General features: G+C 32.0%; 1 protein-coding gene, 2 long non-coding RNA genes, 3 other non-coding genes and 2 pseudogenes across 7 annotated transcripts; 4 read left to right on the plus strand and 4 right to left on the minus strand.

Moving 5' to 3' along the window:
• Positions 1-15340: 15340 nt before the first annotated feature.
• LOC128293801 (uncharacterized) lies at positions 15341-16843 on the plus strand. 2 transcript variants are annotated; one of them, XR_008283957.1, is made up of 2 exons: positions 15341-15415; positions 16593-16843. It is a non-coding gene; the product is annotated as an uncharacterized LOC128293801 (long non-coding RNA). The 2 variants fall into 2 exon arrangements; XR_008283953.1 differs by lacking the exon at positions 15341-15415 and adding an exon at positions 15927-15974.
• A 9130-nt stretch (positions 16844-25973) lies between these two features.
• Positions 25974-26074, minus strand: LOC128281749 (small nucleolar RNA snoR31/Z110/Z27). The gene has a single exon (XR_008272014.1). It is a non-coding gene; the product is annotated as a small nucleolar RNA snoR31/Z110/Z27 (small nucleolar RNA).
• Positions 26075-26351: 277 nt separating this feature from the next.
• LOC128281354 (small nucleolar RNA R30/Z108) lies at positions 26352-26454 on the minus strand. The gene has a single exon (XR_008271562.1). It is a non-coding gene; the product is annotated as a small nucleolar RNA R30/Z108 (small nucleolar RNA).
• Positions 26455-26520: 66 nt separating this feature from the next.
• Positions 26521-26625, minus strand: LOC128281752 (small nucleolar RNA Z107/R87). The gene has a single exon (XR_008272017.1). It is a non-coding gene; the product is annotated as a small nucleolar RNA Z107/R87 (small nucleolar RNA).
• A 2903-nt stretch (positions 26626-29528) lies between these two features.
• Positions 29529-32660, minus strand: LOC108481860 (UDP-galactose/UDP-glucose transporter 4-like; annotated as a pseudogene).
• Positions 32661-36339: 3679 nt separating this feature from the next.
• Positions 36340-39175, plus strand: LOC108480633 (protein ORANGE, chloroplastic-like). Its single transcript, XM_017783684.2, has 8 exons — positions 36340-36795; positions 36898-37012; positions 37270-37386; positions 37501-37587; positions 38013-38089; positions 38444-38571; positions 38661-38797; positions 38991-39175. The coding sequence occupies exons 1-8, from the start codon at positions 36593-36595 to the stop codon at positions 39066-39068; spliced, it is 942 nt and encodes a 313-aa protein (XP_017639173.1). The 5' UTR covers positions 36340-36592; the 3' UTR covers positions 39069-39175.
• Positions 39176-42120: 2945 nt separating this feature from the next.
• LOC128293820 (uncharacterized) lies at positions 42121-45140 on the plus strand. Its single transcript, XR_008283958.1, has 2 exons — positions 42121-42302; positions 44818-45140. It is a non-coding gene; the product is annotated as an uncharacterized LOC128293820 (long non-coding RNA).
• Positions 45141-68192: 23052 nt separating this feature from the next.
• LOC108481861 (UDP-galactose/UDP-glucose transporter 4-like) lies at positions 68193-69324 on the plus strand (annotated as a pseudogene).
• Positions 69325-72089: the final 2765 nt, after the last annotated feature.

Here is a 72089-nt window from a genome sequence, read left to right on the forward strand (position 1 = left end):
ATTAATAAAAATCGGTAATTTTTTTATTCTGAAAAATATGTTTATAAGTTGAGAATAAATTCGTTCTATTTTTTGGTAGAATAACAATCTCTCAGAAGTTGTGCTTATAACTCTACCGGTGCCATCTATTTATAGAAAGAGAAGGTAAACCCCTTGTAGAGTTATAAAAGTTTATTTCCAGTAGAAAATGATATCCTAGTTTAACTAGGATATTGGGCGGCAACCCTAGTTAATGATACTAGGGTTTTGTCGTCCCACCTCTTTACATGATGGGTTTTGGGTCTCTCTTATATCAGGTCCAATTGCGAGTACTTCCTGAGCCTTTTTGACCCAGTAACTCTATAATATGGTCCAACCTAATTCAGTTTTTTTCTATTTTCTGAAATAAACTTTAATATTTACATATTAAATAATTTTCCAAATTTACCCTAGTAAACTTTTTGACAATTTTACCCTCGATAAAATTTTAATGATTTTACCGCTGGTAAAATTTCGAGAAAATTCATTCAATATGTCACAACTCAACATGTTCACTATGACCAAATGGTTTATCTTCATTTTCGAGCATCAAAACAGTCTAAAATCATAAACTCATTCTTTCATCATTTTTTAAGTAATCTTATATAAGATTGCAATTTTCCATTTTCATTTTTATTTCCATTTTTAGAAACCTATATTCATTTCCAAATTATTTAATTTCTCCATTTCAGAGAAAACCATAATTATTCCTAAATGTTTATCATTTCTTTTTTTCTATTCATTCAGTTCATTTCTATTTAAACACGTAATTTATTTCTGGTTCCAACGAGCTAGCGGAGGAATAGATTGGACATATGTAGTTGAGGCTCAAATGATTTATAATTAAGCTTCCTCTTTTCACCTATTAATTATAAAATCATTTAGTTACGAAGTCATTCTACTATATATCGTGACTGAGCTCTCCTTAATGACATACCATTACGAAAGCAACTACTCAATGCTCATTCAATAACCTTGTCATAAGTGTGTTACCATTATAGGATATCCTTGATCTATTTGGGATAATATTCGTTCTCCCAATATGATCCTATTTTATCTCATGGTAACAATTACATCTTCCTTCATGAAAAGTCAATCAATATCAAATAGTGATCAAGTCATCCATCACAAAAACAGACGACCTGTGGCCACTTCTACTTTTCATCAACCATGTAATTCCAATGAGAGGATATCATTTACCTATGTTTTGAGCTATGAGTTCCACTACTATGAATGACGCTACATACTGAGTCGTACACCCAACACAACAGCTTTCGATTCCTTGTTATTTGAACTCAAGCTTTTATTTACATCAAAGTGTGTGAGTCACGCATACATAGTCTGCCATCCACTTAGGATTTAGATATGTCACATTATGAATGTCACAAGTGAATAAATCCATAAACAGATTCAGGATCTATTATTCTTGAGTCATGTCCGATGTACTATCAGTCTAGTCAGTTACATCTATGTGCCTATCTTTTAGGAGTCATCTGCTCCGATGCCCAACATAAAGCAATTCCCCAAATTCATTTGATAGACGACATATAAGTCTTTCAATTGGTTTTCTTATTTTCGATTAGACTAAGGACATATTTAAGTTCATCTACTAATACAATTTGTCTTTTTGTACTACGACCCGAATATATAATACCACTTAGTATTAGTTAAACATTTAGGCAACCAATTAGCAACATTTGATTCTATTTTCCTATGTGTGCAAAAACCATGTGATGATAATAATACAAAGTATATTAATTTAATTAATTAATAATTTTATTAATCAAACTGTTTGAAACAATTACAACTTTACAAACGAGTATACTACACTCAGGGCACCAGATCTAATAGCTTTCATTGTTGTTGTTCTAAATAATGTTGAGATAGAGAATAGAACAGTTGAGGAACTTGACTGTGGCATTGGATCACTTGAAGATGCACAATTCCAAATGATTAAGAAATTAGAAATTGTGTGTCAAAAGAATGGTAGCTTGTGAGAAGAAGTGATACTTTGAAGAAAGAAAAAAGGGAAGCTTAAAGGGCTAGTTCAAGAAAATGATGATGCTTTAAAAACCAAAGAGAAGGAGTTCGCTTGTTCAAATATTGTATTGAAAAAGTTTGGAGGTAAAAATGAGAAGTTGCTACAAGCTGATGAAAGATCAAAAGTGGAAAAAAAAAGGCATGTTCAATCTAATGTTGCAACACTAAATAGAACATCACTTAAACAACAACATGTGTGGAACAAAAAAAGAGATAAACTGATATGCTTTTATTGTGGGAAAGAATGGCACATCAAACCTCACTATTCTAGGATGATGCTAAATTACACCTCATTAGTTCAAGTTTGTTGTAAAACATGCTCAAACGGTGAATAGAACAAAAAGACCATAAAAAAAGAATATATGAGTGAGAAAAGATCAAACATAGCTGAGTTATAAATATCATAAGTTATTGATGCTCGTGCGTTGCATGAGGTTGCAACTTATGTTGATGATATGTTGAAGATATTTCAAAAATCAAACATACTTCATTTCGTGGAAAAGGTACTTGTTATTTTACGAGCTACAACCTTTTTTGTGAAAGAGATAGCACCCATACCCTTGAATAAATTTAAGGCAAACGAACAAAAGGAACAAGAGTAGGGGGAGAAAGTTCGTTGTTTTTTGTATAGGTTTATTATCTTTTTTTTTTAAAAAAAAAGGCCAATGGAATCAAACTGAAGCAAAAGTAGATGCTCAAACTTCTTGTAACAGCTCATTTTTCAATGGTGCCAGAAATAACGATTTTGGAACCCCATTTTCGATGTACGAGTTTAATATTTACAAGGTTAGTATAAAGGTTAATTGAAGTTTTGTAATAGCCCAAAATTGGTCTAGTTGGAATAGAGGTTTCGGGACCACAAAATCCGAGATAGAAATAATTATTTTATGATTATTTTGAGGTCTATGATATGATTTCATGATTGTGTGAAAATTTTGTGAAGAAATTCTATGCATAAAGTGCTCAATTTGAAGTTAGGGACTAAATTGAATAAGTTGCAAAACTTGCATTCTAGAAGTTTCTAGTATGAATTGCTTTGAAATATTAATTAGGAGGTCTTAAATAGAAATTTGACCAATTTCTAAGTGATGGAGAAAAATTGGACATAGATGGAAATTTTGAAAGTTTAGTAAGGAAGGGCATTTTGGTCATTTGGTAATTAAAAGAAATAAAAAGGGAAAATAAAGCCAAAATTGACTCATCTTTCTCATGGAGGCCGAAATTAGCATGGGGGAAGCCATGGCTAGGGTTTTCAAGCTTTCCAAGCTCAATAGTAAGTCCGTTCTAACCCCATTTTTTCAAGTTCTTTACGTTTTTGGAATCCCGGTAATTTAATTAAGCTTATTCTAGCAATAATTTAAGCTAGGGTTCATATTTGGAAAAATATCCATAGGTTAAATGTGTTTATTTTCGTGTTTTATGATAGAATATGAGGTCTTAAATTATGTTAGACAACTTGTGCTACTCAGTTTTGAGTGAAAACGAGTAAAAGGGCTTAATCGGTAAAAATACATAATAGTCATAAGTATATGTTAGAGTGAGAATTTGATGTTGCCATAGAAGGGAAAAGTGATCAGCATGTCATAAAACATAAGAATAAGGGATGAAGTTTAATTCCTGAGCCTAGGGGCAAAAGTGTAAATATGCAAAAGTTTAGGGGCAAAATTCTAATTTTTCCAAAGTTTGAGTTAATGACTGTTTTGAATATTACATTAATTAAATAAGTAAAATATGATATTTTAGATCCCGAAAAATGAGATTTGAACCTAGAATGAGAGAAAAATCGAAAATTAGGAAAGTTGGTAAAATGGTCGTTTTAGTGTCGAGGTAAGTTCATATGTATAATAAGCATTAATTTATGCATGTTTCAATTTAAAATTGATATATTCATTATGATTTCGAGGTGTTGAAAGTATGTAAGTTGGTATGATAATAATCTGACAATAATCTTTGTAATTTATATTTGAAAGTTAAATTTAGTGAATTAATTGAATTATATTAAATTAAATGATTATGGTGCCAAGCTTATGAATTGATTTAAAAATATGTCTATGGTACATGAAGTGCATTGAATTATCATACATAAATGTGATTTCTATGGTTATGGATATTATGGGAAATTGTAAGTTCATATGATTTTTAATAAGGCAATGTGTAATTTAATGTTATTGCCTTGATATTAAATGAGATGTAAGTTTATATGTAAGTAATACATCAATATTCCTTGTATTATGATATTTTATAATAATATTGGAAATATGTTTGTGGATAATTACTTGATTGGTGAAATTGTTGGAAAAAGAGAAATCCAGTTGAACCTTGGAAAGATTGGATGATCTGAGATAGTATGTAGCTAGGTCACATGTATAGTCTTGAGTGCACATCATGTGTACAAGAGAGCTACAAGACATTATGATGTAGCTAGGTCGCATGGGTGATACCATGTGTACACCATGTAGACAAGAGAGCTACGGGATATATGTAGCTAGGTCGCATGCGTGGTTCCAGGTGAAGGACACCATGTAGACAAGAGAGCTACGAGATAAATTGGCTAGGTCACATGGGTGGTACTGAGTGTTCACCATGTGTACAAGAGAGCCAAACTATATGATGGGTGGAGCTATGTGCTGAAACCACCAAGTATTGAGGATTGATCCGAACTGTTCAACGGGAGACTCTCTATGTATTGCTTTGTGAGTTTTGTGATGAATAAGTGCAGGAACTTGGTTATGTGAATGATGTGTACATTAAGTGACCGGGATGTGGTAAGGTTATAAACAAGTAAGTTATATATGAGGATGATTTTATGGTGACCTTGTAATCATGGGCCTATACTTGTGATGTATGAAATGTGGTAAAAATGATTTGTGATATGTATGTTAAAATGAGGTTAATACAAAGAAAGTATGAAAGAGTGAATTAGCAATAAAACTGTTTTGGACAGTAGCAGTGACGTGATTTTGAAAAATCACCAAAAATATTAGAAATTGAATCAGAGACTGAATGAGATATCAAATTAAAGCCTAATGAGTTTATTTTCATATAAAAGAAACAGAGCAAGAAAAGGAGTTCTATATTTTGAGATATTTATGTTTTTGTGAGACTGGTGCAGAATGATTATGTGATCCCCTGTTCTGACTTTAGAAAATCAGAAAATTTTGGATAAAAATAATTAGAGGCTTAAACTTATATTTTTTAAATCCGTAATGAGTCTATTTTCAAGATAAATCAACAAGAACATTATCCGAGTTCTGTACTATGAGATAATTAATTTTTAGTGAAGAGAGGTCAGAACTGTCAGAAAGTGAAACAGGGGAAATTTTAATGAATAAACTGTACTAATTGGCTAAACTAAAAATTATGAAAATTTTATGGTGAAAAGATATGTGAGTCTAGTTTTATAGGAAATTTACGGATCTTAATTTAGAGCTCTGTAGCTTGAATTATAAATAAGTAAGTGACTATGACTTGTGTGGACAATTTGATGTGAGCATTTATTAGTAAATTGTGAAATCGTACTTACAAGAATGCTATATACATTAAGGATGTGGAATGGAGAGGAGGAGGAGGAAAATAAATATATGTGGAATACATGGAAACTATGGTATATGAAATATTGATATAATGAAATAAATGATATGTGTTTATAAGAAAAGCAGAAGAGAATGATATGTATCATGACATGTATATATATATATGACTAGTCTCAATGTAATGCTTGTTGGGTATGGAGTTGAATTGAAATGTTTCAGTAAACATGTTATTTTATATCTGAATTGTGGTATTTTATAAAGATATGATCTAGTTTTAAATATGAATACTTGATGATTAAGCTGAAGATATTTTGTAAGATGATAATTTTGGTATAAATGTATAAGTGGTACTATAATAAACAAAGTAAAATGAGTATGAGAGACACATGTATGATGACATACAAATGCTATGGTTGTGGTTTAATTGAGAATATTTAATCATTAAATGAATACCATGTTATATGCTTTTGATTTTGTATAAGTGTGTAAGAGATTAAGGTTGACCAAAGCTTGGAAAACAGCCTAGGTATATTCCACACAGGCAGAGACACAACCATGTGTCTCACCTGTATGGAACATTTCTGACTTTGGGACAGGCGTGTGGAGCCTTAAAGCATGAAATTTCCAAGATTTTCGTAAGTTCTCGGTTTAGTCCCGAACCCTTTCTAAAGTATGTTTTGGGCTTCGTAGACTCAAATAAGGGACTATGTGTAAGTGAATGAACGTTTTGAAATATGAATGAAATTTTATGGCCCGTATTTTAGTTTAATGTTTGTATGTTTGTCCGGTAACGCCTCGTACCTTATCCTGGCCTCGGGTACGGGTAAGGGGTGTTACAAGTTTGGTCTCTTAATTTCGTAAAATGGATAGTTAATTAGGTACAAGAACTAAATTGTAAAAATGGTCGCTATAGATTTTTAATTAACTGAAGGACCAATTAAGCAATTAGGCCATAATTATATGGCCAAACTGTGGTGGGGACTATTTGTAACCCACCAATTTTTTTTATTTAAGCTTAATTTTAATTAAACATAGGTTGATTAAGTTAATTATAATTAGTTAATAAACTAATTGAAGTATATAAGCAAAAAAAAAATTAAAAAAAGTCATTTCCTTGCCATCTTCTTCTCAAAGAAAAGAAAAAGCTAGGGTTGAGCTTTCAATCTTTCGGTTCTAAATAGGAATGTTCAATTTAGTCATTTTCTTGTAATTTTTTTTATTTTTTTATGTTGTGAGAACTTAATTTAGCTAGCTTATGTACCAATTTACAAAACTATTAAAGTTTTTAAAATTTTCCATTGATGAATGCTTAATGAAATTGGTACTAAATTATTAGATTTTAAGCTTAGAAGTGAAAAACATTAGTTTGTAAAGTTTAATTGTTAGTTTTTGAACATAGGGAATAAAGTATATAAATTTCAATTTTGAGATGAAATTTCTATAATTATGGATAATATAGAATCTTAAAATGATGTAATTGAGATCGGTTTCAAAATTATAGTTGAAATTTGAAAGTTACGGCAATTTCGGTTTTAAGGACTAATTGAATAAAATGTAAAACTTTAGGGGGCATTTGAATAATAAAATTGAATTTATACATACATATAATAAGATTATATAAGATGTTTGGAATCGATAGATTGAATTGAATTATTATATAGATCAAGATTTGAACCAAATTGAGGATAATCGAGAAAAAAAAATTTATTGATTAGCCCTTAGAGAATTGCTCCTTTGTTGTTTTGCCAGTTAAGTTCATATGAAATTTACTATGTTGTTTTATGTTATGTTTGAACTTTATTATAATGATTACTAGTTTCTATAAATGTAACTTTGGTGGTTTTGGCATCTAAAGGACTAAATTGTAAAGTATGGAATATTTGGCAATTGCAAATAGGTTCAAAATACTGAATGGATACGAAATGTTTTATATCATTAAATGATATATATATGATGATGTTACAAGGATTGAAATACGAATACAATATTAAAGCTCATGTGAACTTTGTAAAGGATTAAGATACGTATGGCATGCCATTAGAGTCAAATATAAAAATGATCAGAGATTTACATGGTTATTTGAGATCTAACATTTGTTGCGGATTCTCGATTCAATATGTTAGCTTGTGTGAGCAACCCTGATCAATGTCAGCTTGTGTGAACACTACAGTCCCGTGTATCCGACTTCGTTTTACTAAGGTCTAGTCAGCTAGAAAACAATAATCTAATGAAAATGGAAGTATTGAAATGATTTGTGTGACACCCCAAACCCAATCATGATGGACCAGTGTAGCCACCTAAGTGACTCTTCAACTAACAACCTCCCAAGACACACCTCGACCTTATAACACCTCAATCTTATCCATTTATTAGTTATTTATTAATGCGGAAGCAATTTGTGAACCAATTTTAAACTTTTTATAAGTAATTTAACCTAAGGGCATTTTTTTCATTTTATCACCTACGGTTAAACTAACAAGAATTTAGATCTATACATTTACCAACCCTCTTTTAGTAAATTTATGTAAGCCCTAAAAATTTCAGCTTAATCCTAATTTATTTTCTATGTCTAATTCAAGTTTTATCATTAAGAACTAAATCGTAACAATTTCAAACTATGAGTATTATGCCCGAATATTAAATTGAGTGTGTTTCTAACAAATTTGATCAATTACAAGTCTAATCCTAAAATATTATCAAGTTTGCTTATCATTTAAGGCTCTAATTAGACTTATCAAGTTACAAGACTAATTTGTAATATAAACGAACTAGAGAACCAATTTAAGAAAAAAACTAGAATTCAAACCCCTAATAGTCCATTGTAGTTTTTTTTATACGAAAAATTCGATTTTAAACCCGATTTTGAGAATTTTTAATGGCCAATTAAACCCTATTTAGCTACAATTAAATATCATGCATATTCATACACCTTCAATTGAATTTATTAACATCGATTAAGCCTCAATTAAATAGAATTAAACATTCAATTTCATGCATATCACCCACCAGTTAATTCAAACAAGTGGCATACCTTAGTCGCTAGTAAGCCACTCCATGGAAGCTTCATTTAAAGAATGGTTAGTGTAAACATCATACCTTACACATCGTGTTATCAAGCAACAATACACTGTAAATTATTCAATAATCATGTAACACCCCTTACCCGTATCCGAGGCCGGGCTAAGGTACGAGGCGTTACCAGACAAACATACAAACATTAAACTAAAATACGAGCCATAAAATTTTATTCATATTTCAAAGCGTTCATTCTCTTACACATAGTCCCTTATTTGAGTCTACGGAGCCCAAAACAAACTTTAGAAAGGGTTTGGGACTAAACCGAGAACTTACGAAAATCTTGGAAATTTCACGCTTTAAGGCTCCACACACCCGTGTCCCAAAGTCGTGTTCCATACACGGTTGAGACACATGGTCGTGTCTCTGCCTCTGTGGAATATACCTAGGCTATTTTCCAAGCTTTGGTCAACCTTGATCTCTTACACACTTATACAAAATCAAAAGCATATAACATGGTATTCATTTAATGATTAAACATCCTCAATTAAACCACAAACATAGCATTTGTATGTCATCATACATGTGTCTCTCATACTCATTTTACCTTGTTTATTATAGTACCACTTATACATTTATACCAAGATTATCATCTTACCAAATATCTTGACTTAATCATCAAGCATTCATATTTAAAGCTAGATCATATCTTTATAAAATACCACGATTCAGATCTGTGAGAATAACATGTTTTCCTGAAACATTTCAATTCAACTCCATACCCAACAAGCATTACATTGAGACTAGTCATATATATATATATATATATATATATATATATATATATATATACATGTCATGATGCATAACATTCTCTTTTGTTTTCTTATAAACACATATCATTTATTTCATTATATCAATATTTCATATACCATAGTTTCCATGTATTCCACATATATTTATTTTCCTCCTCCTCCTCTCCATTCCATATCCTTAATGTATATAGCATTCTTGTAAGTACGATTTCACAATTTACTAATAAATGTTCACATCAAACTATCCACACGAGTCATAGTCACTTAATTATTTATAATTTGAGATACAGAGCTCCAAATTAAGATCCATAAATTTCATCTGAAATTAGACTTACATATCTTTCCACCATAAAATTTTCATAATTTTTGGTTTAGCCAATTAGTACAGTTTATTCATTAAAATTTCCCCTGTTTCACTTTCTGACAGTTCTGACCTCTCTTCACTAAAAATTAATTATCTCATAGTACAGAACTCGGATAATGTTCTTGTTGATTTATCTTAAAAATAGACTTATTATGGATTTTAAAAATATAATTTTTAGCCTCTAATTATTTTTCTCCAAATTTTTGTGATTTTCCAAAGTAAGAACAGGGGATCACGTAATCATTCTGAATCAGTCTCACAAAAACATAAATATCTCAAAATATAGAACTCCTTTTCTTTCTATATTTCTTTTATATGAAAATAGACTCATTAAGCTTTAATTTGATATCTCATTCAGTCTCTGATTCAATTTATACTATTTTTGGTGATTTTTCAAAATCACATCACTGCTACTATCCAAAACAGTTTTATTGCTAATTCACTCTTTCACACTTTCTTTGTATTAACCTCATTTTAACATACATATCACAAATCATTTTCACCACATTTCATACATCACAAGTATAGGCCCATGATCACAAGGTCACCATAAAATCATCCTCATGTATAACTTACTTGTTTATAACCTTACCACATACTGGTCACTTAATGAACACATCATTCACATAACCAAGTTCTGCACTTATTCATCACAAAACTCACACAAAGAATACATAGAGAGTCTCCGTTGAACACTTGGATCAATCCTCGATACTTGGTGGTTTCAGCACATAGCTCCACCCATCATATAGTTCGGCTCTCTTGTACACATGGTGAACACTTAGTACCACCCATGTGACCTAGCCGATTTATCTCGTAGCTCTTTTGTCTACATGGTGTCCTTCACTTGGAACCACGCATGCGACCTAGCTACATATATCCAGTAGCTCTCTTGTCTACATGGTGTACACATAGTATCACCCATGCGACCTAGCTACATCATAATGTCTTGTAGCTCTCTTGTACACATGATGTGCACTCAAGACTATACATGTGACCTAGCTACATACCATCTGATCATCCAATATTTCAAGGTTCAACTGAGATTTCTCTCTTTTCCAACAATTTCACCAATCAAGTAATTATCCACAAACATATTTCCAATATTTTTATAAAATATCATAATACAAGTAATAGTGATGTATTACTTACATATAAACTTACATCTCATTTAATATCAACGCAATAACATTAAATTACACATTGTCTTATTAAAAATCATATGAACTTACAATTTCCCATAATATCCATAATCATAGAAATCACATTTATGTATGATAATTCAATGCACTTCATGTACCATAGACATATTTTTAAATCAATTCATAAACTTGGCACCATAATCATTTAATTTAACATAATTCAATTAATTCACTAAATTTAACTTTCAAATATAAATTACAAGATTATTGTTGTATTATTATCATACCAACTTACGTACTTTCAACACCTCGAGAGATCATAGTAAATATATCAATTTTACATTGAAACATGCATAAATTAATGCTTATTATACATATGAACTTACCTTGATATTAAAACGGCCATTTTACCAACTTTCCCAATTTTCAATTTTTCTCTCATTCTAGGTTCAAATCTCGTTTTCCGGGATCTAAAACATCATATTTTACTTATTTAATTAATTTTCTATTCAAAACAGTCCTTAACTCAAACTTTGGAAAAATTACAATTTTGCCCCTAAACTTTTGCATATTTACACTTTTGCCCCTAGGCTCAAGAATTAAACTTCATCCCTTATTCTTATGTTTTATGTCATGATGATCACTTTTCCCTTCTATGGCAACATCAAATTCTCACTCTAACATATACTTATGACTATTAGGTATTTTTACCAATTAAGCCCTTTTGCTCGTTTTCACTTAAAACCGAGTAGCAGAAGTTGTCTAACATAACTTAAAACCTCATATTGTATCATAAAACACCAGAATACACAAATTTTACCTATGGGTATTTTTCCAAATATGAACCCTAGGTTGAATTATTGCTAGTATAAGCTAAATCAAGTTACGGACTCCAAAAACGTAAAGAACTTGAAAAGCGGGTTAGAACGGACTTACAATTGAGCTTGGGAAGCTTGAAAACCCTAGCCATGGAGTCTCCTTGGTATACACGTCCATGGTGAAGAAGATGAGCAAAATTGGCTTTTAATTTTGTATTTTAATTCATTTTACCCCTAAATAACCAAAATACCCTTATTACTAAACTTTCAAAAATTCCATCCATGTCCAATTTTTTTCCATAACTTAGAAATTGTTCAAATTGCTATTTAAGACCTCCTAATTAATATTTCAAATCAATTTCATACTAGAAACTTCTAGAATGCAAGTTTTGCAACTTATTCAATTTAGTCCCTAACTTCGAATTAAGCACCTTATGCATAGAATTTCTTCACGAAATTTTCACACAATCATGCAATCATATCATAGACCTCAAAATAATCATAAAATAATTATTTATATCTCATATTTTGTGGTCCCGAAACCTCAGTTCCAACTAGACCCAATTTTGGGCTATTACAAATCAAACTCAAACATACATATATGATATTATAAAACCATCCAAAATTAAAAATGTCCAATATTCAAGTCCAATTATGACCTTAAACTAAGTCCTAGAAGTTCCACAATGCCCGATTAACATCTCTAAGACATGTAACTAAATCTCTACCGAGCCTTAATCTCTTGGAACTCTCTTGCTTGGCTCCTCAGCTCCTTAATCTCGTCAGCTAATTGCACGAATGTGAGAGTGTGAGCTTAAAAAGCTCAGTGAATGTTAAACACGAGTAAATTAGCACCCAAATCATGCTTAAATTGAAACCAACCAAATACAAATTTTCAATCATAATATCAATCCATAATAGTTCAATGTCATATGCTCAACCATGTATCAAAAATCATAATTAATCATGGCATATAATCATCAATTTAGCATACAACATTTCATACATTTATATTGGCATGCATATACCAACATGGCTTAATTGGATGATCATACATCGAATAAATAGATCTCCTTACTCCCAATTAGAATCAAAATCATACCCGGATTGAATGGGCCGAGGCCACACGCTCCCTTGTATCACCTCAAATCAGTCTCGTTGAGTAGAGACACAAGCTCAACACTCTCTTATCTACTCCAAATCAATCCACCTAAAGCCTCATTGCTCACAAATAACATATCAATATGGTGAGTACTCACAAATCCTATGGCATGCCAACTATATCCAATGGATCCACCATGCTATAATGCCAATAACATAATTTCAGTCAATAATGTGCTCAATTTAAAGTGCCAAAATGCATATGTGAATCATGTAACATAACCATTTTAACATCAAATTAAATCTAGCATACCAATTACCTATTATTAATGTTCATTTATCAATTGAAATATCAACATACCATGAACCAAAAACCCCAACATACTTGCTTAGCTCACCATTATAATCAATCAAATCAAGCATATAAAATCATTAGATGCTCACTTACCAACACTTAACAAAAATTTCATCACTTAAACATATATCAATAATCTTGCAAAATTAACCAACCAAAACTCAATTAAATATTTGCAATCATTAATTAATCATCCAATAAGCATAAGTAAGGGTCAATTTACCAAATCGCCCTTTAATAACACTCACCATACAACTAACTCAACCAAAACCAAGTGATCAACCAAGCAAATCCAAGCTTCAATTTCAATTAGCTTGATCCTCTTCAAGATTCGAAGCTTCAACAGAGATAAAGTAGATATTACCATATTTCAAAAGATATAATAAACACAAATTTTCATCAACCAGGCTACACGAAATTCTTACTCAAAGTTACCTTACCGGATTTGTATCATAAAGTCGAAAACTCGATTCATCACAAAATCGATCACTCCAGCCCTCCTAATCACTTCCAAACATCAATACTAGACCAAATAAACATATCCTAAGCATCAATTTCACAAAAATCTAGAAAATCGGTTCATGAAGATGATGAAATTCGAATTTCTTTAAATTACCTTACAAAACATTTTAATCTTAATAAATAAGATAAAAAAAACCTTCTAATGGATCCATTTTGAGTTGGAACATCTATTGATTCATGGATTTCCTCTCAAAATTCAAGATCCACCATTAAAGCACCTTAACCTTTTGAAGAAGATGACATTGATAAAAAAAATCATGTAATTATCACTCAAATCATGTAAATATGCTTTTAATCATCATAAAAATAAGTTTCGTAAGTGCGATTAAGACTCGATCTCATTTGTGTATCATATTATGAAAGTGTTTAAGACATAAATGTATGTTTGAATGATATATTTACTATTTATTTGATGGCAACGAATGTAACATCTTGTAGTTCGGACCCGGCAATCGGGTCGAGCAAAGGGTGTTACATTTCTGTTCAAACAAAGACTAGAGCAGAACAAAAAAGAACAAGAGGAGAAAATGGTAACATAAATTTCTTTCTTTTTTTCCAATTTGATTGTTGGATATTGCTCTTGTTGGTTGGTTGCTATGATGCATTCCTCTTAAGGGGAATGGTTTTCTTTCAAAATATAGCTTGGTGATTGGGAGTCTTTTTGGTCTTGTGACAAAAAAAAGGGAGATGAATGAATGATAAGGAGTTTGAGTTTAACAGGTTGTTGATTGTTGCTGATGATTTTAGTTGCTGATATTGACTGTTTTAAGGGGAGGAGTTGAGTTGTTTCTGAATTTGCTGCCATAAAGTCTTCTTTATCCTTGTTACTGCTACTTAGAAGCTTTTGTTGCTACTGTTATTTTTCTATTTCTTGCTGAAGTTTAGGAGGAGCTTATTAGTTTTATGATTTTGTTGTTATATTACTACCTTTATGCTATTATTTTTCTAATGATATATTAAACATATTTCTTAAGTTACTTATTCAATTTATATTTTATATCTTATGTGTGTTTATGGCATGGGGATAGGACTATTTGTAACATCCCGAAATAGGGCCTAAACGGAACAGTGGTTGCGAAACCACAAATCCGAGGTAGAATGTAACGGCCTAATTTTCAAGTGGTGTCAAAATGGTGATTTGAGATCACTAAATCGGACAAATAAGATTGAACAAGATAGTAACTTAATATTTATGAGTCAAGTAAGAATTTAGAAGAATTTGTGAAATGGTGAAATTAGTGAATTAAAATAATTTATTAGGTCGACGGGTCAAAAGCGAGGTATCGAGACCTCAAATTTGAAAATCGAGCTATAAATATTTTTATAAATATTTATGAAGTGTCATTGAGTTAGTATTAAAGTTTCGTTAGAAAATTTTGATGTTTGGATAGCTAATTAATTAAAAAGGACTAAACTGAAAATAGCTCAAAATTTGTTAAATTGTGAGTAAATAGCTTAAGTATTTAAAAAGATGGATTTAAAGAGCAATTAGACCCAAAGGTTAATGGCTGGACGGTTTGGGTATGAAATAAGCAAGAAAACAATGTGAACAAGGGACAAAATTGGAATTAGCATAAAAGTTAGTAGTTAAAAAAAAATGATGTAATTGAAAATCTAGACATTTCTTCATCTTTCTCAGCCAGAAACGCCGTAGCAGGTCTCCTATGCTGGTTTTTCATATTTTTGCACCATGTAAGTTCAATTTTTACTATTTCTTAGTAATTTTTATGTTTTTGTGACTTTTACAATTAGGTCCAATCATCTAATTCATTAGTTTTTGATTTGGTGGGTGAAATTGGAAGTTACCCTGGCTGAGTAGGGGTAGTTTATGATGAATTATTATGAAATTGAAGTTCTAATTTCATATTAAGGTTGTTTTATTAAGTCATTTTGATAGAAAATGGTATTTAGGACCTAATTGTGAGCAAAATTGTGAATTAGATGTTGGTGTTGAAATTCAGAATATCAAAGGCTGTGAAATAGTTTATAATGATAAAATAAAAGTGTTAATTTAGAAAAATTAGTTCAATTGATGGGTGAATTGAGTAGGGACTAAATTGTAAAAGCTGTAAATTTTGGGGTAAAAGTGCAATTTCGAATTTTGAACAGCATAAATTGTGAAGTGAAATAGAAATCAAATAAATGCTAATGAGTAGAAATATTTTATATTATAGATCAAGAATCCAAAGAAGAACGAGGAAAAGAAAAGTAAAGGACTAAATTGTAAGGTTTAGTCACATTTTGTATCAAGGTAAGTTTACAGTAAATAAATGCAATATTCTTTTATTTTACATTATTATTGTCAATTTCAGCATTTATATATTATGTTATGAGAATATTTAAAGTCGAATTTAAGGTGAAGTGATGAGAGGAAAAGTGTTAGAAAGCCGGTTGAACCCTAAGAATGTTAGGATATTAGGGTTGACAGATGTAATGAAATGAGCCATGTAAGTCCATATTAGAAATATGGCTTTGGAGACAGGATTGAGCCATGTAAGTCCATATTATATATGGCATTGGAGACAGAATAATTCATGTAAGTCCATGTCAAAGACATGGCATTGGCGAGATATTGATAGACAGAGAGCGACCTAGTATCCTTAGTATTCCGAGTGGTTCAACGGGTCAGGATACGAGTTAAATTACAGTGAATTAACAGCAAAGGAAAAGTAGATTATAGTTATGAAAAAGGAAAGGTCAGGTAAGAAAGAAGGTAAGGGAATAAAGAAGAATATAGAAATTGAGAAGTAAAGAAATTTATGATGTTAGATGATATTATGCATAATTATCCATCATGTTGAATGTTGTGATTTATTTGCTTGTAAGCTTACTAAGCCTAGTGCTTAATCTCTTTATTTTCTTCTTATAGTACTTATCTAGTCACTCGGGGATCGAAGGAAATGTCGGAGGCCGATCACACTATCAAAGAAATAACTCGGTATAACTAGACGTTTTGTTTTGGGTATGGCATGTATAGAAACTTAGCTACTTTTGGTATAATATGAATAATGAATGATGTGTAAATACTTGCTAGTGATTAGCTAAGAAAATAGCTGATGATATACATGTTTATTAATATGTATGATTGAATGATGATTATCACATGAAAATTATGAAAAATGTGAAAGTAACCTAAAACAGATTCAAGTAATGAAATGATGTAACTTTGAAAAATCACTAAAATTGTAGAAACATAGTTTGAAGATGAATAATATATTAAATTAAAGCTTATTATGTATATTTTCTTATGGAATAAGCAAAATAGGTAAAAGTATTATATTTTATGATATATCTGAGTTTTAGTGAAACAGGGTCAGAGCGATTTCTGGATCCCCTGTTTCAACTTTGGAAATTCACCATAAATTGTACAAAACTAATTAGAAGGTATAATTTATATGGTTAGAATGCTTGTTGAATCTAGTTTTTAGTGAAACAAACGAATTAGTCATATGATTTTTTTACAGGAAGAAAAATGGTTCGTAGTAAGAAGAGGTCAGTGCAGTCGAGTTTTGAAACAGGGAAAACTTTAACTAATAAACTGTACTAATTGGCTAAGTCAAAAATTCTAGAAAAAAATTAGTAGATATATATATGAGTCTAGTTTCATGAAAAATTTACAGATCTTAATTTCAAGTTTTGAAACTCGAGAAATGAATTTTTAAGTAACCATGACGCAGAAAAATAGTTTATTCCGAAAATTAAAATAAGTGATTTAGAGTTGTTTAAAAGGTAAGATAAGTTTAGTAACACCTCAAGCTTGACTCCGGTGATGGTTTCAGGCGTGGGGGCGTTACATTTATTGGTATCAGAGCAGGTTTAGTCGGTTCTCGGAACAGCTAGTGTGAGAAAAGTCTAGCTATACATGCCATACTTGTATTTTGATAGTGTGACGACTCTCGGCGATTTTTAAATATTTTGTTTTATTGTAATGGATCCCGAGTGAGCTGGTGATGATGATGTAGAAAGTAATGCGCTTTGCTCCGTAGAAGAGGTAGCGCCATCGAGAATAGGCGATGTGATTAATCGGGAAGGAGTGACTCGAGCTCTCTTCCAAGCTTTGAATGATTTGTTTGCCGAGTTCGTTCGCACGAATCCGGCAGTTAGACCTCCACCCCTCATGATTCTCGGGCTACCCATGTAGCTCAAGCTCCCCAATCACAGTGCAGGTGATAAGAGAAAAGCCACCATTGATAGAATCAGAAACAAGGCGTAAGAGTTCCGAGCAACAAAAGATGATGATGCGAAAGAGCGAATTTTGGTTAGAAAATACTATCGAGTCTTTGATGAGTTATCTTGTACACCGACGAATGTATGGAATGTGTAGTATCACTTCTTAGAGACTCACCTACTACGGTGGAAGACACTTGTATCGGTTGTACCAAAGGAGAGGGTCACTTGGGATTTCTTTCGGGAGGAATTTCGTAAAAGTACATCACCAAAGGTTTATTGACCGAAGAGAAAGGAATTCTGGAATTGAAACAAGGTAATATGATGATCGATGAGATTTTGCTTAAATTATCGGCAACTTAACAAGGTAACAATGAAAGAACAAGTATCCATTGCCTAGAATTGATGATCTGTTTGATCAATTGAAGGAGCTCTTGTGTTTTCAAGATAGATTTGAGATCCGGATATTATCGGTTGTGAGTTAAAGAGTCGATGTCTTGAAGACCTTTCCGGACTAGGTATGGTCATTATGAGTTCCTTGTGATGCCATTTGACTTGACTAATGCTCCCGCCATTTTCATGGACTTAATGAACCGAATTTTCAGACCGTACTTGGATAAGTTTGTATTTTTGTTTATTGATGATATCTTGATTTATTCTCATGATGAGACCGAGCATGCGAGCATTTGAGAACAGCTTTACTGATTACGAAAGATAATCGGTTGTATGTCAAGTTCAACAAAAGTGAGTTCAGTTACGAAGTTGGTTTTCTTGGACATATTGTTTCGTGAAGGTATTAAGGTTGATTCGAGCAAGATTTCAGCCATTGTTGATTGGAAGCCTCCTAGAAATGTATCAAAAGTTAGAAGTTTTCTTGGTCTTGCGGATATTATAGGCGATTTGTAGAGGATTTTCCATGATAGCTACCCACGACAAGATTGCTGCGAAAGGATGTCAAGTTTGAATGGATGAGAAGTGTCAACGAGTTTTGACAAGTTAAAAGCATTGTTGACTAAAGCTCCTGCTTTAGTGCAACTAGAACCGGTAAGGAGTTTGTGATTTACGATGATGCGTCCATGAATGGACTTGGTTGTGTACTTATGCAGGAAGGAAGGTAATTGCTTATGCCTCTAGACAACTAAAGCCACATGAGAAGAACTATTCGACACATGATTTAGAGCTAGTGCCATTGTTTTTTGTTGAAGATTTGGAGACATCATTTGTATGCGGTGAGAAGTGCCACATATTCACTGATCACAAAAGTTTGAAATATTTGATGACTCAAAAAGATTTGAATTTGAGGCAAAGAAGATGGTTAGAGTTGATTAAAGATTATGAGCTAGTGATCGATTATCACCCAAGTAAGGCAAACGTTGTTGCTGATGCTTTGAATAGGAAATCTTTATTTGCATTAAGAGCTTTGAACACTAGTCTAGCCTTATCAGATGATGGTTTTATCTTAGCTGAGTTGAGAGCTAAACCGATGTTTCTTGAAGAAATTTGTGAAGCTCAAAAAAAAAAGACAGTGAGTTGTTAACCAAAAGAGATCAGTGCGAGTCGGATGTAGAGTCGATTTTCGGATCGATTCGGCGGTTGTTTGATGTTCCGAGACAGGTATGCATACCAAGAATGATGAGCTTATTCGAAAGATTTTACAGGAAGCACATAGTAGTTCTTTGTCTATTCATCCAGGTAGTATAAAGATGTATAATGATTTAAAAAAAAATGTACTGGTGGGTAGGAATGAAAAGGGACATTTCAGAGTTTGTTTTTAGATGTTTGATCTGTCAGCAGGTAAAGGCCGAACATCAGGTACCTTCAGGTTTATTGCAGACTGTGCTAGTCCACGAGTGGAAATAGGATCGAGTTACTATGGATTTTGTGACAGGATTGCCGTTTACACCGAGAAAGAAAGATGCAGTATAGGTTGTGATTGATAAGTTAACGAAGTCGGCTCATTTTATCCCAGTTCGTATGGATTATTCACTTGACAAGTTGGCCGAGTTGTATATGTCAGAGATAGTCAAACTACACAGGGTACCATTATCGATCATTTTAGACAGAGATCCAAGATTTACTTCACGGTTTTGGAAGAAATTACAGAAGGCTTTGGGCACAAAGTTGAGTTTTAGTACAGCTTTCCACCCTCAAACCGACGGTCAGTCAGAGAGAGTTATTCAGGTACTTGAAGATATGCTTAGATGTTGTGTACTGGAATTTCAAGGCAGTTGGGAAAAATATTTACCATTAGTAGAGTTTGCCTACAATAATAGTTATCAGTCGAGTTTGAAGATGGCACCTTATGAAGCTTTGTATGGACGTAAATGTCGCACACCTTTATATTGGATGAGCTTAAAGAAAGCCGGATTCTGAGGTTGATCTAGTTAAAGAAAGAAGAAAAGTGAAAGTTATCGAAATTGTTTAAAAGCGACTTGAGACGTGAAGTCATATGCGATTTAAAAAGAAAAGAGATCGAATATCAAGTTGGTGACAAAGTTTTTTTGAAAGTATCCCCGTGGAAGAAAGTTCTCAGATTTGGCAAGAAAGGCAAACTAAGTCCATGTTTTATTGGACCGTTTGAAGTGATTGAGAGAGTCGGACCATTAGCATATTGGTTAGCTTTCCCGATTGAGTTAGAGAAGATTCAAAATGTATTTCATGTGTCTATGCTACGTCGTTATCATTCAGATCCGTCACATGTGATTTCTTAGACAAAGGTTGAGATTCAACCAGACATGACTTACTGTGAAGAACCGGTAAAGATTCTAGCTCGAGAGGTAAAGCAATCAAGGAACAAAAGTATTGCACTTGTGAAAATACTATGGAATAGACATGGGGTAGACGAGGCTACATGGGAACCCGAAGAGGCTATACAAAAATAGTACCAAAATCTCTTCACAGGTAAGATTTTCGGGACGAAAATCCCTAAAGGGGGGGAGAAATGTAACATCCCGAAATAGGGCCTAAACGGAACAGTGGTTGCGAAACCACAAATCCGAGGTAGAATGTAACGCCTAATTTTCAAGTGGTGTCAAAATGGTGATTTGAGATCACTAAATCGGACAAATAAGATTGAACAAGATAGTAACTTAATATTTATGAGTCAAGTAAGAATTTAGAAGAATTTGTGAAATGGTGAAATTAGTGAATTAAAATAATTTATTAGGTCAGACGGGTCAAAAACGAGGTATCGAGACCTCAAATTTGAAAATCGAGCTATAAATATTTTTATAAATATTTATGAAGTGTCATTGAGTTAGTATTAAAGTTTCAGTTAGAAAATTTTGATGTTTGGATAGCTAATTAATTAAAAGGACTAAATCGAAAATAGCTCAAAATTTGTTAAATTGTGAGTAAATAGCTTAAGTATTTAAAAGATGGATTTAAAGAGCAATTAAACCCAAAGGTTAATGGCTGGACGGTTTGGGTATGAAATAAGCAAAAAAGCAATGTGAACAAGGGACAAAATTGGAATTAGCATAAAAGTTAATAGTTAAAAAAATGATGTAATTGAAAATCTAGACATTTCTTCATCTTTCTCAGCCGAAAACGCCGTAGCAGGTCTCCTATGCTGGTTTTCATATTTTTGCACCATGTAAGTTCAATTTTACTATTTCTTAGTAATTTTTATGTTTTATGACTTTTACAATTAGGTCCAATCATCTAATTCATTAGTTTTTGATTTGGTGGGTGAAATTGGAAGTTACCCTGGCTGAGTAAGGGTAGTTTATGATGAATTATTATGAAATTGAAGTTCTAATTTCATATTAAGGTTGTTTTATTAAGTCATTTTGATAGAAAATGGTATTTAGGACCTAATTGTGAGCAAAATTGTGAATTAGATGTTGGTGTTGAAATTCAGAATATCAAAGGCTGTGAAATAGTTTATAATGATAAAATAAAAGTGTTAATTTAGAAAAATTAGTTCAATTGATGGGTGAATTGAGTAGGGACTAAATTGTAAAACTGTAAATTTTGGGGTAAAAGTGCAATTTCGAATTTTGAACAGCATAAATTGTGAAGTGAAATAGAAATCAAATAAATGCTAATGAGTAGAAATATTTTATATTATAGATCAAGAATCCAAAGAAGAACGAGGAAAAGAAAAGTAAAGGACTAAATTGTAAGGTTTAGTCACATTTTGTATCGAGGTAAGTTTACAGTAAATAAATGCAATATTCTTTTATTTTGCATTATTATTGTCAATTTCAGCATTTATATATTATGTTATGAAAATATTTAAAGTCGAATTTAAGGTGAAGTGACAGAGGAAAAGTGTTAGAAAGCCGGTTGAACCCTAAGAATGTTAGGATATTAGGGTTGACAGATGAAATGAAATGAGCCATGTAAGTCCATATTAGAAATATGGCTTTGGAGACAGGATTGAGCCATGTAAGTCCATATTATATATGGCATTGGAGACAGGAATAATTCATGTAAGTCCATGTCAAAGACATGGCATTGGCGAGATATTGATAGACAGAAGCGACCCTAGTATCCTTAGTATTCCGAGTGGTTCAACGGGTCAGGATACGAGTTAAATTACAGTGAATTAACAGCAAAGGAAAAGTAGATTATAGTTATGAAAAGGAAAGGTCGTAAGAAAGAAGGTAAGGGAATAAAGAAGAAGATAGAAATTGAGAAGTAAAGAAATTTATGATGTTAGATGATATTATGCATAATTATCCATTATGTTGAATGTTGTGATTTATTTGCTTGTAAGCTTACTAAGCCTAGTGCTTAATCTCTTTATTTTCTTCTTATAGTACTTATCTAGTCACTCGGGATCGAAGGAAATGTCGGAGGCCGATCACACTATCAAAGAAATAACTCGGTATAACTAGACGTTTTGTTTTGGGTATGGCATGTATAGAAACTTAGCTACTTTTGGTATAATATGAATAATGAATGATGTGTAAATACTTGCTAGTGATTAGCTAAGAAAATAGCTGATGATATACATGTTTATTAATATGTATGATTGAATGATGATTATCACATGAAAATTATGAAAATGTGAAAGTAACCTAAAACAGATTCAAGTAATAGAAATGATGTAACTTTGAAAAATCACTAAAATTTTAGAAACATAGTTTGAAGATGAATAATATATGAAATTAAAGCTTATTATGTATATTTTCTTATGGAATAAGCAAAACAGGTAAAAGTATTATATTTTATGATATATCTGAGTTTTAGTGAAACAGGGTCAGAGTGATTTCTGGATCCCCTGTTTCAACTTTGGAAATTCACCATAAATTGTACAAAACTAATTAGAAGGTATAATTTATATGTTTAGAATGCTTGTTGAATCTAGTTTTGAGAGAAACAAACGACTTAGTCATATGAATTTTCTACAGGAAGAAAAATGGTTCGTAGTAAGAAGAGGTCAGTGCAGTCGAGTTTTGAAACAGGGGAAACTTTAACTAATAAACTGTACTAATTGGCTAAGTCAAAAATTCTAGAAAAAAATTAGTAGATATATATATGAGTCTAGTTTCATGAAAAATTTACGGATCTTAATTTCGAGTTTTGAAACTCGAGAAATGAATTTTTAAGTAACCATGACGCAGAAAAATAGTTCATTCCGAAAATTAAAATAAGTGATTTAGAGTTGTTTAAAAGGTAAGATAAGTTTAGTAACACCTCAAGCTTGACTCCGGTGATGGTTTCGGGCGTGGGGGCGTTACACTATTTGTCATTTTCTTATGTTTTATCAAAAACCAAAAGGGGGAAATTGTTGAGACCATAGTTGCCTAATGCTAATGTTTAAACGACTTGTTTAAAAAACTATCTAGACAAACTTTCAAGACAGCCTAAGTGTTATTTTGTTAGTTGCATTTTTTTACCTAGACCTCCATAATTGTTTTCTCTATAAGCAAATGAATTTTGGAACATGTTATATTTCATCTCATATCATGATAATCGAGTTTGGCTAATTGTGGAAACCATGAGATCAACATTCCATTAAGTTTCATCCTTATCCTAAGATATTTATTTGGTGATTAAATTGTTGATTTATCTTGGCTAATAAAACCTTATTTTGAGATAATTATTAGAGATAATTCAAAAGATAAATTAATATTATCATCAAGAGTTTTACCTTAACCACGATTACAATCAGGAACAGAATGAAGATAATGTATTGGTAAGAATGTTAGACCATAAAGAAGCTATCATATCTCATTTAAGTTAGGCTAGCCTATTTTTAGAATTCCATACTTTGGGACTTTATGTCCATAATGATGTCATGCTTGTTTTTGGGACTCCGAAGAAACAAATCTTGACCGAATCCATATTTGCCCAATGGATCTAATCTGCTCATGGTAAAACTTTATACGGGTTCAATATGCTTTATCTTCAATGAATGACCCAACATTCAATGCAAGTCGAAGCATATGGTTGTCTGGTTGGTTAAATGTTGTTAATGAAAATAGTAATTCATTATCCTTAACAATAGATTGCATTGCCACGCATCATAGGTGCTCATGTCAAGTGATTTGTAACAAGTTGAGATTATCTATTGGGGGTACAATTACTTCTTCTGTAAAATGTAAATTGAGCTTTAATCAATAAGTGATTGAATCAATTGTCACAAATTAAGATTGATAAATCTAAAGTGCATTAACAAATCTCTTTATACTTATTTCTCTCATCTTATTTACTTATTACCTCTATTCTATTCAAAAGTGTTCAAACATCTATTTAAATATCAATTTGGACATCAATTTAAATAAAGATCAAACCAATATTCTTAATATATTGCCACCTTTTTTCCTTGGCTTAAGAGTATAAAAGGCCCTCAAACATTTTCAAAAAAAAAAAATTAAACTCCTATTTTTTTCATTTAATTGGATACTTAAACTTTCAAAATACATAAAAAAAAAAACTTCAAACTTTTTCAATAAAAAATAATTAAGCCCCTATTTTTTTTGTTGCACTCAATTGCCAAAATGTATCAAAAAAACTTTTTAACTGTTATCTTCAACGATTGATCATTAAAGATAAGTACCCCTAATTTTTTTAATTATAATCATCACCTATCACAGCTACAATATGATATCTGACAAAAATGATACAAAAATAAAAATTAATAAAAAATTATAAAATTTTATTAATTTTATTAATTTTAGTGGATGTGTGCTTCATATTGTCCAAGGATGTGACCACTTTATCAGCCTCACGATCTCTTGCCTCAATCAAAAGATATTACTTGCAGCGTATTTCCTTCGTTCTTTTTTTTTTTTTTTTTCTTTCTGCTGATATTGGTCCCATTAATCGAGCTCGCCTCGATTGGGCGTATGAACACTTAGTCTTTCTTAGTTTTTGAGTTGACTGGGCCAACAGATGCCCAGAATTTCTAACCAATTTTTTTGCTCTAATATGATTTGCTTGAAGTCACCAACGGTTCTTGTGAAATAGTAGGTATAACGTCATTGTTGCTTGATTGGTCTTCCATAGTGGGATCTCAATTTCTCTTAGTATTAGTTGCCTTTTAAAGGCCCTCAAATCTCAATCCCTTTTCCTTCAAAATAAAGAAATTATTCTCAATAGCTTTTCCCACGATCCTTGCTTCCTTCTCTCATTACCCTCCAGTCAATGACGATCCATTGTATGAAGCTTTCCACCACTCTTCGAGCTACCGATGACTGCTTAACTTCTGTCTCATCCCAAGTACTATTGTCCCATTTGTTTCTCAATCCAGTACAACATCTTTTTTAATCGTAAACCGCTTGTCCCTTCAGTATAGTGATGATTAATCCTCTCGATTCATAAATTCATTCAGAGCCTCCATGTTTCACTATGATACTGTTTACTTTAAATCGAAACATAGATTGGTGATCATTTGTTCATAAAGGTTGGATTCAGCATCCAGAGCATGCATAGGATGTAAATACATTAAGAAACCATGAACAGAAGATGAATTAATGTGAAAGCTAATGCAAAAACTGTGTTTAGCCAAGTCAAAATATTATCTAAAATTTGAACCAATTGGATTTTTATTGGAACATATCGATTCGCCAATTTCCACTAAAAGAAACAGAATAATATTAATATAAACATTACTGTTATTATCGTCGTCGTCACCATCAGAAAGGAAATATTCTTCTCATCCATAGCCTTTAAAAAAGGCTATGTAGGAAGGTGTCCTAAGATATTTTTCCAATTTCATCACTTGATGACTCTTGAGGCAAGTAAATCATAACTTTCTTGATTGAATATTTTAAATCTTTCAAGAATTATAGAAGTAACCAAGCATAGATACACAAGCAAGGATTTGTATATCAATCAATAATGAACTACCACAGATCAAGAATCGGATTATTATATAAATCTATATATATATATATATATTGGTTAATCCTCATCAAATTCCAAAACCAAAAAAAAAAAAAGGATTTGACTGAGAAAAAAGTGAATTATTTTTGCGGATTCATAAAATCAAGAGAAACTAAAGAGATTGCTCAGTGGTGGCGATAAAGTTATAGGTTCGATTCTGCCAGCGATTTTTCTTCAACCAAAATTATCGGAAGAGGGAGCTGTGAATCCTCATCGCAACCTCAAATTTGTCACCAAAAAAAGTTCAATATCGGGAAAAAATGTTTTAACGAAATAGAAAAAGGAGCAAAGATCGCTCAGTTCAGCGGGGTGGTCGACACGCAAAGTTCTCAAAAAGATGAGAAGCCTGCATTCCGGTCTGTTGAGCTTGAATTTATGGAGTCATCACCGCGATCTACTATCAAAACAATATCTCCAATGAACAACAATTTTATTTTAAAATAAAACCGAAAATTGAAAAAAAAAACCAAATTCAACGGAAAACAGTGGTTAATAAGATTAGAAGTGAGGAGAGCGAGATGTGATATAACTGTGATGGCTATGTATTTATAGGAGTGAAAATTAGGGTTTTATTAGAGTTCATAAGCCTAAATTTGATGGGTAAACTGAAGCTCGTGTAAAATTATTCGGGTCTTAGTTCCGGCCCTAATTCTCTATTTTCTTTGGGCTTAACAGAGAAAACAGACCCGAATAGGCCTTTAAAGAAAAGAAAATTCCCCATTATTTTTTTTCTAAAATTTGCATAAATTAAAATTCATAAATTTGGGGGTTTCATTAAAATAATACGAAAAAAATAATTGCAATGGGGTGGAAAAAATAATTACGTTTCAATGGTACACACCAACTATAAAAATTAATATTTTAATAATAATAAATTAATAAAATGGATCATTTTGAACAATAAAAAATGATATCATTAACATGTCAAGCAATATTGCTTTTAAAAATAATATTTTAATAATAAATATATTTGGTCACCAAATATAATATTGATATAACTTTCTTTTGATTGATATAATAATAAATTTAGCCATAATATTTTACACATCTTATTAAGTTGATTCAATTTTAAAAATCTTAATAGATTTCACCTCAACTCGTTTACACCTTATCAACTTGGTTATTATTCTAAATATTCAAAATTTATAATTATAAAATTTTAAAAAATAAAATTATAAAAATAAAACAACTCAGCTATTTTTTTATGAAATAAAATTGAATTATAAAATTATAAATTATAAAATTATAAAACAAAAATATAAAATTAAAAGAAAAAGTGAAAGGGTGATTGTAAAAGGGTGCTGCCCTTTTGGCTACACCCTTTTAAATTAAATATTATTTTATTTATTTTATTTATTTTTATTCAAATATTTATTTTTATATGTGGTGTTATTTGACATGTTGGTGGTATCACTTTTTACCGTTCATAAACGACATAACTATTTTTTCCCACCCTATTTTATAATTATTCTTTTTTTTCATAATATTTTAATAGAACCCGTAAATTAATATGATATATTATGTGATCAAACTTGACACGTTAATATAAAATTCATTTTCTTCAAGAAAATTAAATTGAAGGCTTGGCTAAACTATAATAGAGGTTATCCAATTATGGTTTTTTTTTCTTGGTTATCTAATTATGAAAAGTTATAAAATGATCACTTAACTATTTAAATTTGTCTTTTTTTAGTCATCAGCTAGATAATATAAAAATGAAAACACCCAAAAATCCAAGACAGTCGGGTGCAGGAGCAAAGTTAGAAAAAAAATGGGGGTGGAATTAAATTGTATAGTTTTGCAATAGTAAAATGCAATTTCATCATTTCAATAGGCTATATCTTTCTAATTTTTAAAGGATTAAATCAAATTATTATCTTTTGGAGAGGGCAAAATGTAATTTTATCATTACTAATTTAAAATTTTATAATTTATAAAATGGACTAAATGGAAAATTTTCCATTTTAGGAGGACCGGGCTCCTGCCAGCCTCTTGGCTCCACCACTAGTTGGGTGACCAAAAACACAAAACTGAATAGTTAGATGATTATTTTATAACTTTTCATAATTAAGTAACTAAAAAAACCATAATTGAGTGAGCACTGATGTATAGTTTACTCCTAAAGTTTTTAATTAATTTTGTTATATAACCACTCCAATGATATTAATGCTTTGTCCCATTGTTTTCAAAAGTGCTTTTAAAGGTAGAAGAAAGAATATATATATATATAGCTTTTGCTTTTAAAAAAAACACTCAGTAAAATGAAACTTTTAACCCTTATGTATAATCTATTGAATTTTATGTAATATTTATATTGGGTATAAAATTGTTTTTAATTGAAATTATTTCAAATATATAACATTATATATATTTAAATCTGTAATTTTATATTTTAATAATATTTAGAATATTGATTATATATTTAAATTGAAAATTTTAAATAATTAATATTAATTACTTATAATATTTAAAAATTATATTTCAGATATCAAAATATTAATAATGAGTTATAACAAATTATTTTTATATTCTTATTAAAATATCATAATATTAACAAATTTGAACATTATTTAAATGCATATTTTTATTTGAACATCATGTTTAAAATGGAAATTTTATTTCTCAAAAAGCATAAAATCAAAAATTGCATATATCATTTACGACGTTAATCACTTTGGCGCTTATTCTTTTTCTTAACCACTTTATAATGTTATTTAAATCAGACTAGCAGAGCAGATTGAAAACCGTCCAATATACCAGCTCGAAGAAAAAGGTTAAACTAATTAGCCTATAAACTGTATTGAACCGCAGTCGAAGCACAAACTGAAAATTGGTTAAACCGAGTTTTTTATTTTTCTCTTCAAAATCAGTAGGTGTTTACAATATTTTCTAACTTTACAAATTAAATTTTGCAATAATAGTAAATATATATACATTGGCTCTAGTGCTGGTTTAGATCTAAGAATATCCAATTTCTCAATTTCATTTCCAAATTGACCTATATTTGATGTTGCTTTTTTGTCTACTTTTTCCCCTTTTAACTTCTATTAGTTTAGATTGTCAATAAAAACGAAATGATTAATGATGTAATCTTAGGATTTTTTTTAAAATATTGAATTAAATATAAACACAATTGAAATAGACAAAAAGAAAAAAAAATGGCAATCTTGAATTAAGAGCTAAACCCCTAAATAAAATGACATTTTTTTTTAAAACTAGGGGTTTTCTCTTTTCATCCTGTTCATCTACTACATTTCTACTTCTTTAAAAGAGGTTTTGGTTTCTTTGTATTTACATTTCATCCTTGAACCCTAGGTGATGGTTTAGTATCTGGCAACATCTTCAAAATGATTCCTATGGATATCAACAACAATCCTGACCCGTGGCGTTCGGTTAATGGTTTTGTAAATATCATGTACAACAACAACAAAGTTACAACTTTTCTAGCAGTTGTTGTCATGGCAATTGTAACTACACTGAAAATAACAACCAAGGATAAAACAAACACTTGACTGATGAATGTAGCCATGGCTTCAAACACTAGAACACAGTAAACGTACGGATGTTGAGAACAAAAAATCCACGACTTAAAGAGTCTCTTGTTAAAACTATTGGCACAAGAAAGTAATCCCAATTATTGTTGAGCAATAAAACATCTCCATCTATGTTGTTTCCGAATTCATGGTGAAAATTGTTTTTGAAAATTTCCCAAAAATGCATTTGTTGGGGATCGACCCGATTAAATAATGAACAAGTAAAAATAGCGAAAGAAATTAAAAAATTGAACACACAAATTTAATGTGAAAAAACCCTTCCAAAAAGAATAAAAAATCAATGGCAAAGATAATTTCACTATGATGGCAAAAGAACAAAGAGTACAAAATATGAAGATAAAAAACTAAACCCCGAAAACCTAAAAACAAAGAACCCTCGATACATAAACACAAAATCCTATAAAAGTGTTATGCGTTTTAATCTCTAATGGGTGTATTTTCTAAGGTTGTAGAATAACCTATTTATAGGCTAAATTCATAGGTTAAATAATAATAAAATAATCTCGATTAATCAGAATTTGATTGAAACAAATAAATAGAGTTTAACTAGAAGATTATTTCTCAAACTTGACAGAAATAGGATTATTTCTCAAACTTGACTGAAATAGGAGTCACACTTAACAAATCTCCACATTGACTCATATTTCCACAACGCCATCTTTGCAAAAGCCCATCACGGGCTTATCTTGAACTGTACAAGGAATTAACTAAGTCGAATCTATTCTTAGAAGCTGAAAGACTTCTAGCCTTCAACTTGTACACTGCCAAATCAAAACTAACTCGGGTTTGATTTTTACAAACACAGTGCCCTAACTTCTCAAAACCTGCATCCAAAAGAAAACCTCTCTTTAAGAAATGATCATACCTTTTTCCATCTTATGACCAAGTTGCCTCTGCTCCAAACGAGTTGACTTTGACTTTGTAACGAACGAGGGACGTTCTATTTCACCGGTCACTATGGAACCTTCCAAAATATAAAGACTCTCTGTCATTTTACCTTTTAACAAAATGAGAACTCCACGAGATACCTTAATGCCGCTTAACTTAATATTGATTATGCATCCTTTCAAGTCTAAAATACTCAACGAGATGAGATTCTTTCGTAAATCAGGTACATACCTAAAATCTAAGAGTATCCTAATCGTCTCATCGTGCATTCTAATTTTAACAGTACCAATACTAATTACCATACTAGATGAATTGTTTCCCATGTGCACAACTCTACCTTCAACTAAACTGGAGAACCATTCTATATTGGAACACATGTAGAAAGAACATCCCGAATCTAGGATCCACTCGGACGTAAGCTTGAAGTTATCGCTCATTGTCACTAACAAGAAATCATCACTGCTTTCATCGACCAAATAAGCACCAGCTACATCTTCCTCGTTACTCTCAGCAGCTTTTTTATTTCGCAGCTTATAACAATCTATTTTGACGTGACCTAACTTTTTACAATAGCGACACCTTTTGTCTCGCTTCTTTGATGCTACCAAAATGGAAGCTTGCCTATCTGCCTTGCTATCCGAACCAAACTCATTGTCGAGTTTGTCTCTACTCAACAAATGACCATTCACATCTTCGAATGAGAGTTTGTCTTTACCATAAATTAGGGTCTCCTTGAAAGACTTATATGAAAGTGGCAAAGAGCACAATAATAGCATAGTCTGATCTTTATCGTCACTCTGAACCTCAGCGTTCTTTAAATCATTTAAAAGAATAATGAATTAATTGATGTGATCTTTAAGAAGCTCACATTCGTTCATGCGAAACGTAAATAGACATTGTTTCAACACTAAACAGTTAGCTCGCATAAAGAGTTTCTAACCTTTTCCTTAAGGTGAATAAGGTCTTTTTCATCAATACCTCCTACAATATCGTATTTGCGAGGCATAACTGGATTGCATACAAGGCCTTTTCATCAAGATCTTCCTATTCTATTTGATTTAGATTCTCAGGCTTTTTCTTGATAACAACCTTTTTCAAGTCGGTTTGAACTAGAATTGCCATCATCTGAACTTGCCACAGATTGAAATTTGTGACACCATCGAACTTATCAATTTCAAACCTTGTTACTGCCATATCTGAATGGGCTGATCTACAAAAATTGAACTAGCTCTGATACCACTTGTTGATGATCGACCCGTTAAACAACGAACAAGTAAAAATAGCAGAAGAAATTGAGAAATTGAACACACAAATTTAACGTGGAAAAACCCCTCCAAAGAAGATAAAAAAACATGGGCAAAGATAATTTCACTATAATGGCAAAAGAACGAAGAGTACAAAAGATGTAGATAGAAAAACTAAACCTTGAAAACCCGAAAACAAAGAACCCTTGAAATGTAAACACAAAATCCTCTAAAAGTGTTACGAGTTCTAATCCCTAATAAGTTTATTTTCTAAGGTTGTAAAAGAATCTATTTATAGGCTAAATTCATAAGTCAAATAATAATAAAATAATTTAGACTAATCAGAGTTTACTTGAAAAAAATAAATAGAGTTTAACTGGAAGATCATTTCTCAAATTTGACTGAAATAGAACTCACACTTACCAGCATCCATGATTAAAGCACCCGAAATCATTATCACATCAATTATGCTAAAATTTGAAGATGTTTGAGCATCTACTGAGGTGAAAAGGATAAGACCAACCACAAGAAGTAAAGCAGAGATGTATTCATGAAATGGGTATTTCTTTCGTAAGTAAAGAATGAAGCCACCCATAATCATAACTGGCAGTACCTTGGTAAATTTAAACATAATTTGGGCAGGATAGTTAAGGTAAGCCAACGAACTGTTGGTTAATCCATAAGAATACCTGATAGTTTGACATATGTGTCCCATGGATTTACAATTTGCTTCATAATAAAGCCTTGAAGTCATATCTGTAATACACCATACCCGTACTTGAGACCAGGATAGGATACGAGGCATTACCGAGATTTTCAGAATAATTTCAATTAATTTATATTATTTAGTATTCATTTTCATGTTTCATGTAACATTCTTTTCATATATTCAAAAAAAATATCATATAAAGTACGATACAATACTTAAATTTTCATATTTACATGCTCATGCAGGATATACGAACCTACCTGACTAAATTGCAGAAATACCAAGATTTAGGGGCATATTGGTGATTTACCATATTCCCAAATTTCACCCAATCTTAAATTGATAATTTCATTCAATTTATTAATTTAGATAATAAAACAATTCATTCCTTTCAATTTAGTCATTTTCGATATTTTTACAAAATTACCCATAATCAATTTAGTCCTTGAGCCAAAAACATACAAATTAGCCATGCTAGCTGAATATTCATACATATTTTTCCTCCTCCTCCTCTCCATTCCACATCCTTAGTATAAACAACACACTTGTAGGTAACATTATCCATAATTTTCACTATCTACTTATGTGAATATTCAAGCTGTCCATCTGTGTCATAGTCACTAAATTATTTTTATCTTGATCTAAAAAACTCCAAATTAAGATCCTATAATTTTTCCTGAAACTAGACTCATATACCTTCTTACCATAAAAATTTCATAATTTTTGGTTGGGCCAATTAATACAGTTTATTCATTAAAGTCTCCCCTGTTCTGCTGTCTGACAGTTCTGACCCTTTCTCACTAAAAATTAATTATCTTCTTGTACAGAATTCGAATGATGTCCTCGTTTGTTTCTATTGAAAATAGACTCATTCAGGATTCTAAACATATAAATTTAATCCCCTAATTAATTTTATCCAATTTTTTATGATTTTCCAAAGTCAGAACAGGGGAACTCGAAATCATTCTGACCTTGTCTCACAAAAGTTATTGTATCTCATGATTTACAATTCCATTGCTTACATAATTTCTTTTATAAGAAACTAGACTCAATAGCTTTAATTTCATATTTTATTCATCCTCTAATTCGATTTCTATAATTTTTTGTGAATTTTCAAAGTTAGACTACTGCTGCTGTCTAAAACAGTTTTAGTGCAAAATGTTGATTTCCATTTTGCCCCAAATTTCACAATTCATACAATTCAGTCCTTGCTCAATTAACCTCTCAATTAAGATAATTTTCTCAATTAATACTTTTTCTAGACATTATAAGTTATTTCATAACTATTGAAATTCAGAATTTCCATATGAAACTCTAACTTCAAACACTTTTACAATTAGGTCCCAAACATTCACTTTCTATTCAATTCTTTCAATAAAATCAGCATATAAATAATTTAAAGCTCTAATTCCATGCCAAATCATCATATACTTCCAGTACATATTCATATCAACTTTCAATTTCTTTCATAGAATCAAAAACTAATGAATTCAACAAGTGGACCTAGTTGTAAAAGTCACAAAAACATAAAAATTTCAAGGAGAAAGCAAGAATTAAACTTACATGAAGCTAGAGTATGAAAACCAGCTTGAACCCTCCTCCATGGCTGTTTTTCAGCTGATGAATATGAAGAGAAATGAAGAGAATTCTAGATATTCCAATTTAGTCCCATTTTATTTAGCCAATTTTGGCAATTTTCCAATTTTGCCCTTTTTCATCCATTTCCTGATTTTTCTCAGCTATTGCCGCCCAAAATATCTCCTTTAGGACTATTTTCACTTTAGGTCCTTCCTCATTTGACAATTGAGCTATTTAATCCTTCTAGCAACTTTTACACCCTTTTCAATTTAGTCCTTTTTATTTAATTAACCATCCAAACGTCAAAATATTCTGACTAAATTTTAATACTACCTCACCAACACTCCATAAATATTTCTAAAAATATTTATGGCTCGATTTATGAAGTCGAGGTCTCGATACCTCATTCTCGATCCAATTTACCTAATTAATTCTTTTAAATCACCAAATTCACTAATTCAAGAATGCTTTTATATTCGGATTTGACTCATAGGTATTAATTTATTAAATTTTTAACTCACCCGTCGGATTTAGTGATCTCAAATCTCTATTCCCGATACCACTGAAAATTAGGCTGTTACAATATCAATATCAGATAACAAATCCTTGTACAAATGTAACACCTCTTACTCGACTCGGTCGCCGGACCTGAGTTATGGGATGCTACAATCGTTGCCGGAACAACTATAAACATTTAATAATCAATTTACACTATAATACATGCATTCCTACTCAAAACGTCTTATAATTATGTTATACGATCTTTTTCGAGACTTATTCAAGCTTACAAAAGCCCATTTACTAACTCGAGCTTAAAAAAGGAACAAATTGTAATTTTTCAAAGTTTTCAAAATAGGTATCGGGTACCCTATAAAGGTATTAATACCATTTTGGCTTTCAATATTTTAGAAAAATCGAAATAAAAATGAAGGTACTGATACTTAGAGGTGTCCATGGGCCGATTCGTGTTGGGCCCAACCAAAATTTTAGGCTCGTTTGCTAGGCTTAGGCCCAGTTTGGCTCGAAAAATGGGTTTAAGATTTTGCAGCCCAGCCTGGATAAAAATGTTACAATCCGAACTCGGCTCGCCCGTATTAATTTTTTATATTATTTTTTAAAAAAATATAATACACCAAATATACTGAAAATATTAAAAATAAATGTTTCCCACCAAATTGAAAATAAATATATATGTATACTTAAATAACACTAAGATAGTGTAATTTAACAAACAAATGCCTCTAAAATAGTAACAAAATTAATAATAAAACAATAACAACGAAATAGTACCAACATATTGAATGGTAGCAAGATAGTGGAAAAATAACAAGAAAATAGTAAAAAAAAAGGAAAAAAAGGAAAAATATATATTTACATATTCGAGCCAAACAACCATATTAGTTACATACATTTGTTGACATGTTGGAGCACATTGGTGCTCTCCTTTTTCTTTATAGAAAAATTGGTTAATTTTAATTTTGTTTCATCTTGAAACTTTAATATTTAATATAAATTATTTTTTGTATTTTTATAATATTATCAATTAGTTTAAATAATTAATATTTTAATTTTTTAATTAAAATATTATGTGGTTATAGATAATTTGAAAGGTGTTAAAGATGAACACATGACTTTCCATTTATTTTTAGTTTGCCTGGCTTCCTTTTTTTTTTTTTTTATATCACAAGAAAATGATTAAACTTTAGATTAACCTTTATATTATGTTAAAATTTAAGATTTTTTATGTACTTTAATTTTGACATAATTTGATTATTTATTTCTATAATATTATTAGTTAGTTTAAATAGTTAATAATGTTAATTATATTATTCAAATGTTGATGTCAAACTTTTTAAGAATATTATTTTAACAAAAAATTATTTTATTATTAAGAGTTCAAATGTATGATTTTTAAAAAATTTACATCCAATATTTTTAATATTATTTTGTTGTTACGATTAATAAGTATTTTTTTTAATTTCAAAATATTAAAGTAATAAATTTAATAGAAAAAATTTAATAATGATAACAATAAAAATTACAGTTCATATAATCTTTTTCTCTACGAAACAAATAATGAAAAATGGAAAGATAGTAGTATATAATAAAAACAAACCACACAACATAACCGACTCTGAACCGGTCATCGATGAGTCTAATGATAAACCGGTTAAAAGATTCCTACCACTCGCATTTGCATCAAAATTTTATGCTTCCACTTTGTCTTAAACCTTCTCCTCCCACTCTCCACCTTGTTCTGTTCCAAACAACATATCTTCTTAACCATGAAAACGATCGCTTAATTTATAGTTTCCCAATTGAAAAGTACAGAAGAAGAACAAGATTTGATTGATTGAGAGAGGAAAATAAGGTTGAAGTCCTTTCGAGGATGGTTTCTTTGAGTCGAGTCTTGGCGGTTTCCTATACGATAAAGCCATCCATTCCCTGCAACACTTTTTCTTTAAGCTCTAGATTTCCTCAAACGAAACCCAAACTGAATTCGAAATGGCGATCCATGGCGACTGAACCTGACTCTTCTTCCTTCGCGCCTTCTATTGATTCTGATTCTTCCGCTGATAAAGCTACAGCCGGGTATTTCTTTTTTTTCTTTTCTCTGGCTTTGTTTAAGGTTTCATGTTGTTTTAGCTGCTATTTCTGATTTTCTTTTCTATGTGTGATATTAAAAACGTACAGATTTTGCATCATAGAAGGGCCTGAAACAGTCCAGGATTTTGCTAATATGGAATTGCAAGAAATTCAGGATAATATCCGAAGCCGGCGGAACAAAGTGTTTCTGCAAATGGAAGAGGTCACCCAACTGATTTCATTTTCTTTCTTTGGTTATTTCCATCGAGTTTTTTTCCAGTATCAATAGGAGATGTTTCTGCATCAAATTGAAAGTTGTGATTTTCATTGAGTTTTAAACACCATTAGCTGTGTTGCTGCATAGCTTTTGATTTCCATTGAGTTTCCGGTATCGATAGGGGAAGTTTCTGCATATGCTCATCAAGTAGTCAATGTTACTGGAAAGAACCATATGCTAACTTGAAACCGACCCAATTCTAGGTTCGGAGGCTAAGGATACAACAACGCATTAAAAGTGCTGAACTTGGCGTTTTAAAGGAAGAGCGAGAAATTGAACTTCCTAATTTTCCATCATTCATCCCATTCTTGCCTCCACTGGTAAGATACATTTTTTTTCTTTTGTTTATTCCCCCCCGCTCCCAACTTGTTCCTAGTTCCACTGTTTTGTTCATTAATCATATTTAACCGATGTATTATGTTGTGTACATACAGACCTCAGCAAATCTCAAGGTTTATTACGCAACTTGTTATTCTCTTATTGCTGGGATTATCCTTTTTGGTGGACTTATAGCACCCACTGTGAGTCACTCATGTTCTCAACTCTCATAATCTAGTCTCTCCTCCGATGTGAATGGCTTATGCTACCCGTACTCTTTGTGTTAAACACATCCAAATGTGTATTGGGTATGATCTTCTAAATATATGAAAATATTGAGCATACATGGACACATATTCCTAATTAACACTAGTCCTAAATTCCAACTAACATAGCTTTTAGGAACAAAACAAAACAATGTGTTTTCTGTTGAGAGGATAAAGTATTTGAAGGGGACACTTCATACAGGTAAGGAATGACAATGTTCACCTCGTTATACTGATGCAAGAAATTTTCCTTGTAGCAATTTGGGGATGGACACTTTCGGTGATGTTAATATAAATTATGAAGACCTGCATATCATAACTTATTTTGCTTTATCTTGTTTCTTTTTGTTCCCACATTATAGCTGGAGCTTAAGTTAGGACTAGGCGGCACTTCATACGCAGATTTCATCAGTAGTATGCACCTGCCAATGCAATTGAGGTATGGCAATCCTCTTGTTTGTAATGTATGATTATTATTTTGAAGATGTTGAACTGAGCTGCTTGATTGCTTTCGTTTTTACCATGAAGTCAATGTGTTTTTGGCTTCCTTAGTTGCACTCGTTTCTGTCAAGCATACCCTTGACGGTGTTGAGAAAGATGACAGATGCAGTTGGTGCAAGCCAGCTTATGAAAACAATATTAGACATTTTGTCAGAAAGATTAATGGCTAATTAACTTACAAAAGTTTGCTTCTACAAAGAAGAAGCATCTGTTATTTGTCTTCAGTTTGGTATACTGGATGCAGTTTTGTTTCATGTAGTATTAAACATATTTTAGTTGGTGGTGAGTGCAGTCAGGTTGATCCTATAGTGGCATCATTCTCTGGAGGAGCTGTCGGTGTTATTTCAGCCTTGATGGTAGTTGAAATAAACAATGTTAAACAGCAGGAGCATAAACGATGCAAGTATTGTCTTGGAACGGGTATGTATTTTTCCTGAAACTTCCTGTTTTTTAAATCCCCTACTATGTTCCAGGTACTGTATTTTCATCAAGGTCAATGGTAAATGCAGGATATCTTGCTTGTGCTCGCTGCTCAAATACTGGATCACTTGTTCTTATTGAACCAGTCTCAACAGGTAATGGAGGAGATCGACCTTTATCAACTCCCAAAACAGAAAGATGTTCAAACTGTTCAGGTTCTGGAAAGGTTTGGCTTCTAAAAACGTGTAGTCTCAATAGTTTGTTGTCTACTTATGCATATCAACTGGGGAATTTTAACGAATGGAAGAATATTTTCCTTATCCAATGTGGGAATTTTAGGGTTAGATTTGATGGATTTCATTAGTTCACATAATCCGAGTGTCTTCTCATAATCAATATTTGTTTGAATACTTCGGCAGGTCATGTGCCCTACATGTCTCTGCACTGGAATGGCAATGGCTAGTGAACATGACCCACGAATTGACCCATTTGATTAGAGCTGCATTATCACCCTCTCATTCTTTGTATGGAAATGTAGAGCTATTGTTGATAAGATAACCAATCTTTTGATATATATAAAAATATCCAAGCACATTGAAATGAATGTTAGTGAGATAATAATACCTACTTTTGAAATCATTTAGCCATACGATGTCATACAATTGATGATGATCAAGGTTGGTTATGTTTGACTGCAGCTAGGTATTCGTCAATTTGGAATTAGTGGTACATTCAAATAAAGAAATAAAAACTTCCAACTTTGATCAATTATGTTTCAAGAAATGGGAGTTTTAAGTACTTCATATCTTTTGCTTTGCTCTTCCAAAAGGTGTAAACTGTAAAGCATTTGTTGACCAAATACAGCATTGGTTTCTTCTGATATAGATTCATACCTGCGTTTTGTCTGAAGGATGGAAAAGTTTACGGACTCTAAAATATCATTTTGATAATTTAACTCAATTCACAAAAAATAAGTGTCTAATTAACTAATTAGATTTGCAGTTACCAAATTAACACAATGAAAAAGAAGCCATGAGTTGACTAAAATCTAAAACTTTCTATTAATTATTTAATATCAACTTTTTAAGATTTGCTTGCGTAAGGGCGTTCAAATAAAGGTTTTTATGCAATTCCTTCAGCATGGATGTAAAAGGATCCTATAATTGCAATTCTTTCGTTTTGTTTCATGGGCTTCGTCCTTCTTGGTGCAAAATATGGTAATGGAGGTTTCATGTGGTTTACACTTGATGAGTCAAAAGCCACTTAAGAAACCATGTGTTTGGTGTGGATGAGACTTGATAATGCATCTTACTTTGAAAGTCCATCCAAAATTTAGGAGGATTGGGACAAAATAATTAAATAGAAAAAAAAGGAAAAAATAGGCCATTTTAAAATGTGAGTTGAGCTCGGGCTTGAGTTGTCTTGTCCGTTTTAAGTTTGTAATATTTTATATTATGTTATTTTTATATTTTATGTAATTTGTAACACAAAATTAAGTCTATAGTAGTATATAATACTATTATAATGTAAATAACAAAATTGTTAAGATGACTATATATAAAATTTTAATAATAAAAAATATGTTATATTATTAAATATTAAATTAAAAATAATATAAAAATATATTTTAAAATTTTTAAAAAATAATATGAGTTGGCCTAAAATGGGTTTGGATGAACTATTTACAAATATAGGCAGGATTGGGTAAAAGTTTAGGCCTATATTTTGAGTTGAACGAGGCTTAGGCAAACATAAAGTGTGTTAATATCATGCTTAGGCCCGACCCCACCTATGAACACCTCTAGTATGAATCCCACCTATTGAGTATCCTTTAGAGTATGGTTAGTGATTAGGTCATGGAGAACCCAAGTAAGATGTAGCTAGATATTATGTGATAGGACCTGACACGATTGTGTTCAAGCTTAAGGAGTTGGTCAATGGAGCCTTAGAAGTGATGAGAGTTTATGTAAATGTGTACCAAGAATATTTCCTCGATATTTTATAGTGGCCACATGTTTTCTAAATCACGAATGTTCCAATATGGTGAGCCCTATCTAGATTCTCCATTTTGACGCTCCATTTGGGCTAGGGGAGATAATTATGGAAAAAGTAAGTTCCCTTTGTAGGCCATCTCCTTTTTTAAGTGAGGAAAGCTTGGTTATGTATAACAATTGCCTCTTAATTGAGGGATAGATTATAAAATGACATTATCAAAATGTTTTGCTTGTCGTAGTGGTTTGAGTGATACCATGTTGCTTTTGGTGAACCTTGGGGATTTCTTTTTAGCACTAGCAAGCTTTTCATCTTTTTAGCAGATATTAAAAAGGTGAGTTGGCGTGCGTGTTTGGATGCACGTGTAGTCATCTTTTGTTTTTGCTTGTGTAATATGCATTTAATGCATTTTCCCTTATTGTAAACTGAAACGATGCATGATTTAACTTTTGTCTTTCTACCTATTGTAGGCTACTCTATGGGCCTTATTAGTTGTTGTAGGTTTTTACGAGTCATTTTATTTTAGTGCCTATGAATGCCACAATTGTATTTGTTTTTCATTTTTTTTAGTTTTCTAAAGAAACCTTGGTGTTTTTTTCGTTCAAAGTTTTTATTTGTGGGTTCTTTTGGAGTTTATGCGAGCACTAATGGAAGTTCAATAATATGTTGTGTTGTGGCATGTCATTATGTTTCACTCGTTGATTTTGGGAAAATTTTCATGCATTAAAATCAATGGAAGTATATTTATGTAGAAAGTACTTGATCTGTTGTAATTTGATATGTCAAAATAAGCTCTCCATTACACTTGAAGAGCTTATTCTTGAGCAATTTGGATGTCTTTTTTGTGTTTTTATTTACTTTTAACTTTTCACTTGAATAAGTGGTTTTCTATGATTTATGCTATTTTTGAGACCCAAGTTGGCCAAATGCGCCATAAGGAACCTAACAAGTTGATTGAATGTGTAGGGAGTTGATGGTGGCCCGAACGTGAAGAAAAAAATTACCTAGAAAGGGGGTATCGCTATATTGATAACTCTAAAATATAGAATTATTTTTAGCACTTTTTAACATATAAAATATTCAAATTCTGGGTAGTTGATAACACTTACAGTTTTTATTTATAATTCTATTATATAAATTCAATACTATGAAAATGTGTTATTTTAACTTATTTTACACTAAATACTTTATTTCTATTTTTTTGAAGAAATAATGGATACATTACGGAAAAGAGAGTAGAAAGTCAAGTGTTGGGCTGATTTGTTAACATCTTTAGACAACCCACTAGGAGATAAAGGCCCAAACTGTCTAACCAACGGAAAATTTATCCACAAGACTTTTACTTCAACCATATTCCTTGAATCAAGGAACCACCAAGAGATAATCAAGGGGACGACATCACTTCCTCGTCCAAAAATAGTAAACCGTCCATTCCTCTTCCACAAAGTAAGGGCTGACCACAAAAAGGAGAAAAACAAGGGATTTTCATAATACTTTTAGCATGGGATGTTGGGGGCTAAACTAGTATAAATAGGGCATTCATTCATTCATTCACTTATTCATTCATTTAGGGGAACACACTACATTTGAGAGGAAAAACATCAGACTTAAAAGAAAGCAGAGAATTTGAGAGTTGCCAGATTTGGCATTGAGAGGGTAATTCTGCATTGGAGCAAAAGAGAAGAGCAAGGGAGCAGCAACATGAGTAGTGTCACAGAAATCACCAAAATGGGCTTCTGGTTTCTTCCTTTTACTCCTTTATTTTGTTCCAGTTGATAAACATGATTGCAACTTATTCTTTCACTTTCTATTAAATGATTATGACTTAATTTTGTTGATGCTAGATTAACTGCAATTCTTTAATTTAAATTATTCATACTCTGTTAATGTTGTTCTGTGTATTGGTTCATTTTACTCATTCAAATAAAATCATGCTCATGTTGACTCATGCATAATTAATGTTGGGAAACATTTGAATTAATTATTTAATCCAAACAAGATGATAATTAGTGGACACAATATTTGAATGGTACATGTTTGATTTCTTTGAAATTAAATTAGTAATGGTATTTAGCAATATTTTTTTACCTTGCATAAGCATGAGGTTTGCTTATGAAACTTTGAAGTTAATTGAACATAGAAGTATGCTAAAGAGGCTTGAAGGTTGAAAAGTTTGATTTCATAACTTTTAAATTCTGGGTTAGTAAATAGACAATTTGCCAACTGATTTACTGTAACATCATTAACATTTTTTTTGATAATTTTAAGTTAAGGGAAAGTAATTAATCTAGCTTCTTCATGTCATAGTAATTTAATCTTGTGTTTTGCTGATTTTTATTCTATGTTATTACTTTCATTTGTTTTGCATATTTAGAGATTTAAATTAGGTTAATTAGTAAACTAAATTCACATTTAATTATTTCTTTCACCAACTTGCCATTTGATAATTTCACAATATTTGCCTCACATATACAATCCCTGTGGAGATAATACTCTTTACTTACTACTTTATCACTTGTAGATGACTGTGTGGACTCGCACATCATCGATTAATTTTATGACATATATCGAAGCATGAAAGTCGTGATACCCCTAATGGTGTTGAAACAAGAAGAATTGATGACATATTTAGTGGTATCGCGATACCAACCATAGGTATCATGATACCAAGACCCCAAGGTTCCCCCATGCCAAGACTACTGTGGGTATCACGATACTGGAGCCTGGGTATTGTAATACTCCTATTGAGCGGAGACAAAAAATTACTGCAATAGCAGTCATTTTCCAACCTCAACACCAATCAAAATTAGGCATTGAGGGATATTTTGGTCACATAAATTGGGTTGTAATAAGCTGAAAAGCTATCTTTTGGCCGAGAGAAATACATACTTTTACATAGCAGTAGTCATTGTCCAACCTCAATACCAATCAATATTAGACATTGAGGGATATTTTGGTCACATAAATTGGGTTGTAATAGGCTGAAAAGCTATCTTTTGGCCAAAAGAAATACATACTTTTACATTCTTCAACTTTTATCATCTTTTTAGCTTAGGGTTTAGTTACTTTCTTTATCTTTTTAGGGTTTAGACTTTAACTTTTCTGGTTTTTGGTTATGTAGTTAGTTAGTTAGTTAGTTAAGTTTATTGTAGCTTGGTGCTAATTTCTATTTAATACCTTAAACTTTTTTTGTATTTGCACTTCAATCCTTAGTTTTAATATAACTCACCCTTGTTTTATTGCACCTGTTAAAAATCTTACCTTTTGTGTTTTTATTTGCTACCATTGCTACCATTATTGTTTTCGCTTAAGTTTTTCTTCTCAACTTTTCTTTGAGTTTACTTTGATGCATATTTTGGTTGAATTTTGGATATTTACCTATTTAAAATAGCTAAATCCTAGGTGGTTGGTTGACAAAAATGTTGTTTAGTTAATTTTTAGTTTAGATACTAAATTGCAAAATCTGGACTAAATTGAATAGGATTCAAAACTTAGGATTGACGCCCTTAAGGGAAATTTTAGATGAGTGAGACTGAGAAGAGATCTCATTGAGCACCAATTTGATAATCCTGGATTAGATTGGTGAGGTTAAGAGATAAACTAGACTAATTTTTCTAACTTGGTAAAATTGTGACCGTGAGGTAAAATTAAACCAGTTTAGGAGTGTAAGTGATTTAGATCCCTGGTCCGAAGGTTAATTAACAACATGAAAGTCAACCAATTACTGTCTGTTATTGATTTGTTGATTTCGTAATTTTTCTTATATTAAAATTTAGTCATTTTCTATTTTAGGTACTTAATTAGCACAATTAACCTTAATTATGGTCTGCCGTAATATGACACTTAATAAGTAGTTAGCTAGACTCCTTAATTGTATGCCAATTGTTTAGGGATCACTCAATCCCTGACTTCTATAGGTTTGATCCTTGGAATACTCGGGTGTTCCATTGACCATTACAAATATTACAATTGACCTGTCACATTTACATATACTGCATTATATTTGATTGTTTAGTGTTGATTCTTCGCTCCGATGTTCGTACGCCGGTAACGGAAGTGGTAAAGTTGTTGGCGTTGTTGTTGGGAGTCAGTGAATGATTGAGTGACTTTTGTGTGGTTACTGTATGCTTTTTAAGGAGATAATTGAACAAAACTAAGTCCATAGATGCAACATTTCTTTTTGTTGTGTTTGTTTGTTATTTTATTTGAAAGCTATTTGTTGATTTGTTGGTGTGCTTTTTTTTTTGTTTGCAGGGATAGTGTATGACTCGAAGCAGTAATGGGATCAGACCATTCGAATCTGAACTAAAAAGGATCTTAACACACGCTTAAAAAGGCCAACTTCCAATAGTAACCCAACCTTCAACGACAGACCCATAAACTGCTAATCCTCCGATCGTGAATCGGAGTGTAGAGGAACACGTACCCCTACTTCTCCAAAGACAAATAGAGCAATGTACATTGCGAGACTATGCTATGCCCAACCTAGAAGCACTTCAAAGGAGCATTAATCATCTCACGGTGAATGCAAACAACTTTGAGATAAAGCCGACATGATTTAGATGATTCAAAGGACCTATCAATTTTGAGGATCGATGAACAAGAATCCTAACCAACATATTAAGCGATTGCTAACTTTATGTGAGAGCCTTAAGTATAACGGGGTACCCGATGACGCCATACGTATTTGATTATTCCCTTTCTCTTTAACTGACAACGCTTTTATATGGTTAGATTCGCAACTAGTAAATTCAATCAGTATGTGGGATGAGCTGACCAATCGATTCCTTGCCAAGTATTTCCCTCTGAGCAAGACTATAAAGCTGTAGATGGATATCACCAACTTTCGCTAGCTCGACGGGAGTCACTTTATGAAGCGTTTGAGCACTTTAAGTTAATGCTACGTATCTGTTCCTATCATGGTTTGCAGGATTGGTTACAATTGCAAACATTTTATAATGGGTTCGATGGGAACTTGTGATCGAGTCTTAACAAAGTGGGGGTATTCATGTCGAGGACTTATGTTGAGGGGTGTCAATTAATCAAATATATAGAAATGAACTCCTATAAATGGTTGACTGAATGATTCACATATCAGGCTAAACAGTCGACTGTGAATGTGATCGACAACAACGACAAGCTTTAACAAATCCTCAAGAGGCTTAACAACCTCCAAGTTAGCTCGACCAAATTTCAAATTCCCAACCAGTCCCTTCTAACCAATGCAAATGTAGGGCGCAAAAATGAAAGCGCAAGTTAGGGTGACCTATATAAGAATACTCATGTTGAATTAAATTACCTAAGGAATAGAGGGTATAATCCATACTCTAACACCTATAAACCAGGGTGGTGAGATCACCCTAATCTTAGGTGGGGAGGGAACCAAAGGGGACCCTCCAATCAAGGAATGCCTAGCTTCAATCAACCTAGACCCAACATTCTGTACCAATCTTCGCAGCTATATAGACCACTCTAAGTAGCAAATAGGAAGCTCATTTATAGTAGTGACCCTCTTATGCCCATATGAGTAAGTAAGCTCGAAGAAGGAATGTATTCGTTACAAGAGAGCATACGCCAAATGCAAGGTCAGCTGGACCAAATTCTTCAAGTGTTGCAAATGAATCCCACATCTAGTATCCTTAGCAACACCGAGCCTAACCCGAAAAGGGTGTGGAAGTAACATGCCAAAGCTATCAATCTCTGATCTAGAGTGGTGATAAAGGAACTGATGAAACCCGTAAGTGAAGAGGTAGGAGAAGGAAAATAACACTTGCACTATTAGTGTTGGAGATGGGGGTAGGAGAGAGTGTAGAAAATGAAGTTGAACCAAAATAGTACGAGCCTAAGGATAGGCCAACTATACCAGCTAGCTAAGCACCTGTACCTTTCCTGACTAGGCTAGAGGAAAGAAAAAGAGAGAGAGAGTGAGAAGTTTCTAAGTTTCCTCAATATGTTCAATAAATGTTAACCTCCCTTTACTTGAATTCCTAGAAAAAATTCCAAAATATTCAAATTAATTTGAAAAGTGATGTCTAAGAGGAAGAAAATAGGAAGAGGGGAAAGTTTTGCTCTAAATGTTGAATGTAGCATTGTAGTGTCTAGAAAGGTCCCGTTAAAACTCAAGATAGTAGGGTGAACTTTGGAAAAGCCTTTTGTGACCTTGGGGCTAGCATTAACCTTATGCATCTGTCAATTTATCGTAGATTAGGATTAGAAGACCTTCAGGAGACCTCGATGACTTTGTAATTAGTTGGTCGTTAATTAGTCCATCCTACAGGAGTCTTTGAGGATGTGTTAGTTAGAGTTTGGTAGTTCATTCTTTCGGTAGACTTTATAGTGCTGGATTTTGAAGAAGACTTGGAGATTTTAGTTCTACTAGGGAGACCATTTTTGGCAACATCTAGAGCCACTATTGATGTAGGAAAAGTGGAATTGACTATGGAAATTGATAGGGAGGTAGAAGTTTTTAGATGTGTTGATCCTGATCCTAGATCTAAGGAAATTTCACCCTCTCTGGGGTACAAGTGTCAAGCCATTAATATGTTGTCCTGTCATGCTGCTAACTTTGCAAATTGTGTGAAATGGTGTGAAATTGCAGGTTTAAAGTTGACACCAAAGAGGATCTGTAAGACAAAAAAAGGCACAATACCATGGCAATCCTCGAGTAGCCTCAGTCCAGTGATGAAAAAGAGGCGACTTTTTTATTCAAATAAAAAACAAATTATTAACTGAAATGGTATCTCCATGGCATTATTTACCAAAATGAGTCGTTTGCAACAGTGACCATGGGTGGTGCTTAACAAAGTGGCAGCACCACCCAAATTTTCCAATAATCATTAGGCCATGATTAGGCCATAATTGGGTTAAAAAATCATATTTTATTAGTGGAGGGGCATTATACAGCGTCACCAATATGCTTATATGAGTTAGATATGAGTAAAATATAGGTCTTTAGAAAATTAATTTTTAATGGTTGGAGGTGGGTGGTCAGGCAGCACCAAGGGTTGGAGGATGGTTGTCAAACGACATCGGCTGGATGGAGGCAACTTGTTAGGTGGCACCTGCAGCGGACGTGGCCTATCAATCATAGGGTCATTTACTTTCTGACGGCCTGAAAAAGGAGATTTCATGAGGAAAAAATAAAGGCCCCTTATAAACCATGGTCCACTCAGATCCTCAACCATGGTGCTGTAAAAAAGGAAGTAGCAGTTTAGGGAGAAAGAAGGGAGAAGAGAATAGAATAGGGTTTCAGTGTGCTAAAAAGGGAGAGGCAGTAGAAGGTTATTTTGAAAGGTAATTTTTTTAATCATTATTTATTTGTTTAAGGCTTTAGTTTACTTATTAGTGTGTTATTTTGTGGTTTTGGGTGGAGAGGATGCAACAACAAATTTTATTTTAAAGGTAATTTTTTTTTGTAATTGTTAGTCACTTGTTTGGGGTTCTGTGTTACTTATTATTTGTTTGATTTAGTGATTTTGGAAGGAGACAAGGCAACAATAAATTTTGTTTTGAAGGTAATTTTTTATTTGTAATTATTATTTAGGGTTTAGGGTTCTTTATTATTTGTTTGATTTTGGCTTTTTTACTTAAAATATTAACTAAAATGGTAGCAATAATTTAATTGGTTTCCTAGACATTTTAAATTTATTTTGCAATTATTATTTATTTGTTTCTTTTGTAATATTATTATTTGTCCGGATTTGTGGTGTTGTGTTATTTACTAGTTTGATGTAGCTATTGAGTTGATATTAGATTTTAGAGTAATTTGTGTGTTCTTGTACATTTAATTTTGACTTTTTTACATCAATAATTCAAAAAAATAATTAAATGTCAAAATGGACCACCTACAAGTTAATTACCTAAATGGGTCATTTGTTACAAATTTGTAGGGTGACCCATTTTAGTATTTAATTATTTTTTGGATTATTGTGGTAAAAAGTACAAATATACACTAAATTAATTGTCTTCAAGTAGAGAAATTATTAGAATACTTTCAATTTTTATAAAAAATTAAATGATTGATGTGATTTTTATAAGAAATTATTTTTTATGTCCACTTGACATTTGATTAAGATTCACTATGTATATAGAATGAATTTATACATGTTACCTTAAATTGATTGAATACTAATTAATCGAATTCAATTGGCTTTACAAATTTTTAGAATCTATGTACGTTGAATATCCGTTATGTACATCTACATGCGGATGCATATTTTTCTTTTCGTAATAAAAATTTTGTTATTGGGATAAAAAATGAAAAAAAAAGGTAGCAGAGATGGCTGAGGGACTTACATTGGAGTTAAATATTAGATGATTTTTAAAAAATAAATGACCGACTTAAATTAGAGTTAGTGTATCTAAAATTACGTTGTTATTGGGTAAAAATATTATTAATGCTTCCAAATAAATTACAAACGGTATAAAATGTAATTTCATTATTTGTATATTGTTTATTTATTTAGTCGATGATTAATTCTTTTTGAAACTTCAGATATCCAAATGGGTTATTTGATTAGAGAAGATGATCACACAACAAATATGATTAATGAACCGGTAAAAAAATTATTATTTATTATTCACGGGTCCCCTTATAAAGTTGCATGTCATTTTTTTATTTAATTGGGAAATTTTAACTAGTGCGGTATTTTAATATGGTCAGGATGAGTACCGTGTACTGAGGACTTGTGCCAACGGTTCACACTATCAGTCGAATGAATGTGTTGTGCCATACTTAGAAGCATCCATATTCGGATCAGTAGCATTGATCCTAATGTTCGATTTCAGGCCGTCTTGATATCTGCTTGGTTGAACGATGGAGCCTGGAGACCTACACATTTAATTTTCCGTGTGAGGAGTGCACCATCACTTTGGAAGGTGCTGCACAACAAATCAGGCTCCCAATTGATGATAGTGCGATCATGGGCACAAGTAAAGTGTTCGAACCAGCAATGCTCTGCTATCACTTACTAGGACACTCGCTTGGTGATAGTGGAGATAATTTTACAATTTCGAAATTTTCATGGTTGAAGGCAAATTTTAAAAAATTACCGAGTAGTGCCAATGAACGGAAGATGATGTGTGCTACTCAAGCATATATCATGCATCTGTTAAGGGTGTACTCATGCTGGATGCAAATAAAAATAATGTCCATTTGATGTACTTGCCTTTATTATCTGATTTGAAGCTCACCCGTTCGTAGAATCATGTAGTACTGGCCACATTGTATCATGAGCATTGTCAGGCGACAAAGCACACAACACAAGACATAGGCGGGTGCCTGATATTGCTGCAATGCTGGGCGCTATACAAGATGCCATTTTTGGCATTGATTAGTCATCAAACATATGTCTTCCCACTTGTAAATAGGTAATAAAATTGTAGCATTATTTATCTATTTTTATTATGAAAATTTGTTCTAAAAAGTTTAATTTTGTTGCAGATGCTATACTTGTCCAGGTATCGGAAAGTCCTATGCACTTGTGATTTACCGACAAATGATTGAGAAACATGCCGAAGAGGGGTTAATTTTTCCTAATATTCATGTAATGTAATTACTTTATTTATGTTATTTGAATTATACTAATATGACTATGTTATTAACTGTACAGTTAGTCTGGATGCCATATTCTGCCCCAGAAATTGCAGCTGTTATTCCTTCGTATGCTCTCATCCACTTATACTTGTGGTGTATTAACACACCCATATTGAATTTTTCAACAGTAGAGTAGTACAAAGAGGACCGAGTTCTGCAACGGTTCATGGGCAAATAAAATGTTTTGGATGTTTCACTGTATTTCGAAAGTGTCCACAAAATTAACAAAAGGGGGAAAGAATAAAAAAATTGGGCATTAGAGAATCAACAATATCTTGCATTGTGGAATGCCCGAATGTATCAGAGACCTCGGATGGATTTTGATCTTGATTTGCGGCCCTCGGTCGAGTACCAACTTTGGTGCATTGAGAATGAGAAACCATTTTGATATGATGGTCAATTGATGGTAGTCCCTCCACACATGCATTGACAATGGCACCAACACTATCGACAAGGACATTCGCCTTCAGCACCGCAACCCAAGCTCAAGCTTGAGCCTGAGCCCGAGCCCGAGCCCGAGCCCGAACCCGAAAGATCTTATACGCAGTCTGGGGGTAGTTCTTATCATCAAAATTTGGGGTTAGATAATTACTTTCCAGGGTCATCTAGCTACGCGTATGGGTCAGAGATTCCCGGTTCCAGTTCTTATCATCTAGATTCGAGATAATAAATGATTGATATTTTCAACCTATTACCACCCCAGTACTCCACCTCTCCCAGACAAACCTTTGGGACTTTTGACTTTTCGAGTATGTTTAGCACACACCAAGGTTCACTGATGGATGCTATGAATGATGTGCCGGGTGAGGGTAACAATGACCGTCACAAGCACCCTCAATGACAACGTCGAGCACCACAACAATTTATCCCACGAACAACACCGTCCAACTAGTAACTTTAGCAAGCATAAAATTATCTTTATTGCATGTGTTTTGTATTTGTAATTCAAATTTTCTGGTTTGTATAATATATAGCTCAGACATTTTCTCTGTATTCCAATGTAATATACATTGAAGTGCAATCTTTTCATTTTATAGTTGAACATGTTTAAGCAATATCAAAATTCCATCATAATCAAATAAATTTTAATAAAACTAAAAGTATACATAAAAGCTATATAAAATGAAATATTACTTTAATTGATAACAATATTTCACATACATTTGAACATGGAGTACATTAATTCATATTCCATTCGATCGAGACAATTATCTAATATGGTAGGTTCGATGTGGGAATTTAGTTTGATTATGACCAGCTGTTTTGCACACACCACAAAACATAGGGTTTGTTTTCTCCTTTATGTCCATTTCACCATGGATCCTGGTGACGTGTAGGTGACCTTTTGGCTTCTTACGTAACCCCTTGTTTGGGGCAGGTTCGAAATTCGATAGAGGCACTTCCCATGTAAACAAATCATGTAAGACGGAGAAATCATTTCCTCAAATACGCAATGTGCATTCTAGAGTGTACACCTCATTGATATATTGTTCAACATTGATTGAGGCACACGAGAACAAGCTGTAGCGATGTGCGTACAAGGGTAAAAAAGTGTTTGGAACTTCCTGCAACCGCACCATCTATTTAGGAGATCAACTTCGTTGAACCTAGGTGGGATACCGGATCAACAACCGATGGACTTCGTAACTCGAAAAGTTTATAACTGTTGAGAATATATTTGCAACATCCCATTTTTTAGTGAAATCAGAATAGTGGTTTCGAGACGACAAATCCTATTAAAAAATAAAGTTTATTTCTATTTTATTATATGATCCGTATTATGATAGATACGTCGTATGAAAATTTTGATATGAAAATTTTATCGACTAAGTGTTTAATTACGAGAAGAACTAAATCCCATAAAATGCAAAAGTTGAATTCTAGTAGCTATAAGGATTAAATAGCTATGAAATTCAAAACTAGAGGTCCTTATATGGTAATTAGACCATTAAAGAAAAGTATGTAGATATTTGGTGACTCATCCATGGAAATTTAGAAAAAGGGCAAGGACTAAATTAGAAATTAAAATAATTAATTAATTAAAAAGATGATAAAAGATATCTTATTATTTTTGTAATCTTCAACCCTAAAATTATATGGAAACCTTAGGAGAGAGAGAAGAAACTTTTAAGGGTTAATTGGGTAAGTTTTCTTGTCCCGTTTTTAGTAATTTTGATATTTTTGAAATCGAGATAGCTTAATCTATCTATTAGCTTAATCTATCTATTTGGGGGATCAATTTAAAAAGTTACCAAAGTATGGAAAATGAGTCACGGATGTATATGCTAAAAATTAGAAATTTATGGTAGAAAATGAAAGGTTGTTGATAGATAAACAACTTTTACAAAGTGATTTTTGATGAAAACATGATTTAGGGACTAAAATGTAAAGTTGTGAAATTTGATGAAAAATTTTGAATTTTTATGAATACATGTGCTGTAAATTTTGTAATTGGATTTTGGTTAGGCTTAGAATAGGGAGTAAATTGCACAAGTTTCATTTTCTGAGCCTAGGGACGAAATTGGAATTTATAGAAGTTTGGGGCAAAATGGTAATTTTACTTAGGATGGAAATTGAGTCCAAATAAATATGAAATATGTGAAATTGATGATTAAAGCTATTTATATAGATTCGAACAACACAAATTTGAGGTTAGACCGAGGAAAAGAAAATGTTTTGGATCAGTAGAGTTTATACGCGAACAAGTGCCGGAGTAAGTTCGTGTAACTTAATTGAGTATGTAATTATGTTAATTGAATGTTATGTTTGTATGTAATGTGACTTATATTGAAATGCATTACTTGAATGCTATAATGGAAAATTTAATACATGCTTGAAATGGTGAAAAATGGTTAAGTCCCGATTGAATATTGAATTCCGATGAATATATGTGCTTTCCCAAAATGAATGAGGTCCTACATTTGTTGCGGACAGAATTTAGCTAGGATGAGTAATCCTATTAACCTCATTATAGAAAGGATTTAGGTCGGACGGGTAATCCTGATATAATACCTCTCGAGTATACGTTATGATTGGGGTTTACCCTAGACTAGTAATCCTAACTGAGCTTTTTTGAGCATACGTTATATAAAGGATTTAGCCTGGACTAGTAATCCTGTTATATGATATGTGGCTTGAGAGTGTGTTCCTTGATTAAGTTCCCTAATAGGTACCCTTGAATAATAAATTGGCGGATTATTGAATCGTACACCTCGAGTGTACTACTTGCGCATCCCTCAAAATTTCAATGATTCAACGGACATAAAACTCTTGACATGGCATGGGAATTATGAGATAAAATGATAATGAATTGAGAGAATATTGCATGATGAGCTCATCTATGTTTACTTGATTGATATAAAGATTTTGGTGACTAACATGTTTGATTGAATGCATGTGTTTAGGCAATTTTGCCAAATAGATGGAAAACATGATATTGTATGCTTAGATTTAATAAACGGGATTGGTAAGTTTTGTTTCTGTTATACGAACTTACTAAGCATGTAATGCTTACTCCATTTTATTTTTCCTGTTTTATAGTGCTTGGAAGCTCGCGAAGGTTGGAAGATCATTGGAGTATCGTCACACTATCAACTAGCTTATTTTGGGTATACATAGTAAAATCATTTTGGTATAATGGCATATATAGGACAACTTGACCATTAGTGGCTTGATAATGATACTTGTAATCTAGCCATTGGAATGGCTAGTAATGGTTGTTTTGATATATTTGAAATGTCATGCTATGGTAGCTAAATATATGTTAATTAGTTGATCAAATTATGTCTGATATATGGATTGAACTAAGGTAAGATTGTAAGCATGTATGCATGCAATGGTATGCCATGTTGAATGACAGAATTTTCTTAAATTGGATGCTTGGAAGGGATGGATTGTACTTGGTATGTTTTGGTGCAGGAAAAATGGTAAATTTGGGTGACAAATAAGGCTAGGAAATAGCTTTATTTTATCCACACGAGCAGACACACGAGCGTGTATCTAGACCGTGTGTGACACACGGCCGAGTACATGGGCGTGTAGTTAGGCCGTGTGTCCGCTGTACCTTAATTTTGAGAAACAAAATATTCAGAATTGAGCACACAGGCAGAGACACGGGCGTGTGTCTCAGCCGTGTGTGCTACACGGCCTAGAACACGGGCGTGTGTCTTAACCATGTGAAACCTGCACCTAATTTCAAATTTAATTAATTAACCACATGGTTTAGTACACGGGCTTATGGCATGTCCGTGTGCAAAAGTTAGAGAGTTAGACGGGGTTGAACATGGCTTGCGACATGGGCGTGTCCCAGGGTCACACGGGCGTGTCCCTCGAACCATACTGGCATGTGAGCCTTGCACCTTGGAAAATTTTTGTAATTTTGTAAAAAATTCTTAGAGATTCCAATTAAATCCCGACTCGATTCTAATGCTCGTATTGGGTCTTGAGGGTACAATTAAGGGACGTTTTGAATGATCTTAGTTAATGAATGGTAATTTACATAAATTATTTGTAAAATGTTCTGAAAGTTTCGGTAACGCTCTGAAACCCTATTTTGACAACGGATACGGGTTAGGGGTGTTATAATATTTCTACATTCATCGACCTTGCTCTCTGACGGTTTGTATCCATTTTCTTCTTAACCTCCTCAAAAAAACACGTGTCTTCCCTTAATTTGTTTTACTTGTTTCAGCCCCATTCTTGGCATCAATGTTGCTAGCCTGTAGAACATAACTGAGAAAACATATGAAATTGGAAGATGTCATGTCCGCTTCAAGATGGAGTTAACAGCTTCTGCTAGGTTGGTGGTCATATGACCATATTGAGACCCGCTATTGAAACTCTGATCTCTTTGCTACGGCTCCATGGTACCCAAACACTTTTGGAAAGTAGTATTCGTTTCACTGTGCATATCACCCTCAAGCCCGGTTGGCCTTTATTTCAAACGGTGTTGTTCTAGCTCGTACACTACGTATGTATTCTAAAAAGACATGTTACATTTTCAAATTAATTTATGGAAGTATTAAGAATATTTAAAAAATATGTTGAAATCAAAATTTATCCATGTTCACTATTTGTTTCCGCCAGTTTGCATTATTGTAGTCTTAGTGGAAATTGGAGGCGATATGTCAGATGCAGTAAACGGATATCCACAAACATTGGAATATCTACTTGACACAATTAGTCTCTTCAATCTACTGGATCTAATGCAAATATTGTCTTCTTTAACAACAAATGTTTACAAGTTCGTTAAGAAGAATTCCTCTGATTCCATGTTCTCCGACTCCACAATGGAAAACGCTATCGGAAGCAAGTTTTGGTTTCCGTCTTGAGCAACCCAATAAGTAAGATATGTATATATTTTCCATATAGACAGATTCCATCAACTTGCACAAGTAGCTTATAGTAGGGAAAGACCCACACGCATGGATCAAATATTAAGAACATCCGGTAGAAAATTCTTCTTCAAGGTTGTAGTTGGCCGTTTGGGCTATAATAAGTTCGTATCTATAACTCAACGACAGTCCTTGACACATACTCTTGCATAACAACTATCCATCCCTGTAATTCATTATACGACGCATCCCAATCTCCGTACAACTGCTCCATGGCCATCTGTTTAACTATCCATACTTTTTGGTATGGCACTCGATACTGGAATCGTTCATGCATTTTGGAAATTAGTACTGATATAGGAATGGTCGGCATGTCCTTCACCATTGGCATGATGCAGTTGTAGATATTTTTCGCATCAAGTTTGCAGGGATCTTACGTCATACATGTAGAAGTGCATGTATGAGGCCTAACAAATTTTTGGATCTCTCATATTTACGACCTCTAGATAAATGCAGCTCATACCCTCTAATTGCACCCTCCTGCCGACCTCCAACACTCCCTAATATACAATATCGATTTAGACACAAAGACTTTGTATTCAATCGATACATTCATGCTCTACCGCTTGATTGCAAATACGTAGTCTTTCTTGGTCACGAATTTTTTGCCCATAAACAACTCCTCATGTTCGAGATCTGCGGCCAATCGATGAGCACTTAGTATATCAGGGTACTCAAGGAACTCGGATGCATGTGACGCATCGGGATCTACGATTGACATGTGGGCCCCAAGATCATTGCGTATGACAATGCCTCGACACGGGTTCCCAACGAAGTCATGTAAACATTTCCATCGTTATTCGTGCCTTCATCGTTGATATCATTGAGGACTTTGTCTACATCGGGATCACTATAATCTTCAACCTCGTGATAAGAAGGACCATTATAATCATATCCATATACGACATCCACAACGGTCTCAACAACCAATGGATGTATTTGTAAATGGGGAGCCGAGTTAATGTTATTAGATATAGTGTAACACCCCAAACTCATCTCCATCACCGAATTAGGGTTACATAGTTTTATAGTATAATTAAAAACAGTTAACTTCAATAGAAACAATCATTCAAATTAAATAATAACACTCAAAAACACATTTTTCTTGTTTATATCATAAATACTCTTATGGGGCCTTAAACCGAGCTTACCGGGCCCTAAATATAGCTTGGGAACATTCAGAGACTAATTTGAAATAAAACAGAAAATTTTAGAAAAATTGATAATCAAATAGGGGTCACATGGCTGTGTGACATAGCCCAGGCCGTGTGACTTGAAAACGTGGTCATATATGCAAATTGAAGTATTGGACACATGGTCGTGCCCCAGCCCATATGTCAACTTTTGTGGGTATTACACGGCCTTGTCGTAGGCCGTGTGCCAGACCGTGTGTGCATTCGAAGTTAGATCACACACTAGTGTAACTCTTTGTGACGGTGTGGTTCATCCTGCACTTAAAAGTAATAGGACACGTAACCGCTTGAAGAGGCCATGTGTAGCACATGGCCATGTGTCAGCCCATGTCCTAGGCAATGTGCATCCATTAAACCTCTAATGCAAGCATAAACAACAAGCATTTCTTGAACAACAGATAAAACCTTTTCCAACCAGATTCACATGGTTAAAACACATTCAACATACCAAAAACATGCCAAAATCATTCAACCTATGTGCCTAGCCAATATGTCATCACTTGGCACCACAATTCAAACACCAAATCAATTAAAAAACAACACTATAAGTCCAAGCCTTAAACATACATCATACACACTAGTTAACCATTTCATTTACATTCCAATTCTACCATAAGTCACCTACTTCAAAGGCATAAATAGGTGACCAAAGACAAATATACACATAGACATTTACAATCCAAAATCAAAGACATATATACATACAAGTAAGCTAAGCAAAAGCTCAAACCACATCATTTTGGAAAAATAGTATAAAAGCTCCTATTACATGCCATTTATAACCATTAACCAAAGTTACCAAAACTACCAAAATGATGGATGGATAGTGTGATTGTACTTCAACAAGGTTTCAATTGGTCGAGCTTTCTAATGATCTACAAGAAGAGAAAACAACTAAGTAAGCCACTAGTGCTTAGTAATACCCGTTGAACCAAATGAAACAAATGACTTTATTATGGCATAAAACATTACAAGCACACATATTCAAAACTCAATTCAACCTTCTATTCACATAATAAACTTCAATCCTTTATTATAATACTCATAAGTTCTTATTCACATATCGAACCTTAGAACATTGATATAATAGTCATTCGATTGATATCCTTTTCAATTGTTTCATTGTTCCGAGGATGTCGTGGAATCTTTCAACTAAGGTCTTTCACAATCCCGAAATGATGCCATAGTATCTTTCAACTATGGTCTTGATCATTTTCCGGTATAGTGTCGTAGTATCTTTCAACTATGGTCTTTTCCTTTTCGATTATATTGTCATGATATCTCTCAATCATGGTCTTTCCCTTTTCTCAAACAATGAATCCAATCACTGATTTTTATATATCAACTTACTTCTAGAAATCAAATGAATTATTTTACTTGAAATACGAACTTACCTCGACTAAAACGGTTGCAAAAACAGAGTCGACAACTAGTCCAAAACTTTAGCTTTTTATCGATTTAAATTCGGTCGTAGTGTTTCTTGATCTAAATAGTAATTTTATTCAATTAATACTTTTCTAGCACTTAAATAAGCAATTTTATACAATTTAGCCCTTCCACCACTATTTTACAAAATTACCCCAATATTTTAACTTTTGTATAATTTAGTCCCTAAACCCAAAACTTGCCATTTTACCATTTTTAAAGAAAAATCATGCTATCTGAATTTACTAGGGACCCTCTACAGCCCATATTTATCATGTTTTACAAAATTTCAAGAATTTTTACTATTTAAATAATTTAATCCCTAAACATTAAAATTACTAAAATAACTTAATAAATACTTTTATTTAACAACCAAGCTTAATAATCTATCAATTAAATTAACAAAAAGACCTACATTCATGAAAAGTCCCTAAACTTTTAAAAATATCACGAATTGGCCCTTAAGTTAGCTACATTAACCTAAAACAATAAAAAAACATAAAAATCATTAAAACGGACTTTAAAATCTTACACATGATGAGAGAGAACTTGAGGGAACCTCCTTGGTGTCAACAATGGTGTTCTTTTGGTTTAGAGAACATGAACAAAAAAAAATAAAATGATAAGTTTGTTTATTTTATTTTATTTTAACTTAACTTTTCTTTTAATTTTTATTAAAATATAACATATAAATTAAGAAATGAATACATTTGTCTATGGTATAATTTCCACATAAACTCTTGTGACATTATTAATTTAACTATTTAACACCTTTAATTAATAAAATTAAAATTTTGTAGCTTTTACAATTTAGTCCTTTTCAATTAATTAACTATCCAAACATTAAAATTTTTAATCAAATTTCAATACACCTATATAATCATTCAATAAATATTTAATAAAAATATTTACAGACTCGGTTTATAGAAATAAGGTCCCGATACCTCAATTTTGAAAACCACTTGACTCAGGGATTAACCACTTGAACTTAACCATACAACCAATTAATAAATTTTATTAAATAAAAATTTCACTAATATTGTACTTGACTCATAAATATTAATTAATAATATTTTCGAACTTACTTGTTGGATTTGTGGTCCCAAAATCACTATTTCCAACACCACTGAAAAATGGGCTATTATTACACGCAGGTGGATCATTAAGATAGATGTCGAACTCGCGTACAGAAGATCACCTATCAACAGACGTTCTTGAAACCTCCGTACACAGATCTTGAACTTCATGTTCTTCACTTAATGGAGTGAAATCTTCAGCTGGCTCCACATCAGTTAACTCATCAAACAACTGAATCGATTCAGTGTGGACACTCTGATTCTGATAATAAAGTGCAACCATTGTCTCCACATCTTCATCGTCTACATTTTCCATCTCGGTGAATTTGATGGGATTTGATGAAACTTAGAATTTGTAGAATAGCTTCAAGATCTTCCTCCCACAACGTCTAACAATTTTTATATTGATCATTTCTTTCATATCATCAACTGACACATTTTTATTAAATCTTATTGCTATTTGTTGGTGACATTAAAATATACAACCAACTTTTGTTGTTAAAATTACTCCATCGAATTAAACATACAAAGATTTGATTATCTATCTTCAATACTAAAATTGTAAAAATATTTAAACATAATTAAATTTCTCAATAATTATTTAAAAACAGAACAAAATTCTACTATAAAAATGTAATAAAAAATTAATCACTTGTACAAACATTACAAATCTTTCGACTTTTCTTCTTTGTTTTGTCCTTTTTACAAAAAATTTCCTTTCCTTTCTTCTTATCGCTACAACCATTCAACAAAACACTTCTTTTTGTTATCAAATAGAAATAGGTAGAATTGTTATTCTAGAAAAACATATTTAATAGTTGAGAGTAAATTCTCTCTATTTTTAATACAATAATAATATCTTAAAGTTTTGTTAAATAACTATACCAATGCCATCTATTTATTAGAAGAGAAAGTAGTACCCTTGTTGAATAATAGAAGCTTATTTCAATTAAAAAAATGAATTCCTTATCTAATTAGGAGTATAGATAGTGACAACCCTAATTAATATTAACTAGGGTTAGTCGTCCACCCTGTTAATGTAAGGGGCTTTTGGGCCTCTTCCATATCGGATCCAATTACAAGTACTTCCCAAGCTTTTAACCCAATACTTTATAATTTGATCCAACCCAATATTTTTTTTTCTATTTCTCAAAATAAGCTTCAATAAGTATATATCAAATAATTTACTCATCCACAATTTACCCTTGGTAAAATTATGACGATTTTACCCTGGTAAAATTTCGAGAAAATATATTTAATATTTAACCATTCAACTTGTTCACTATGATCAAATAATTTATTTTTATTTTTAGGCTTTATAATAGCTCAAAAAATAAACAAAATAAATTTATTCTTTTGATCATTTTTGAGAAATCCATGTTCATTTGCAAATGAATCATTTCTCATTTCCAATTCTATTTCCATTTTGAGAAAATTATATTTATTTCCAAATGATTTCATTTATCTATCTCGAACAAAACCAGAATCATTTTTGAATGTTTTTCATTTATATATTTCTATTCATCTTGTTTATTTCAATTCAACATGCAATTCATTTATGGTTTTAATGAGCTAGAGAAGGAATCAATTGAACATATGAAATTGAGGCTCAAATGATTTATAACTAAGTTCCAGCTTTTTACCTTTTAATTATAAACTCATTTAGTCATGAAGTCATTCCATTATAGTATCGTGACTGAGCTCTCCTCAACAACATACCATTATGAAAGTAACTCAATTAGTGCTCGTCCAATGACCTTGTCATAAGTGTGTTACCCTCATAGGATACCCTTAATCTCTTTGTGATAATATCCATTCTCCTAATATGATTCTATTTTGTCTCATAGTAACCATTACATCTTCCTTCATGAGAAGTCAATTACTATCAAATAGTAATCAAGTCATTCATCACAATGAAGAATGACTCGTGGTAATGTTAACTGTGCATCAACCATGTAATTCTAGTGAGAGAATATCATTTACCTATTTCTTGAACTATGAATTCCACTATTGTGAATGACACTACATATTGTAGAAGTTGTACACCCAATACAACAGCTTTTAGTTTCTTATTTATTCGAACTTAGGCTTTTACTTAAATCAACGTGTACGAGTCACACATACATAGTCCATCATCCACTAAAGATTTAGGAATGCCACACTATGAACTTCACAAGTGAATAAATCCATAAATAGATTCTAGATCTATTCTTCTTAGGTCTAGCTCGATGTACTATCAGTCTAGTCAGTCACATCCTATCTTTTGGGAGTCATTCGCTCCGATTCCTAAGACAAGGCATCTCTCCAATTGGACCTGATAGAAAACATATTAGTTTTTCAATCAGTTTGCTTATTTTTTATTAGACTATAGACATGTTTAGGTTTGTCCACTAACATAAGCTGTCTTTTTGTATTATAATCCAACCTTGTAATACTGCTTAGTATTAGTTAAACATTAGAAAACAAGTGAGCAACATTTTCTTCCATTTTTCTTTGCATACAAAAACTATACTTAGGGCACCAGATCTGTTCAAAAAATTACAAGTGTACTTAAATGAAAATACTATACTTAGGGCACCAGATCCAATAGTTTCCAACTTTCTCTAGTAAAGTAGATAGTCATGTTTCACATTATTGTACCCCTCTATATGTTTCCCAAAAAGCTCTCTAGCTAGTAAAGTATTGGCAAAACAAATCCCAAAGGTCTGTCCTTAGATATGATATTTGACTACATCCACTATTTCGTCAAACACTACGATCTCCCTTAATGTGTTTCATCCTTATGTGATTTCTTTTAGGTTTAGCTATATTCGCACTATTATAGTATCATAGCTTTTCCATACCTCATATTTATCCCTCCAGAGTGAATTTAGTAGTGTAACATTACTTGACACTTATTCACACTTTGGACTTGCAGTTTAGGACAAAAGCATAGTCCAATATTGACTTCCTCAAATCTTGACATGTTTGGAAGTTAGAATCAATAGTAAGATCTCCTCCAAGATACACAAACATATAATCCCTCGTTCTTTGTAAATAATTGAGTATATCCTTAAATGCTTGCCAGTGTCTCGATCCTAGATTCGTTTGATATTGACTTACAAATCCCATTACAAAATGGATATCTAGGTGTGTGCATAACACAACATACACGAGACTTCCTACTTTTGAAACATAAGCAACTTTTCTCATGTTCTCTCTTTCTTCCGCTATCTTAGGACAATCTTCCAAAGAGAGATGAAATCCCGATATGGAGGTTTGATTTCTCTTTTTTGAATCGGTTATTGCATAATGCTTCAACATCTTGTCTATGTATAAAGCCTAAGATAGTGCTATCACTTTGTTCATTCGATCCCTTAGGATTCGAATGCCTAGAACAAAATTAGCTTCTCCCAAGCCCTTCATGCTAAACTATTGACCTAACCACAATTTAAATGATGACAATGTTTATACATCATTCCTAATGAGTAGAACGTAATCTACATATAGAACAAGATTCTTTTACGTTTTGCTCAAATCCAAATTTCTTGATTGCTTGATCAAATCTTTTATTCCATGAGCGAGATGCTTGCTTAAGTCCATATATGGATCTAAGTAGTTTGTAAACTTTATGCTCGTTTTCTTTAGTATATATCTGGTAGGTTGCATCATATAAATGCTTTCTTTAAGATAGTCGTTCAAAAATGTTGTCTTGACATCTATTTGCTAGATCTCGTAATTGAGAGCTGCCAAAATGGATAGTAATATGGAGATTGAATTGAGCATGAAAATCAGAGAGAAGGTTTCTTCGTAATCGATACCTTCTTTTTGTTGGAAAAATCCGGTTTGAAAATGATTTTCTAGCACAGTGGAAAATTAAAATTTTGAAAATCGCCCGGTTTGTGATATTTATAGTAATAAACCTTTATTGAATTTGTACGTATGTTTTCGGCTTAGTGGACGTTCGTTGTTCTTGACTTTCAACCAAACAATCTTCTCCGCTATTCTCATATCACGAACTGCTTAAAGTGTGAGCTCGAACCAATTGAATTAAAACATAGAACTAGAGAAAGTTTTCTCTCCTTTTTGGGTGCAAATGAAAATTCTATCTTCTTAATAGAAACCAGTAGAATTATTATTCTGAAAAAAATATATTTGATAGTTGAGAATAAGTTCTGTTTATTTTTCGGCAGAATAGCGATCTCTCAAGAGTTGTGTTAATAGCTCTACCAGTATCATCTATTTATAAGAAGAGAAGGTAGAACCCTTGTTGAGTTGTAGTTGTTTATTTCAAATGGAAAAACAACATCCTACTTAGAAAAGGACTAGGGTGGACGACACACACCCTAGTATTCCTACTAGGGTTGTCCCCTTTTTGACCCAATACTCTGTAATATGATCTAAGCTGATTCAAATTTTCTATTTCCAAATATAAAATTTAATATTTATATATAAAACTGTTTTCTCATCCATATCTTACCCTTAGCAAAATTTTGATGATTTTACTCTTAGTAAAATTTTGATGATTTTGCCCTTTGTAAAATTTCAAGAAAATATTTTCAATATTTCACAACTCAACATGTTCACTATGTCCGAATGGTTTATTTTCATTTTTGGGTTTCAAAATAGTCCAAAAACATAAACTCATTGTTTTGATCATTTTTTATGTAATTCATATAGGATTGCAAATGGATCATTTCCATTTTCATTTCCATTTCCATTTTTGGAAACCTATATTCATTTCCAAATTATTTCATTTCTCCATTTCAGAGAAAACCATAATCATTCCTGAATGTTTTCCATTTCCCCTTTCCTATTAATTCCATTCATTTCTATTCAAACACGCAATTCATATTTGGTTTCAATGAGCTAGCGAAGGACTGATTGGACATATGTAGTTGAGTCTCAAATGATTTATAATTAAGTTCCGACTTTTTGCCTATTAATTATAAACTTATTTAATCATGAAGTCATTCCACTATAGTATCATGATTGAGCTCTTCCCAACAACATACCATTTTGAAAGTAACTATTCAGTGTTTGTCCAATGACTTTGTCATAAGTGTGTTACCCTCAAAAGATATCCTTAATCTTTTTGAGATAATGTCATTTCTCCCAACATGATCCTATTTTATCTCATGGTAACCATTACATCTCCTTCATGAGAAATCAATCATTATCTAATAGTGATCAAGTTATCCATCACAAAAAAAGACGACCTGTGGCCACATTTACTTATCATCAACCATGTAATGCCAATTAGAGGATATCATTTACCCATGTTTTGGTTTATGAATTCCACTATTGTAAATGATGCTACATACTACAGAAGTCGTGCACCCAATGTATGAGCTTTCGGTCCCTTATCTATTTGAACTTAGGTTTTTACTTACATCAAAATGTACGAGTCACACATACATAGTTTGCCATCCACTTAGATTTAGGTATGATACACTATGAATTTCACAAGTGAATAAATCCAGTAACGGATTCAGTATCTATTCTACTTGGGTCCTATCAGATGTATTGTCAGTCTAGTCAGTCACATCTATGTCTCTATCTTCTGAAAGTTATCTGCCCAGAAGCCCAAGACAAGACATCTCCCCAATTGGACTTGATAGATGACATATTAGTCTTTCAGTCGATTTGTTCATTTTTATTAGATTACAGACATGTTTAGGTTCGTCTACTAATAGAAGTTGTTTTTTCGTACTACGATCTTACAATGTAATACTGCTTAGTATAATTTTAAACAATAGACAGCCAATGAACAACATTTGCTTCTATTTTGCTTTGCACGCAAAAACCATGTGAGAATAATATTCAAAGTATTAATGTAATTCATGAATAATTTAATCAATCTGTTCGAAAAATTACAATTGTACTTAGAAGAAAATATCACACTAAAGGCACCAAATCCAACATTTTCTGAGTATAACATTTTTCCACAAGTCTGGCCTTATAAGTTTCCACTTTTCCATCCACATTTTTTTTCCTCCCACAAATCCACTTACACTCTATGGTTTAACAAGTTTACAAGTTCCACATTGAAATAGAGTCCATAGAATCCATCTCAACTTTCATAGTTATTTCCCAGAGCTTGATATTGGTAGTTTACATCATTTCGTCATATATGAGTGGGTCATCATTTTCCTGTTCAATAGACTCAGTGTTAAAAAAACTTTTACCAGATTAGAAGAACTCAAGCCTACAATAGACCCTCCCACCGCGATGAAGCACCCTATGTCGCTGTTCGTTTGCAAGTCTACTATTAGGAGTTGTTTCTGGAACCATTTCTATAGGGTGTTGTATATTTCCCTAAATTTCCTTGAGTACTTTTTTACTCCAAGACTAACAATTTGGCAATAAAGAAAAACATAATCTTTAAACAAGATTTAGTAAAATATCCCATCATCGTTTAGGGATTAATAATGAAACAACAACAAAGATGCAAACTTTTAGAGATTTCAAACTTTCTACATAATACCATTTGTATAAAGGAAACATCAACAAAAGGCCAAAACCTTAAAAAGTTGCAATTAAGTAGAACCCGAATGCATTTCCTCCCACCAAAGAATAAATGAGACATGCAATTGACAATGTAGTTCACCAAATCTCCCATTCCAACAAATATATAGCTTAACCATCTATGGGCTCCATGTAGAAGTAGAATTGGCATAATTAATTCCATTTTGTGCTTCTTCAAGTAACCAATACAGAATTCTAACAATTTGGTTGAAAATAGTACTAGAAACATTTCAAGATACAAGCATATCAATCCCACATTAACATATCAATCCCACATTAAGGCAATGCCTTGTTCCAACACATGTGTATATATAGTTAAACCTCTCATTAATTTTCCATTCTAACGTTCATATGACTAAAATCAATAATTTTCCAATTCCTTGCAAACACGTTTTCAATCATCACTTCAAGGAAAGAAAAAGTAAAGTATTAAAAAAATTCAAAATGGGGGGATGTATGGAACAATGAAAGCCAAAGGAAACTATAATGCAATTTCTTCAACAATTCAAATAAACTTCAATATTTTGATTTAGAACATATAAATCAACAATTTAAAGAGATGTTCCCATTTTTTTCCATTAATCTCAAACAACCACCAAACAAAGGATCATCAACTATCTAGAAATTAAAACCATATAGGAAACATTTTCCCAATAAAATATAATAGAAAAATAAAAAAGAAATTAATAGTAAGAAAATATGAAGGTAGATATATATACAAACACACGTACACCTTCACCTTCACCTTCAATCTTAAACAAATTCAAGGAAAAATAGTAAAAACACCCATTAATCAATCCCCGCTCCCAAAATAAACAAATTTTTTGAAACTAAAATCAGAGGAAAAAAAAATTCTTTCCACAAACGTCTTCACAAATATCATCAGTCTTTTTGAAATTAGAATACCCATCAGAAATGATTAGGTTCTTTTGTAGAAACCCAATTCCAATATCTCTAATCATCAATTCCATTTATTGTCGTCCCTTTGACATATGTTTCCATGCATATACTCTCCCGATTACTCTGTCCAGCCATACTTCCTAAACGTGCTCTACCCTAATCCCTCTAAAGTTCATAGTCAATGATCCTGGTAAACAACATTCCTGGGTTTGGTCCACGCTCACCACACCATTGTTGGAACAAAATTTAATTCGTCAGGAGAAAAAAAAAGGGGGGTTCTTTGATGAAGAATGAGATGAAAAGAAGAGTGTCTGGAGCGCAAACACCCCTAAATAGGGTCTTTAGAAATGTATATAAGGGGGGCTTTTCCGAGTCAAATTCTGAGTCACTAGAGCGAGTCGAACTTCGAATCGAGTTATGATATATTTTATTATAATTATAACAAGGTTAAAATAATAATTTAAGTTATTCTATTTGATGTAATTTTTTAACTAATATCATTTTATTTTCTCCATCCAAAATTAAAATAAAACCTCATCTCTTCATAAATAAGTGTCCTTTGCACGCCTATTAACCTTCTCTCTATTCCCTTTAAATTCCCAAGAAAAAAACTTTCTTTAAATAACTCTTTGGTGGAAGATAACCTTGTTCACCCTCAATTTTTAATGGCAAATCTTGATTATCCATCTAAATTCATGAAAGATTGGTTTTATTTTCAATTAATTTTATTTCATTTGATTTTATTTTCTTTGAATTTACATATTTAGCAAAATAATTTCATTGATATAAAATATAAAATTCGATATATGTATTAGAGTTAGCTTATGATGTTAGGAACTTTTTAATCTTAATATTGAATTGTTTTAAATTATTGTTTTTTTACCTCTATAAATGTAACTAAATAGTCTTGTTTAGCTTGATAAGTTGGGAACGAAACTTGATCTTGAGCGACTCTTTTACTTTTGTTTTTCTCAAACCTCCTATGTTTTATTTCTTACCCTTTTTAAGTCGTATGTTCTGTTTTCCATTTGCCACCGTTTTCCTAAGGAGAGAAAGAAAACAATAACTTAAAACCTCCATAAATCTCTTTTTCGCCTTTATATTTCATACAACTTATTGAGAAATGATTATATGAAACAGTGACGACATGTCATCTGTATCCCTTTCTAATAGTTTTATGCCATATCAGTATTCTTATCCTGAATTTCAAGATTTTATATTCTTATCCTGAATTTCAGGATTTTATCCTGAAGAAAATCAAATCCAAATTAAAATACTGAAATTCAGGATAAGAATACTGATGTGGCATAAAACTATTAGAAAGTGATACAGATGACGTTGCGTCACTGTTTCATACAATCTTTTTCACAAATTATTTATTTTTAGTGAGAATAGACAAATCCTTTTCATTCTTCCCTTTTTCTTGTTATTTTTTAATGATTAAAATCTACCCTATTTTTCAAGCTTTCTGTTCAGGGTAGCTAAATTTAGAAAGTAAAACGTTTTATTAGAAAACTTATTTTCCATCTGTTTTCTAGCCATAGCTTTAATTCTTTGGTTAAGGGTTTGATTTTTGCTTTTTAGCAGTTGAGGTTTTTGGTGCTTTGTAAATTAAACAATCAGGATTTGTTGAAAGGAGATGAAAAGCGAGGATCAGACAAGATTTTTGCTTGGAATTTCCCTTTCAGATAGACCAAAATGGCAACAGTTTCTTATTTGCTCATCTGGGTTCTTCTTTGGTTACCTTGTTAATGGCATTTGTGAGGAATATGTTTATAATAGGCTTCAGTTTAGCTATGGATGGTATTTTACTTTTGTACAAGGATTTGTTTACTTGATATTGATATGGCTTCAAGGCTTTACAATGAAGCAAATGGCGAATCCATGGAACACATATGTTAAACTATCAGGCGTTCTCATGGGTTCTCATGGATTAACCAAGGGTTCATTGGCTTACCTTAACTATCCTGCCCAAATTATGTTTAAATCTACCAAGGTACTGCCAGTTATGATTATGGGTGCCTTCGTTCCTGGCTTGCGAAGGAAATACCCATTTAATGAATACATCTCTGCTTTGCTTCTTGTGGTTGGTCTCATCCTTTTCACCTTAGCAGATGCTCAAACATCTCCAAATTTTAGCATAATTGGTGTGATAATGATTTCAGGTGCTTTAATCATGGATGCATTTTTAGGCAATTTTCAAGAAGCAATTTTCACCATGAATCCGGAAACAACACAGATGGAGATGTTGTTTTGCTCAACAATAGTTGGGATTCCTTTCTTACTTGTGCCATTGGTTCTAACAGGAGAGCTCTTCAAGGCATGGAGTTCTTGTTCTCAACATCCATACATTTATTGCGTTCTAGTGTTTGAAGCCATGGCTACATTCATTGGTCAAGTGTCTGTTTTATCCCTGATTGCTATTTTCGGTGCAGCTACAACTGCTAGAAAAGCTGTAACTTTGTTGTTGTCGTACATCATATAAAACCATTAACCGAATGCCACGGGTCAGGACTGTTGCTGATATCCATGGGAATCATATTAAGGATGTTGCCAGATACTAAACCATCACCTAGGGTTCAAGGATTAAATGCAAATGGAAAGAAACCAAAGCCTCTTTTACAGAAGTAGAAAGTGTAGTAGATGAACAAGATAAGAAAACCCCCGTCTGAAAAAAAAGTGTCATTTTACTCAGGAGTTTAGCTCCTAATTAAATATTACCATTTTTTTTTCTTTTTTTATTTTTTCTTTATCTATTACAAATGGGTTAAATTATATATATGCCCTTTTTTTAATATTTATGATTTTAGGTTTTTTTTATATTTATGATAATAAGCCATTTTTTGAGAGAGGATGTTGTAGTCATTGAAAATTAATAATTTAATTTTTTGGTCAAATGGTTAAATATCAATATTTTTGTCCTTAACTCCGAGTTTAGCTCCTCTTATATTTATATTTTTATTTTTATTTCATGTTCTTTCAAACTTTTCTTTTATTTTTAATTAATATTTTATATTTTAATTCATCTTTTAAATTAATAGCTCTTTTATTTATAAAATCAAATAATTATTCAAATATCATTATTTTTAGTAAATATAATTTTATATGTGTAATATTTATTTTTCAATCCATATCATGAGTGTAATAAATTTTAGTATTATATATTTTTGTATTTGTATTTGAAATAATTAATTGAAATATTTCATATATAAAATATTTAAAATATCATACCCAATGTAGATGAAAAATAATGAAATTTGAAATATTTTACATATTTGAAATAATTATTTAATTTTATAATTTTAGAAATCACCATACCCATAATATAGGTGGAGAAAATAAATATTTAACATATAATTATTATATGCAAAGAAAAATATATCAAAAGAATTAGTTGATGTTTTAAACAAATAATTACATATTTATTATTTGATTTTATAAATAAAAAGTTATTAATTGAAAATAAAAAACTCGAAAACAATATATTTATTAAATATAGACATTAATTAAAAAAACTTTAAACAACATGAAATAAAAAATACATATTAAAATGCTTATAAGAGGAATCAAACTTGAACCCAAAGATAAAATCACAATTATCTTACCATCTAATAAAAAAGCTAATGTATTACAAATATTAATTAAAAGTATAAAATCTTGAAACAACATAAAATAAAAATACAAATGTGAGTAGGGAAGGAATCAAACCCAAAACACCATCTAACCTAAAATATTAAATTATCAATTTTAATAAAAACACATAATGTAAGAGCGTGTTTTCAATTTTCTCTCTCAAAAATGATATATTCTTATAAATATAATATATATATATTTATATATATATAATTTAACCATTTCAAATGTGTTTATATTTAATTCAATATTTTTCAAAAAAAATTCTAAAATTACATTATTAATCATTCCATTTTATCGACAATCCAAACTAATCAAATCGACAATCCAAACTAGCCAATGTATATTATATATATATATATATATATATATATATATATATATATATATATATATTTCACCATTATTGCAAAATTTAATTTGCAAAATTAAAAATATTTCAAGTCAATTTATTTGCACATTCTTTGTGCTTGATGAATTGAATATATATCCAATGGGTAATATGTATATAGAAATTTATTCGTAAATTTATATAGAAAATTAGAGTTAAATTTATTGATAATTTTGAAAAGAAGTTATAATCTCTAGATTTTCATAAATATAAAGAAAATACTCTTGGGTTCTTTTCTTTAGTTTGAGCTTTGATCAAAGAGTCGTCGAGACTTGATCTGGGATGAATGTGGATTGTTTCAACTATCGTAATGACTTTTTCTTGAACGGTTTTAAGCTTATTTTCTTCATTTGAATTGGATTGAAAGGTAACTTTTTTTAAGAATGTCTTTTGTCTTCCTCTCTTTGGTTGAACTAGATGGGAATACAACTTTTTTTTAGAACAAGTATGGTATTCGTTAATATTTTTCAGAGATCTTTTAAATTTCTTGTACTTGTGAATTTGTAGAATGACTTGAGACAAATAGTTTCAATTACTTAAATAAAAAAGGGTACTAGTAGAATTTAATTTCTTCCATTGAGTGTTCTACAAGAACTAATTTTTTATTTAGTATTTATCTTTTATTAATTTAATTAATTTGGAGATAAAATAATTATTTAATATTATCACTTAATTATTTTATTTTTAAATTAATGATAATACAAAATTTTATCATTTATCTCTTAATAATTTTTTTATTATTTTTATCCACAATAATTTCAAGTTGACATATGTTGCTTTATTATCGGTCTTACATTTCCTTATCTACAAATATTCCCTTAAAAATTGATGATGCGGTCGTTGAGAGCACCAAAAATATCCTATTCCCTATTAAACAATGAAAAGAATAGTAAAGGGGAAGTAGGGTCGAATCCTCAGGGACCGGATTGCACGAATGCTTGTTTCTCGAAATCCTGGGTAGAATCGTGCCCAAGAAAACTTGCATTCCTAAAAAAAATAAAAAAAAATAGAATTTCAAAGTTTTGACCTGAGAGTGAAATAAAATAAAAATGAAATTAAAAGTTGAATTGAAATTTCAGAAATTAAAAATAAAAATAAAGTTGAAAAAAAGATTTCTTATGGTGGATTTCCAGCCTCCGGTTGTCTCGATTCGCCTTGGGTTCAATCCTTGGCTTTTAAGTGACCCATTTTCAAGCAGAATAAGCCAGTTATAGTGGAAGAGGACGCCTACGACCACCAACTCCAAGAATTTAGACTTAAGATTTGGCAGAACCTGACTCTAGCCAATAATCGCTTTTGTGGGACTATCTTCTGTTAGATCACCACTTCCCAATGGCGAATACCACGCCATTTTGTCTCTTGGACTCATCAACCTCTGGCGTAGAAAGCCAATAAACCGACTATGCAACCTTC

The sequence above is a fragment of the Gossypium arboreum genome, chromosome 1 (assembly GCF_025698485.1).
Source record: "Gossypium arboreum isolate Shixiya-1 chromosome 1, ASM2569848v2, whole genome shotgun sequence".
Taxonomy (NCBI): domain Eukaryota; kingdom Viridiplantae; phylum Streptophyta; class Magnoliopsida; order Malvales; family Malvaceae; genus Gossypium; species Gossypium arboreum.

Bases quoted from the DNA above. Each gene is read 5' to 3' on its own strand.
- LOC108480633 (XM_017783684.2), top strand. From the start codon at position 36,593: ATGGTTTCTTTGAGTCGAGTCTTGGCGGTTTCCTATACGATAAAGCCA. The intron at 36,796-36,897 runs GTATTTCTTTTT...AAAAACGTACAG, and splicing joins GCTGATAAAGCTACAGCCGG to ATTTTGCATCATAGAAGGGC. The intron at 38,798-38,990 runs GTTTGGCTTCTA...ATACTTCGGCAG, and splicing joins ACTGTTCAGGTTCTGGAAAG to GTCATGTGCCCTACATGTCT.